The 72,089-nt window shown below is 38.4% G+C and overlaps 1 long non-coding RNA gene across 1 annotated transcript; it reads right to left on the reverse strand.

Annotated features, from left to right (window-relative positions):
* Positions 1-8,309: 8,309 nt before the first annotated feature.
* Positions 8,310-40,798, reverse strand: LOC145243831 (uncharacterized). The gene is made up of 2 exons (XR_013862947.1): positions 40,413-40,798; positions 8,310-9,283 (listed from the first exon to the last, which is right to left on the reverse strand). It is a non-coding gene; the product is annotated as an uncharacterized LOC145243831 (long non-coding RNA).
* Positions 40,799-72,089: the final 31,291 nt, after the last annotated feature.

The following is a 72,089-nucleotide window of genomic DNA, read 5'->3' on the forward strand; positions in this document are numbered from 1 at the left end:
AGATACGGAAGATTTGCATGAATGCACTAGTCAACAACTCCATCCTTGTCACATAATACTTGACAAAGATGGACATCAAGACAGTTTTTCCCCCTCCTTATAGTCTAGATTTTGCTCCCTGTAATTTTTGATTATTCCTTAAGTTTAAGGAAAACCTTAGATGTCATTATGAAACAATTGAGGAGATGAAAGAGGCTGTGATGAGTGTCACTGACATACTCATACAAGAGGTCTTCCAGAAAGCGTTCAAATGGTACAAATGCATTGTAGTCAGAGGAGATTACTTCGAAGGGGACTAGAGTTTCATGTGTGTACTATCAATAAAAGTGGCCATATCAAAAAGTTTGGAAACTTTATTAAAGCACCTTGTATATATATATATATATATATATATATATATATATATATATATATATATGCGTGTGTGTGTGTGTGTGTGTATGTGTGCATATACTTTTTGGTATATGTGTGTGTACACATATGCATGTATACTTATAAATAATAGAAGAAACGGCAAAATAAAATAATTGATAATATATTAAAATAAAAGGAATAATAGAATAAAAGTGATATAAGGTTGATTTAAATGGAATATAGTAAATATTAAAATTAAAGATGAAAATAACAGTAAGGACATACAAAATACAATATAAAAACATACAAAATAAGATCCAATAAAAATAAAAAGACAGGAAGAAAAAAAGGTATGGAGAGGAGGAAAAAGCAACAGAATACAAGGGGAGGAGAATAAGTAAGAGAAGGATATAGATATAAAAAAAATATAAATTTTGGAAAACAAAAGTTACCCAAGAATTAAAGTTTAAAGGTTATAAAAAATTTCACACGATGCAAATACACATAGAAATCCGGATTGTGGATGAGAGGAGAGCACTTCTGTTGTAATGGTCCAAACAATAATAGTTGAAAAGTTCTGTGTTTTTAATCATGATTTTTGGGATTATTCATATAAATATGTATATATACTGATTTAAATGTTTCGATGTAATGGATATTAAAAATATTAAATGTCCAATGTTGTAATATATATATTATCATGCTGAAAGGATGGATGACACAAGCTACAATTGGCAAAAATATTGTGACTTCCAATGAGGGATATCTGATGTTAGTATAATTTAGAAGCCATCTTGTAATCTTGTAAAACTTAAATGCCTTTGTGATTGGATTGTTTTTATTTGATTATATCCTATGTTAATTTACCTTATGTCACTTATATTATTCCTTTATTTTATTATTTCATTTGTAGCAAGCACTACATACGGTCAGAACAAATCTCCAATGGGAACATTTCATAACAATCACCATTTTTGACGCCCACACATGTGAAGAATGAGCAAAGACATAATGTCATGATGCGACCACCCGCAAACATAAAACATAGGAACTATTTTACGTTTTACTCACAAAGAGATACAGCAAACTGGCTGAAACTTGCGAGTACATCTAAATCTTTGCCAGGAAATATCAAATCAGTTTTCCCTCCAAACCTTCAACCACAACACATACTGAAGGGAACTCCGTCCTTGAGATGTTAAATCACCCACGATGGATTTTATGCACGCTATACACAAAATCAAACAGATTTTTCTCTTCAATACCCATTGTGGAAAGTTATTACATATAACAAGGACTCAAATCTTCCTTTTCAACCACATTTTATTTTAAACTACTGTTCTTATGTGATGAACACAAATGCAAGTTTTCACTCTCATGATTATGGACTGTTTTTCTCAGAAAAATAATCACATTAATTTCAGGCCATGTGTGACACTCTGTTCATGAAAATTAACAGTTTAAAACTCTATTCTATTCTCAAGAAATTCTTATTTAGCTAATCCTGCATAATGAACACTCCACACAACAAAAACACTTACCTTGAAACGATTTGAACTAATATTCTTAACACGTTAATAACTCTTGTTTATTTCATAGTAATACAGAGATTTTGAGTTCTTTGTTAGGTGCCACTATTTTCCGAAGTTTTTTTTATTTGTATTTATGTGGAGATTTGCTGTGGTGAAGACCTTCCATTAATCGGCGAGCTTGTTAAATTTACCTTTAATGGTCCTGTGGATACCCTACTACTTTCGACTTCAAGTGATTCCTTCACCTGCAAACTCGATCCCCAAAATTGATAAATCCCAATTATGAATTGGTAAACACTGACTCACACTCTTACAAGTTAGTGACTACGGTTGGTACCTACAACTGGTAACCCACCGGGGAAGTCTGGCATTGATGACTCTGCTGTGAGTTCTACACATTTTACCTTTTCTTCTATTAGTTTTTTTTATTTTAATTTATATTCCTTATATATTATTATATAATTATTATTATTAATATTATTGTAGGGACAAGGTAAATCAAGTTGCTCGTCACGTAATCAGAAAAATCTATTTGACTGGAATATATTCATTTCAGGAACAATTTGATTTTGTCAGTTTGCCCACGCAATTCTATCAGCATATAGAGACGTAGCTGTAGTGCATCCCTTTTGCACACAAATTCATGAAGTTATATTTTTGTCAATTCACGTATGTAGACAGTGAATGGGTTGTAACATTCTAGAAAGCTAATATAAAAGCGCCAGCAAAAAAACAAACCAGTCTAGACAGTGTTTCCGCAAGTCACCATTTTCACCACCCGTAATTATCGCTCATATCAGACTCTGTCCAAAGATGTAAAACCTGCACCACCAAGAATACCAAATTCAAACCACAACGAATAAATTACTCAATCCTTTACCAGTGAAGCTCATGCAAACAACTAAGATGAATATTTTTCCTCACAGAACATTTTCCTTCCTGGTATAATTTCATCCACGATGACTGCATCAGAAAGATGTTGTGGGACAACTCCTCTTTCTTAGCAACTTTGGAACGAGCCCGTGGGTTTGACAAAAAGTGTGTCATGTGCTTGTACACTTCAGCTGGTATGCCATCGACTCCAGGAGCCTGGTGGCAGATAAGCTTTTTGATAACAGCTTCCACTTCTTGTTGAGTTATGGGGGGGGGGCATCAATCTCTGATTTCACTGCTTAGTAGGGAATCTTCTTGATTGCCTCTTCCTGCACCTGGTGTTTGTCTTCAAATACATTTGTAGAATATGTGGGATGTGAGTCAGCATTTACCAATTTGTAGTTGGTTGTTAGAGATTATGGTTGCAGGTGCAGAGATATCAATAAGTCGGAAATGGTAGGGTATCACTGGGACCATTAAAGATGAATTTAGCTAGATCTCTTACTACTGAATCACATCCATATAAACTTAAAAGGTCTGAACAACTTCGAAAACATACAATATCCAACAAAGAACACGAGATTGCTGTACTGGGATGAAATAACATTTTTTTTTTTACATGGTAGTCACCACTTATTAAGGCCTGGAAGCCACTTGGGATAAAGGTTATTGCGTGTACGGTAATCAATGCGATAATATTGTAGTAATTGTTAGTAATGGAGGTTTGATAATGTGTCTTACTTAAGGGGGCGGTTTATCAGGAATTTGTTTATGTTGGACTTGAAGACATACAAGTTGTAGTCAGGTGGGAAACAGGCAAATGGAAGAGAGTTCCACAGGCGTGCACTTCTAAGAAAGAAGCTTTGTTCATGGAATCTACATTTTGATTTAGGCACAGATAAAGAATGGGGAAAATTTTTGACAGTGGTTTCAGCTAGACGGGTGTTTTTCGTGAAAGATTGGTGAGGGGGGGACCAGAGAGTGGAGCTCATACGAGCACTTCCCATGGAAATAACGATAAAATGAAAACAGGCTCGCAACGTCTCCTCTGTGGGAGAGAGGTTGGAGGGAAGAGAAAAGGGCATCCCCCACTAAAGCACAAAGTCTTTTTGTACTCTGTCAATGCAGGATAGGCTGTTTTGAGATGTGGCAGCAGTACTCCATCCTTGGATGCACTGGGCTTTTCTATATATTATTTATCAACATGTTTAAGAAAAAGTAATTTGAATTATTTCAACGTCAAGGTTTTTGCAACAAGTGCTTATTAGACAATCTTTGTTAATGTGTGTCTCAAAGAAAAATGTGATTAATGATTATGAATTTTCATGTTGAAAGGGAACACGTGTGGTTATTTTCTGGAGGGAAAAGAAAATGGTCATTAAAACATGTATGCGTCTTATATGTGTGTTCAACAGTTTGAAATAACTTGTAGATAAGAATTTTTTTTTTTTTTACGTGGGGGTCACTATTTATCAAGGCCCGGAGGCCACTCAGGGATAAGGCTTATTACGTGTACAGTAATCAATGAGATAGTATTGTAGTAATCATTAGTATTGGAGATTTGATAGAGTGTCTTACTTAAAGGGGCAGTTTGTCAGGAATTTGTTTATGTTGGATTTGAACACATCAAAGTTGTAGTCAGGTGGGAAACAGGCGAACGGAAGAGAGTTCCACAATCGTGCACGTCTTAGAAAGAAGCTCTGCTCATGGAATCTATGTTTAGAGTTAGGCACAAATAAAGAGTGGGGAAAATTATTGACAGTAGTTTCAGCCAGACAGGTGTTTCTCGTGAAAGATTGGCAAGGGGGGACCAGAGATTGGCGTTCAGACGAGCACCTGCCATGGAAATAACGATAAAACAAGGATAGGCTCGCAACGTCTCTTCTGTGGGAGAGAGGTTGCAGGGTAGAGAAAAGGGCATCCCCCACTAAGCCACAAAGTCTATTTTGTACTCTGTCAATGCAGGATAGGCTGTTTTTAGCAGTTCCTGCCCAGATGTGGCAGCAGTACTCCATTCTTGGGCGTACTTGGCTTTTATACAGATAGAGAATTGCATCTGTAGTGAGATATATTCTGGAGCGGTAGAAGGATCTCACCATTTTCCCAGCATCCCTGGCAACAGATTTGATGTAAGTGTTTCATTTCAGATCAGGAGTAAAGGTCAAACCCAGAAGCTTGTTAAAACATGGAGCCTCCCCAAGACGAGAGCCATCCATCACAGTTGATGCCAGATGGGGATCAGAGTGTTAATGATGTAAAGATAGAAGCTTGGTTTTGGATGCATTAAAAGTGACCAGCCACCTCTTCCCCCATTGTACCACGTGCTCAAGATCAGAGGAGAGAGAATTAGAGAGAACTTTGTCATTTACGGCCTTTGATGTGTTGTCATAGATGGTCGTGTCATCAGCAAAGATGTCAACGAATGATTTAAGTATGTGTTTTGGGAGATCATTGATGTAGATCAGGAAGAGAGTTGGGCCCAGGATGGACCCAACTCTGGGGGAAGCGTAAAAACTTGCAATGAAGTGAGTAACCAACAGAAGATATTGTTGTTTTGGAAGAAACCGCTTACTTTGTTGAATGTATATCATAAAGTTTATTAACTGTTTTAAAATGTGGGGATTTAATTCCAGTCTCCAGATAATGTTGGATGATCAGGAAAAAATATGCATCTTTTTGGAGCCTACTTCTTTCTAAAGATTCGTATATATTAAAAATGATTTTTTTCACTTGTAGTGTAATCCATCCCAGTTTCCAAATGATGTTGGCTCATCAGCAGAGAATACACGATATTTCAGTTAGTATGAGTATAATATCAAATAAATATGTGATGCGATTTCTACAATAAACTCAGTCGAATACAAATTCATGAGATAATTTTATCTAATAATATTTTGCAATCATGTTCCAAAATACATCAACAATTATTGTGTACTTTTTTAAAAATAATTTCCTAATACAAAAAATACTAACCAATTCCTTACAGGTCAAGTTAACAATGAAATTTTAAAATGATAAACACATAATATTCAACAAAATCTGGAAACTTTATTTTCTCTTCATACCTGTTTTCCTTTTCCATGACAGAATATCATTATTGGATTCAGAATTTGAACATATTTTTTTTTTCAAAAAAATTAAGTCTCTTCAAAGTATGCATATAATTGCAGTTTCTAAAACATTATCTGATATTATCTTTTTATAAATGGAACTTAAAAATAGTAATCCAAACAGTAAATAATTTTTACTTTGAAATATCTATAAGCATGCACATATTCTCTAAACAAAACACTGTCAATGATATCGTCCAACAGGTAAGACATTACTGTCCTCTAATCAGTCCTTGAATCAGTTGGCCTTGGCAGAAGTAATGGCAAAAGGTCTAATATCTTAATTTTGTTTCCTTATGCAAACGGAAAATCATTGATATAGGTTGACATATAAGTTCAATGATTTGCCCCTATTTAAAACTGAATATTTTATGCTTTTGATCAACAGAAAAAAAGAATTCTGCAATAGTCTAAACCAATCTTTATTTAACAGAAAGATATGATACAGGAGCCAGAATAATTCAAATATTTTATATAATTAAATGAAGATTATTTATTCCAGATCCTCTAATTCACCTCCTACCAGAGTTATAATTGGTGTGGCGACATATGAGGGGAATAGTGAGGGAGAAAGGAACAAACTGGAGAAAATAACCAATTGAGTGTTAGACAGCTGAAAGAGAGCAGAGAGGTTAAGGTTAGTGTCAAGAATTATGGTTTATGTTAATAGTAATGAGGAAGAGCTCTGACATTTATTTTGTTGTTGTTTGACATGTGCTTTTTCGTTTTTTGGACGTTGCTCTGATTGCGTTTTAGTGTACTGTCAGTTGAAAGAAAAAAATAAGAAAAAGATCCATGCTGCTTATGTTAATAAGTGAAGGTTTTGTCATGGAAAAAACAAGGGCACAATCTGACTTCAGTTTGCATTTTACTCTCAACTCCAAATGACTAAATAATTAATTCCATAAAAATATTGTTCAGTCATAAAAAAACTATAGATAATTTTTACGGGCAAAAATTTCTTCCTTAATAGAAAAAAATAGATAAGTTCATTTAAATAAGAGAATTACAGCTTCTTAACAATATTACTGATTTCAGTTAAAACAAATGTACAAGTTATCAACTTCTTCAAGTCTCATTATAGTTTAACAACAAAGTATTATGACGATGAAAGTGATGAATACATTAAATCTATTATGTGATAAATGAAAGGGAAACTTTGGTCTTGGGTTTTCATATCAAAGTTTCTCAATTTGTGATTTAAATGTCTTTTTTGAAAAGCATGTACACCGTGTACAATAATAAACTTTTTTGCACTTTCAGTTCCTTTATCTACCAAAGAAAAAACTTTGTATGAAATATTGGGAATATATCAGATAAATTTTATAGATTGTCATAAGCATCGAAAATAGATAACATAATATCATAAAAAATATTCAATGCCAATATTTTTATGCAATAATTTTGTTTGTGAAACACAACTAATAGACATCAATAGAATAAGATCAAACTTTTATATATAAAAATTATTTGAGAACGAGGAGTCATAAACTGCATGAGAGTAAGGCTCTTCTTTTAGTTCAGTTACATCTGAAATATAAGGTATGCCTTCCTGTTATAACATCGGATTTCTTTTGGAGTTGACTTTATATCTGAAATTCTTATAAGGATTGAAGTTATCTATTTTTAGGATTGGTACATGGAATTGCTGATAACTTGTTTTAATAGGAATTGAGTTAATATAATTAAGATTCAGTATTTCTATGAAATTCCCTACTCTTACACTGTTGTCTTTCTCATTGTATTCTTTAGAGTTCTCGTTTTGTGTACTCCTTTTTGTGTTTTAAGTGAGGTATCAAATATCTCCATAATGATCTCCAGTGTTTCGTCTTTACTTAGAGCCTCATAATGAGAGATGTTGAACTAGACATTTAATATGATGGTGCTTTAAGATTATTTGGTTGTCATCCCTTAGGTTCCTAATGTATTTTTCCATGCAGAGCTCAGTATGCTTACACTTGTTAGTGAATATATCCTGTTCATATTTTACCAACTTTTCATATCAAGCCATTGATATCACCTTGGCGACAATCAATACTAAATGCAAACGTAATAACCATGCCTGCACGTGGTGATGATTATACACGGTTCAATTTTTTTTTGCTTTTCATATCATGCTATGGATGTAACTTTGTTGCTAATCAATATTAAATCCATGAGTATTGACAGGTTTTGTCCATTGGTTGATTATGGTTATTTTTTTTTGTTGCTTTTAAGCAACTTGGCAGAAATCAAGGGATTCCCTCACTGAATTAGCACTAGATTAGATAAATATGCCCAAATGTTAACTCAAGATTATACTTATGTCTAATGACAGGAAGTGCCTGTTAATAAATTAGTCATTTTTCTGGTATTGCATGTTTAATTTTAACTCAGATGAATGTATAAATGATGATTTAAGAATAAGGTTTCTCTCTTTTTTAAGAAAATGTTCTTATCATTTTGTTCTAGTTGGGGATGGGTTTCTTTCCAATGTGAGTTCGTTCGTGTTTTTTTAAATATGCTTTTTGTGCAAATGATGAGCCACACATTTCACAAAGAAAAGGTTTTTCCCCCGAGTGTGTTTGTGTATGTCTCACTAAATTTGATTTTCGTGTGAATGATAAGCCACACAAGTCACAAGAATATGGTTTCTCTCCAGTATGATTGTGTACATGTGAACTTAAACTAAGTTTGTGTGTGAAAGATTCACCACAAATGCCACAAGAAAAAGGTTTCAACCCAGAGTGAATTCGCATATGCTCAATTAAAGTACATTTTGCTTTAAATGATGAGTTACACACTTGACAAGAAAAAGGTCTTTCGCCACTATGAGTTCGAATATGTATCTTTAACGAGCTTTTGTTAGTAAATGATGAGCCACACACTTCACAAGAATACTTTTTGACAAAGTGACATCGCATGTGTTGCTTGAAAGCATCAAACTCTATAAATGATGAGTCACACACTTGACAAGAAAAAGGTGTTTCGCCACTGTGAGTTTGCATGTGTATTGTTAATGATCTTTTGTCAGTATATGATGAGCCACAGATTTCACAAGATTGCTTTTTAGCACGGTGACATCGCATATGTTGCTTTAAAGCATCAAAAACTATAAATGATGAGTCACACACTTGACAAGAAAAAGGTTTCTCCCCAGTATGAGTTCGCATGTGTATCTCTAACTGAGATCTTGTTAGGAATAATGTGTTACACACTGAACAGGGCTGAGGCGTCTTCAACCTACGTTTATTCATTTTTATCTTTAAATGAGATTTTCTTGTATGTAATTTGTAATTTCACGCTTTGCAAGAGAATTTTTCTTTACCATTGCTTCATTGTTCTTTGTAAATGGAAATTTGTAAATATTTCAGATTAAGTATTCTATTCCAGATATGCATAGGCTTCTTTCCTTTAACTCTATTGTTGCTTTCCCTGTAAATAAAAAAAAGAATTTATGAATTCAGACATATACTGATCAATATATAAAACAGATCCCCTTTACATATCAATAAAAGAATTATTTTCCCAAAATGAAAATATGCATATGACAGGATAATTAGCTTTATTATTTCTATTTAATGTAACGATGTGTATAATAACAAAAGTCGTATGACATTATATTTATACAATATTCAAATTGTATGAAAATTATTTTTATAGTTTAAACTCATATTAGGTTGAAACCAATGTTGCTAGTCAGCATCTCAATACTTTTAGAATAGCAATTGGCATGTTACAACTGAGGGTTTATTTTTAAAATAGCTTTCTCTTTCATTTTATATTTTAAAAGTATTTAACAGAATACTGTGTCTAAAAATTAAAATAAATATGGATAAGTGCTCTGGAGTAGATGTTTAAAGTGTTTTATGTACAGTAAAAAGCATCAAGTTTGTAACTTCTACAAAATTAAAGCAGCTTAAGTTTGCAGATGTCATATTTACCTTTATCTTTCTTGGCTAGGTAATATGTAACAAATTTGCCAAACAAATTTCACTGCCTGTATAACAGTGTATTTTGCATTGAATCCACATTTTTCCACTAAACCGATGCTGACTTTAATTCAAAAATTGCCCCCTTATAATTATATTGTTTATTTAAATGTAGGTACAGTTTGCACTGCATCAGGGGTACATCGCAAAGATTGAACTTCCAGGTCAAACAGCATAAAAAATTCGATATGCACATTATTCAGCATTTGATGTTTTGAATAATACATACGGTTTGGCCATCTGTGAGCACTACATAAATAACCGTGTTTGTGCCTTTCAGTTCAGTGTTGACTTGTTCTCCGTTTTAAGCAAGTCACACTCATCTTTCCATTTGAAAATTCTAGAGACCATTTACATTAAGTCTTTGAGATATTCTCTTTGTAAACAAAACCAACATTTTTTACTTAATGTGGTTTCTATTTGATTCTTTTCCAGTTTTTATTTGTCCTCCACGATATTTTCCATTTTTCATATTTTTTAATCATAAGTTTTTGTGAGACTAACCGTAGCCCTCGGCGCAAGAGGGTCCGTGTGTGCCTGGCGTGTGGGGTGGTGGCTGATCCTGTGGTCGGGGCAGCGGAAGAAAGAGTTTCAAGATGGCGCCTGCCTGCTTTTATTAGAGACGGAATCTCGCAGGATCGCGCCAGATCTCGCGGGGATGCAAATTAGCTAGGCCATCTTGAGGAATAAAAATCGGTCCATTGGAGGTGCGAGGCAGTCGGGTTCTGACGTTCGTGGCGATTAGTACAGTGACCGTTGGGTTCCGTTTCTATTCGTGCAGTCAGCTGAGCTTTGTTAGTTACCTTCGCGCCGTGGCTGTCATTGTTTGTTGGTTTGCTGTGTGTTGCTGTGGTTCTTCAGTGAAACGCTTCGTCGCCCACGACGAGACCCCCCGTCTCCTACACAAGATACTCTTACAAGCTATTTCGGCCCCCCCACTCCGAACTTGGTTTTCTTTTCTTCAATGGCGGATAGGTTCGATCTAAAGTTGATACCGGAATTCGACGGATCCGACCCGGTACTCAGCTGGGTTGAGAAGGTCGAGTTACATTGTCAGTTGTCCGGCGTGAAAAATGTTGAGCGCGTGATTCCTCTGCGGCTGACCGGCGGGGCCTTTGCTGTATATCAGCAACTCAGCGCTGAGGAGAAGTGTGACTACTCGAGTATCAAGGCGGCGTTGTACAGGGCATTCGCCACTGACCCCGCCACTGCATGGGAGCAGTTTGAGACGAGGTCTATACGCTTGGGCGAAACTGTGGACGTGTATCTCGCCGAACTTAAGAAGCTGACGGTGTTGTTCGGCGGTCTTCCCGAGAGGGCCCTAACCTACAAATTCCTGTCAGGACTCCCCGCTGGAGCAAAGCAGCTCCTGCGAGCAACCTCTACCATGTCCTCACTACCGCTGAATGACCTAGTGGACAGAGCCAGGACAATAATGAAGGATGACTCGACGGTGCAGGAACCGGTAGTCGCCGTCGCACAGGCCCCACCAAGTGGCGAAGGACCGTCTCAGGGACCCAGCCCGCAAGGTGATGTCATCTGCTACAGATGCAACGGGCGGGGCCACATGGCAAGAAATTGTAGAAGGCGGTCGACGGCTGTTCGCTGCTACCGCTGTAACAAGACTGGGCACATTGGCCCGAGACTGTGCGGGAAACGGGGACGGGGACAAGGTGCCAGTGCCGACCTCTTCCCCGAACAGAAAATAAACAAGGCGCTCCCTGTCATTCAGGTCCGAGTTAATGACACGTTATGTTCAGCCCTCCTTGATTCCGGTTGCTCCCGCACCATAGTGTGTGCGGACTTCTGTCGGGCGTGGAAAAAGAAGAACGTCAGGATAACTACCATTACTGGAAAAATACGAATGTGTTGCGGCGTGGGTGTGGTACACATTCGCACAAGAACTGGGAACTCGGCCAACGTCGAAGCGCTGGTGACACGCGAAAAGCCGCTGAGTTTCGACCTGTTGCTAGGCTACGATGCCATCAAAGCCCTGGGCGGCGTGCGCATAACGCGCGCTGGCGTTGTAGAGTTTCAGGATAGGCCCCCGGTGTGTGCAGCACTAAGAGTCGACCAGCCGGACTTCAGTGCGGAATTCGACGACCAACAGAAGGCGTGGACCGCCACTTGGAGGTGGTCAGAAGACATGGAACCGGCCAAACTACAAAACAAAGTGGCAGAGTACCGTATGCCCGACCAGATAAGGCCTGCATACGAAAGCGAGCTCCGTGAATGGATTAAGAACGGTTGGCTGATTCCATACCCCTATGACAAACTTGGACCCCCCAAGGGCCTGATACCGCTGATGGCAGTTGCCCAACCTAACAAGTCAAAGGTGAGGCCGGTAATGGACTACCGTGAGTTGAATGCGCACGTTGATGCGTTCACAGCGGACGCCGACGTCTGTGCCAGCAAGCTGCGAGAGTGGCGCCGGCAGGGGTCCAATGTGTCCCTACTGGACTTGAGAAAAGCATACTTGCAGGTCCGGATCGGCGAGGTGATGTGGCCTTTCCAGACAGTGATGTTTTCCGGGAAGAGATACTGTCTTACGCGACTCGGATTTGGGCTAAATGTAGCACCCCAGATAATGAAGGCTATCATCAATGCCGTGTTGTCACAAGAAGAATGGATCAGAAAGGGAACATCGGCGTATATTGACGATATATACGTGAACGAAGATATCGTGTCCTCTTCGCGTGTAAGATCCAAACTTGCCGAGTTTAGTCTAAACTGCAAGGACTCTGAGCGGCTTGAGGATGGTGCCCGCGTATTGGGCTTGAGCGTTCAAGAGGAGCGAGGGATCCTGAAGTGGAGGCGTGGAACCGCAGTTCCCGACGTACCCGACGTTTACACAAGACGTGCCATGTTCTCCCTGTGCAGGAAACTTGTGGGGCACCTTCCAGTATGCGGATGGGTTCGTGCAGCGACAGGCGTCATAAAAAGGAGGGCAAATGCGGTCACCAAAGGCTGGGACGATGAGATAACCGACGAACTATTGGTTCGAATGTTAAAGGAGACCGTCGCTAGTGTGAAAAAGAATGACCCCGCCACAGGGGACTGGTGCGTGCAGGTAGACGAACTGAGCGTGTGGGTGGACGCAAGTTCTCTAGCGATCGGTGTAGTTTTGGAGAAAAATGGGGCCGTAGTTGAGGATGCCTGCTGGCTGCGACCGGCGAATGATGCTGCCCATATCAACCTGGCAGAACTCGACGCTGTAATAAAGGGCATTAACCTGGCACTTCAATGGGAACTGAAGAAACTGCGTGTGCACACTGACTCACTTTGCGTGCACCACTGGGTGTCGGACACACTCACGAGCAAGGCCAGGGCACGCACCAAGGCAGCCAGCGAAATGCTGATAAGACGGAGGCTCGAGACTGTGAAAACACTGGTGACGGAGTACAACCTGTCCGTAGAAGTAGTGCTCGTCACCTCGGACTACAACCTCGCCGACAAGCTCACTCGGGTACCACGGAGATGGTATGAGGCTATGAAGAAAGAAGCTAAGCCATTGCCTCTGTGTGCTGCCTCCGTCGAGGAGGACGAAATCAGGAAGATACATCACGACAGTGGGCACCCCGGAGTACAACGGACCTACTACTTTGTGAAGTTGGCTAGACCATCAATACCAAAAAGCGCAGTAAGAGCAGTGGTCAGGGAGTGCCAAACGTGCCAGTCCATCGACCCCGCCCCAGCCAGATGGCGGAAAGGACAGCTGGGAGTGGACGCGACTTGGAGTCGGTTGGGTATGGATATAACCCACTACGGCAGCCAACACTTCCTCACGCTGATAGACTGCGGGCCAACGAGGTTCGCGATTTGGCGCCAATTAGCGAGGCAGGATTCCACCAGTGTCATCCACGAATTGGAATCCATATTCTACGAAAGGGGGCCGCCTGAGGAGATCCTCACGGATAACGACACGGCGTTCTGCAGCAGGGAATTTAGGCATTTTATGGACAACTGGGGGATCCGCCTTCGACACCGATGCGCGTATGTGCCGAGCGGCAACGGCATAGCGGAGCGATGCCACCGAACCGTGAAGAAGATCGCAGCCAGGAAGAAGTGTACGATCGCGGAGGCGGTTTACAGATACAACACAACGCCTAAGGACACCGTGACTGGCGGCAGTGCGCCCGCTGATGCGATTCAGCACTACCACGTGCGCATCAAGGACGTTGAAGTGTGTCTACCCGACCAACGAGAACCCCAGGGGACGTACCAAGTGGGAGACACCGTCTGGGTGAAGCCACCCGGCGGCCGGTGCACCAGCAGCTTTTGGAGGGGGCGGGTCACCGGCGTCATCAGTGAACAGGCCATACTAGTCGATGATACTCCGCGCCACGTAAGGGATGTCCGGCCCGCTCTAAGCGCTGACCAATCGGCAAGCAGTGGAAGTAGCGAGTACTCCGACGATGAGCGATGGATCCAACCCGTGCCCCACGAACCTGGTGACTCAACTGCGAGCAGTGGAAGGAGCGAGTCATCCGACGATGAGCGATGGATCCAACCTGTGCCCCATGGACCTGATGACTCAACTGCGAGCTCTAATGCTGATGCTTTCGATGCCACTTCTGAGAGCTCCGATGAGGAAGTCCCGGCAATACCCCTCCGCAGGAGTGCTCGAATCAAACGGCCACGTCCGCCGTGTCACGTATGTGATCTGGAGACCAGGGGGGAGTGTGAGACTAACCGTAGCCCTCGGCGCAAGAGGGTCCGTGTGTGCCTGGCGTGTGGAGTGGTGGCTGATCCTGTGGTCGGGGCAGCGGAAGAAAGAGTTTCAAGATGGCGCCTGCCTGCTTTTATTAGAGACGGAATCTCGCAGGATCGCGCCAGATCTCGCAGGGATGCAAATTAGCTAGGCCATCTTGAGGAATAAAAATCGGTCCATTGGAGGTGCGAGGCAGTCGGGTTCTGACGTTTGTGGCGATTAGTACAGTGACCGTTGGGTTCCGTTTCTATTCGTGCAGTCAGCTGAGCTTTGTTAGTTACCTTCGCGCCGTGGCTGTCATTGTTTGTTGGTTTGCTGTGTGTTGCTGTGGTTCTTCAGTGAAACGCTTCGTCGCCCACGACGAGACCCCCCCCCCCGTCTCCTACACAAGATACTCTTACAGTTTTTAACCTCAATTTAGCTCTGTTGAGAGATTCGAAATTGGTTCACTAGCCTTTCCTGTTATAAATTTAATTCATCATAGTAAACAAATTTGGTTTTTATATAGCCAATATAATTACCTTGTCTCTGTCTACCTATGTGAGAAGCTGTCTCTACCCAACAATGCAAAATGCGTAGCTGTTGCTTGATGCAATTCCAGACGTTTTTGATAGGATTGAGGTCTGGAGATTGTGCAGGCCAATCCCAACACAGAATATCATGTTCTTCAAGGAACCTCTTGACATTGCCATCTGTGTGAATGGGAGCATTATCCTGCATGAAGATGAGATTATCCAATTTCCAGCCAAAGTAGAGTAGAAAATGCTCAGTCAGCATATTAATGGGTCTGGTCGAATTAATTTGACCTTGCAAGCGAACTATAGGACCTGGATCATTGCCACTAATAATGTCACACACAAAAACTGAAACTCCACCACGTTGTAGCCTTTAAACTGTGCACTTAGGATTAAATTCTTTGTCCTTCCTTTGACAGACATACTGCCTAGCCTATTGAACTTACTTTTGTCACTAAAAATCACTTTCTCGTAATATGAAGTCATGATCTTCATTGCATCTGATGAAGTCCAGATGGTGCTTTCTGTTCTTTATAGAAATCATTGGCTTGCTATTGGCAACACAGACTCGCAAATAAAATTCCTTTAATCTTCTTAACTGTAGAAAGAGAGCACTTTTTAACAAGATTACACTATTGTTGGATTTGGGGAGCCATTTCGAATTTGTTTCTGATGCTTATTATTGTAATAATACATTATCATTGTTGTAATGTTGTGAAAAAGAAACACATACTAATTTCTGATGTACAGTGATTCTTCACTCAAAAAAGAAGTCAGCAAAACATTACAGAAAAAAGAGAACATGAAAAAAAAACAGGGCAAAACAAAAACATTGTGTGGGGAAAATAGAAACGGACATACAAACGATCTACCTATGAAGCGCCCATGTGTCTGCCTTTCAGGTGCATTGGACAGGAAAAAGAGAAACCAAGATGGCGTCTGCGATATTTAACAGAAACGGTCTCAAGTGATCTTACGAGATTCATGTGGGTGAATGTAATATAAAGCAGGTTGCTTGGAGAAGTGGGAGAGTTTTTTGCTATAGAGACGGTGAACAGGTGATGTTACAAGACAGATGGTTACTCAGTGCATAGGAACGAGTGAAGGAGGTTCCATTTCAACAAGCTATTTTCGGCATAACATCAGGATTTGATCCTAAGCTGATTCCACTGTTTGATGGCAGCAGCGCTGAGCAGTCAGTACAGGAATGGGTGGAAAAGACAGAATTGATATGCCAGCTCAGCGGTGTGAACTGTCTGGAATGTGTGGTCCCAATGCACCTTGCTGGGGGTGCATACGCTGTATACCAGCAGCTAACAGACGAAAAGAAGGCAGATTTTACCTGCATCAAAAACGCCCTCGACACAGCGTTTGCATTAGATCCAGTTGCTGCATGGAAGGAGTTTATGGCATGCAAGTTACATTCCGGGGAAACAGTTGATGTTTATCCGACAGAACTGAAGGAGCTTGCGGTCCTGTTGGTAGGAATGTCAGATAACGGCCTGGTGTGTGCATTTATTGCAGGATTGCCCACTAGTCTGGAAGATTTGCTCAGAGCCTCATCCCAAGTAGACAAGATAAACATCTCGGAAGTTTTAGCGTGAGTGCGGGGTGATACTAAAAAAGAACCCAGAGACTGTAGACCGCATGGCAGCCATGCAGCCATCACAGGGTGTATCTCACGACCTGGGCACAGTTACAAGCTGCGACAAGTGTGGTGGGCCCAACCATTTGGCCCGTGATTGTCTCTCGTCGTGCTCACTGACTCGAAGGCTTAGTGGGTCTCAGTGCTACAAATGTAAAAACTGGGGACACCTGACCCGTGTTTGTCCAGGAAATAAGCAAGGGGAGGAAACTACAGCACCAATCTTCTTCCAGATCGTCACTGAACAAGGCGCTGCCCGCAGTGAATGTACACGTTAACGGACGTGAATGGCTCACCCTTGTAGACACCGGGTACACTCAGACAGTGGTATGCAAGGCCTGTTGCGACACTTGATACAAGGAGAGAATTCTGGTGCTAACTGTGGGTGGTGGGTCACTGGCTGCTTGCGGGGTGAGCGTTATCAGCACAAGCATCGGCGACGGGCCTGCAGTAGCTGTGCAAAGCTTTGATGGTAGACAGGGTGCTGCTTTGGTATGACCTACTTCTAGAGATGGATTTGATTATTGATTACACAGCTGGGTGGAATCACTATGGAGCGCACCGGCAAGATAGAATTCTCCCGACATGAGATACATGTTTGCGCCACGATTACCCTGGATGAGCCTGACTTTCAGGCAGAGTACAATAGGGAAATCAACCCATGGACAGCGAAGTGGTCTGGCGATCAACCACCAATCTCCTTATGGAACCGACTATCAGAGTACCCCCCTCCAATGAGGCAGTATAAAGAAGAACTGCAGACTTGGATCAACAATGGTTGGCTGCTTCCATAACGGGAGTATGAGATCGGGCCTCCCTGAGAACTGATTCCCCTGATGGCCGTCTTACAAGACAGCAAACAGAAGGTCTGACCCGTCATGGACTACCGTGAGCTTAATAAACATGTCGACCCATACACAGCAAGGGCGGATGTTTGTGTGCTCAAATTAAGGGAGTGGTGACAGCAAGGATCGATTGTGGCGATCCTGGACCTGTGCAGGGCCTACCTGCAGATACACATTGAAAAAGTGCTGTGGTCATTTGAGACTGAGGCAGTTAAAGGAATTCGCTATTGTCTGACCAGGCTAGGGTTCAGTCTCAATGTGGCACCAGGCATTATGACAGCAGTTATGCATGCGATCCGGCAACAGGATGATGCTGTGCACCAGGCAACATTATCTTATATCAACGATATCTTTGTAAATGAGAACATCATGTCTGCCCAGTCGGTCAGAGCACTTCGAGAACTTTGGACTAACATGCAAGGAACCAGAACTTTGTGAGACGGGACAAAAGTACTTGGCCTTCGTGCAAGTGGTAGCAAGGAGGGGCTCTACCAAAGCAGAGATGGTGACGTTCCAGAAGTCCCATCCAACATCACTTGTTGGAGCATTTTTTCTGTTTGTGGAAAGCTGGTGGACCACTTCCTTGCTGTGTGCAGTGGCGACTATAAAACATTGTGCCACATCTGTACTATTGGGATTTTTTTTTTTTTTTTTTTTTTTTTTTACACAGTGGTCAAGGCCCGGAAGCCACTCAAGGATAAGGGTTATTGCAAGTACATTACATTAGTGTGGAGATTTGATGAAGTGTTTACTTAAGGGGGCAGTTCATTAGGAATTTGTTAACGTTGGACTTGAAGACATCCAAGTTGTAGTCAGGTGGGAAGCAGGCAGACGGAACAGAGTTCCACAGGCGTGCAGTTCTAAGAAAGAAGCTTTGATCATGGAATCCACATTTTGATTTAGGCACAGATAAAGAGTGGGGGAAATTTTTCACAGCGGATAGGCTCACAACATCTCTTCTGTGGAAGAGAGGTTGCAGGGTAGAGAAAAGGGCATCGCTCACTAAGCCACAAAGTCTATTTTGTACTCTGTCCATGCAGGATAGGCTGTTTTTAGCAGCTCCTGCCCAGATATGGCAGCAGTATTCCATCCTTGGATGTACTTGGCTTTTATATAGATAGAGAATTGCATCAGTAGTGAGATATCTTCTGGAGCGGTAGAAGGATCCCACCATCTTTCCAGCGACCTTGGCAACAGACTTGATGTACGTGTTCCATTTCAGATCATGAGTAAAGGTCAACCCCAGAAGCTTGTCAAAACACGGGGCCTCTCTCAGACGAGAGCCATCCATCACAATTGATGCCAGATGGGGATCAGAGCATTGATGATGTAAGGATAGGAGTTTGGTTTTAGATGCATTAAAGGTAACCAGCCACGTCTTCCCCCACTGAACCACGCACTCGAGATCAGAAGAGAGAGAATCAGAGAGAACTTTGTCATTTACAGCCTTTGATGTGTTACCATAGATGGTCGTGTCATCAGCATAGATGTCAACGAATGATTTAAGTATGTGTTTAGGGAGATCATTGATGTAGATCAGGAAGAGAGTTGGGCCCAGGATTGACCCCTGAGGAATTACAGCATTAATACTGCAGGCCTCTGATTTTTGTCCATCGACCACTACTCTTATGAGCCTATTGGAGAGAAATGATTTAATGATTGAGAAAACATTTCCAGTTATACCGTAGCTGGAAATCTTGTTAAGTAGACCCTTATGCCATACCTTGTCGAAGGCTTTTCATATGTCAAGAGCAATTGTCCTAGAAAGGAAGCCTTTGTCAAGAGATTCACTAATCCTGTGAGATATAACCGTCAGCACATCTGCGGTAGATCTTGCAGAGCGGAAACCATATTGTGTGTCACTTCTAAGAAGGTTGTTTCTGCTGAGGTGGTTTACTATTTCTCTATTTAATATGGATTCCAGCAGCTTACTCATAACACACAGGAGACTTATTGGTCTGTACTGAGAGGGAGATGACTTATCACCTGAATTCTTAAATACAGGGCAAACTGATGAGGTCTTCCAGGGTGTTGGAAAGCACTTCTCCTTAAGGCAGCGCTTAAACAGTTTCGTAAGTATGGGAGCAAGTTCTGGTTGAAGCTTTTTTAACACTATAATTGGGATGCCGTCAAGGCCAGTTGCTTTACTGGAATCAAGGTTCTTGATTAGTTTGGCGACCTCATGCACGGATATTTGTATGTTACCTAGTGTGTTCTGTGTTATAGGAGGAAATATGGGGAGTTGATGGCCTTCGTCGCATAGGGTAGAATTAGCTGCAAAGTTCTTTGCAAATAGTTTGGCCTTGTCTGACGCTGACGAGATGACCTCTGGTCCATTGATAATGGTTGGGATAGAACGCACACTTCCGTTCAGGATCCTATTTGTTATTTGCCAAAACTGGTGGGAACCAAGCCGCTGATCAGCTACCTTGGATTTAACAGACTGGGCATATAGCTCTCTTGGATGGGATAATAAAGTGCATGATGCCATGCTCCTGAGAATGGTGACTGAAAATGGATGATTAATGATAACCCTGTGCGAGGGAACTGGTGCGTTAATGGGAACGAGTTCACGGTCTGGGTGGATGCTAGTTCACTAGCCCTTGGGGTTGCCCTTGTGGTTGATGATGACATTATCGAAGACGCCTGTTGGCTTCGTCCAGAGAATGATTCTAGGCACATAAACCTGGCCGAACTTATATTCAAAATGTTTTCATCGCAACATTGGAAAGTGATAGCTAAATAAGTTAAATTAATTTGTTCTAAAACTCTATTTAATAGGGATAATTATTATAATTATAATAGATAATTATTAGTTTTCTGGGACTATTTTAAAGATAATTATTAAAATAAAGTCTTAAGATATTGAATTAAATAAAACAAACATCTTCTTTGTAAAAAAATAACTTAATTAGGCCCCAAAAGCCTAAAGCATGAAAACTGGAGCTCCCCATGACTTAACAATAAGTTTTCTTATTTTTTCTTTTATTTTCTAGAAATCATTTAATTCCTAAACATTGCAAATATGTTTTTTTTGTACTCAAATTTTACATATTGTTTTTTGTACTAAACTCTTAACTCTTAATTTCTCAACATTTTAATCAATTTCTGTCATTATGTATTTTCCCTATGACAAATGTGACCTAAAGAAACAAAGGCCTAAAAGATCATGTTTTATTTCTTTTTTGTTTTTCCCCCCTTTTTCTTTTTGTCTAAATGCCTGCAATTTGAAATCTGCCACCACCAAAATGGGAAAAATCTTTGCTAGTTTGAAAATAAAAAATTATTTTGACTCCAAGTCACTGTTCTATGCTACTGACATTATCTTAACTCATTTAAACCTCTTAATCATACCTTAACACCATCTTTTGATTTCCTAGTGTTCCTTAACCTTAGTTTGAACCATTTTCTCTAATTCAAATGAATACAAAAAAAAAGCCACTACTTATGCTTATGCAAAAATACATTTTCGAACTTTAATGAAAGGAGAATTTATCTTTAAATGATACAAACTAGAACTTTATTTAAGTAAAATACTTTATATCTACAATTTCTATATGTTCATATCTTCTGTAAATATGACCATACTGTTATTTATATCTAATTATTCATACTGAAATTTCCATAGCTTATACCTTATTTCCCGTTTAACCTGTACTGTAATGTATTTTAATCATAGTCATATCATTACTTAAATCTATATTCATAAGATACATTCTATTTTTTAGATACATTTTATTTTTCGCTCTTATTGATTTAAAATTTGCTGCATGACTGGATATTTATACTTATTCCTAATACCACTTTGAATCATTCTTAAACATTTTATCCTATTCTTAAACTAATATATGAACAATATTTTTACAATATATTAACTCCTCTTTTAAATCAACCAGTTGCAAATCTACCTCATGCTTTTTTTTACTTATCCCCTCTCTTCCATTAACAATGAAATGGAAAGCATAGTAGAATCCTTTTCAATCATTTTGAGTGTAACATTTCAGTAGATATATAACCTACAGTACTAAACTAATCATAACTACTCAGGCGGTATCACAGAAATACCTGGTTTAGAACCCAAGCGCAGGGATAACCCTCTCAGTGATGATGGAACTGTAGATCTTCTCAGATCATCCACCTAGGAGAAGGAAAACTCTGAAACTAAAGCTGTGCCACTGACCTCATAAGTTTTGGCACTAAATAAAGGGGAGGGAGGCCTTTTTTAGTCCTGGTTGACGATCTTCCTATTACCAGTTTGCAAACATAAACTGCTTAAGGAGTAGATGGGCTCTGTCAATCACCCAGCTTTCATACTCCTTTGCCTATTAGCCAGGTGCAGAGGTGCGATCACAAGGACTCAACAGAAACTCCCAATGTTTGACCTTGCTTACTGACTAGAGCACTGAATGCTGTTCCCCACTCCCGCCACATTCCCATCCCCTAAAACTGAGCATCATGGGGGTGCTTGAGTGCCATATGTCAATGCAATTGGATTGTGTTGATTTTTGTCTGATTGATTGAGGGTACCAGTTTGACAGTTTGACAGTTTGGCTGCTGTATTCCGACTGACAGTATAAGAACCCTAACTCTTTGATAGCGCTTAGAGTGGCTGTTCCATCATCAGTTGTATAATATCAGGATGGTTGTAGTGCCATGTCACACATGGAAAGGGGCCCTGCACCCATCTCCAGTAGGCTTTCTTGAAGCCATAATCCTGTAGATGAACAATCGGTTGATGGTCTACTTGTGTTGCATGTTTGGTATTCTACACAACCACTTTGTCCAACACCTCTCACCCTAAATTGAAACTTTTAAATAAAATAAAATGACAGTTCAATCAAAAATTATAATTAAACCAGGTGTAAACTCAAACAAAACCACTCTGCCTCCTCCCTTGAGGCTTGCATTCTCAAATATCTGTGGGCTTGAATCATTTCTCCTAACAAACTCACTGGATATCTTGGCACTTTAACATGCCTGGTAATCTCCCACTTTGCTGTAAGGACTCAGATATATGCATGGACTTGGAGTCTATATTTTAAACACCCTCCCTTTGACTAGAGAATCAAAACTATATTCAGATGACCAGGCCTTCATGAGCTTTAGACTTAACCTGCAACATAGCGTCAGCTACTTATATTTTCTTTATAACTCTCCCTGGACCCAAGACTGTACCCTAATCAACCAAGTCTCTGACAGCATAGATACAGCACTCTCTATTGATACTAGTATGGAAGTACATGTATTTGATGCCTTTTATGTCTACCACAGTAATTGGCTTGGTTTACATAAACGCAGCTAGTAGCATAACACATAGCTTCTCTATATCTCATTCCCTATCACAGACAGTTACGTTTCTGACCCATCTCCCATGTCAAGATCAACAAGCCTCACTTCTAGATCTATTTCTGACCACAGTTCCCGATGATTGTGTAATGAATGCCCATAGCCAACTCAATGCTGATCACACTGATAATCATAAACTCTTGACCCAAAGCTGAAAAGCCACTGCTCAAAATAGCAAGGTACTTTGAGAAGGCTGACTGGGAAGTCATCAGGAATCTCATTACAGATGCTCCATAGGGAAATATCTTTTCTCTTCCTGCTAAACAGTGTTCAAAGGAGACCACTAAATGGTTCAAAGTAGCAATTTAAGCACATGTTCCCACATGGAAGTTCTATAGCAAACCCTACTCTTCCCAATCAGGACGCTGGTGTTGGTGCGTCAGTCCTTCCAACTGAGGATTTTTCGAAGGCATCTTTGGTGGTACATCTCCACGGTTTTTACGTGCCTCTCGTATGTGGTCCATGTCTCCGATCCATAGAGAAGAGTGGGCAGCAAGACAGCTTTGTATACCATGATTTTGGTCTTTGCCAGAAGGTCACGGTTCTCAAATACTCTCTTCCTTAGCCTTGAGAAAACCCTGAGTGAGGCTGACATTCCTACTATCACCACTATTGTTGCTCAACGCCAGCTCAGATGGACTGGTCATGTTGTCCGAATGCCGGATCTCCGCCTCCCAAAACAGATTTTCTACTCTCAGCTTGTTGAGGGAAAGCGTGCCCAGGATGGCCAAAAGATGAGGTATAAGGACAACATCAAAGTAAATTTAAAGCGGTTTCACATGGACCTTGAGACATGGGAGGACATGGCTGGGAGCAGGTTGGCATGGAAGAGTGCTGTCCACGAAGGAGCTGCGCTTTATAGCAGTGACCTAAATCAAGCTGCTGAGGATAAGTGCAAGCACAGAAATGACAGATTATCAACCAGACATACCCAACCCCACCCCACCACCACTACCTTTATCTGCCCAAATTGCACAAGGAAAATTGGGACTAGAATTGGGCTCTATGCTCACCTGAGGACCCACAGAAGCCACAACGGAGGACAGTCTTACTCGGACACGAGTGACCGCCGATGATGATTACTCTTCCCAATGGTTTACTTCTGTTTGTGCAGCTGCCATTGCTCAAAGGCAGCATGCATATTGCAGATTTATCTGACATAAGTCCAGTACAAACAGACCAGAAGTATATAGAAGCTAGCAGTAATTGTAAGAAAGAAAGATACCTAAGAGAGAATACACTGAAACCACCAGAAAACACATTGAAGAGCAGAAATTAAGAACTCATGATTTCTGGAAAAACTACAACAGTAGTAAATAATGGGTAATCAACAATCCCCCCCACTATCCAACAATCATGAGGTTGCTTGCACAGCAACCAAGAAGGCTAACATGCTTGCCAGTCGGTTTGCCTCAAACTCTATATGGGACCCAGATTTTCCTCTGTGAACAGAAACCACACAAAATGATCTGAGAATCCCCCCTTCTCAATAAAAAACCTTGATCTCTCAAAAGCATGTGGACTCGATCTCATCCCGGCTGTACTATTAAAAAATGCTCTGCTGAAGTTGCTCCAGTTCTCTCCAAACTCTTCAACAAATGCCTTAACGAATCTTGCTTTCCTGACTGCTGAAGAACAGTTTCTGTGGTATCAGTTTACAAAAATTCTGGTGAAAGAACTGACCCATTAAATTATCACTCCATTAGCCTTTTCCCTCTCTTCACCAACATATTTGAGTCCATAATTAATCAAGCTCTAGTCCATCACCTTACAGTTACTAAACTTCTGTCCGACCAACAATATGGATTTAGGCAAGCCTGTTCTACTGCAGATATCCTAACTGTAATCTCTGAACATATATACCATGCATCAGATAAAGCAGAGGAAAATAAGGCAGTAGCTCTAGATATGTCTAATGCTTTTCTCAGGAAAATCAGATCATATGATATTACTGGACGAATACTCAACATAATTTAATCCTTTTTAAATAAGAATCCAGGTTGTTCTCGATGGTCGTATATCAAAACAATATAAATGCGGGTGTACCTCAAGGGTCAATCCTTGGACCTTTATTATTCCTGATATTCATAAACGACCTCCCGGATAAAATGGTTTCAGAGATGAGTATATTTGCTGATAACATCACGCTCTATAACAGGCACATGGGGAAAATAAAGGAGTACATATCTAAGGCAATGGCGGAAAATCTAGAGGAAAACCTCCAGTCTGTAGTTGAATGGGGAAAAAATGGATGGTCACATTCAATGCTGCAAGACGAAGCTGGTTTTCTTTAATAATTACAAGAAATCTTCTCAACCATGAATAGCTATGGCTAATAATACATTACCTGAAAGTACTTCCTTCGTTCAAACATCTTGATTTAATGTCACAAGGAATACGAGTTGGAACACATACATCAAGGGCACTGCTGTGGCTGCTGCAAGGAAGGTGGGCTCTCTCTACCATGCTAGAAAGTTACTTTCACCTGAAAGTATCTTGTACCTTTACAAGGCCACAATTCGCCCATGTATGAAGTATTGTTGTCACATTTGGGTTGATGCATTTCCTACTAGTCTCTCACTCCTGAACAGGGTTCAAAAGATAGTAGCCAACCTAATAGGTCCCAAACTGTCTGCTTGATTTCAGCCTCTCTCCCATCAATGAAATGTTGCATCCCTCTACCTGTTTTACAAGTATTTTTATGGTAGATGCTCCAATGAACTAGTACCCTGGTACCCCCTTGACGTTAATACCCCTGACAAACCCGACAAGCAGCAAAATCCCATCTCTATATAGTAGAGATCTCCAGATGCCAGAAAGCCTTCTACTCTGATAGTTTCTTCCTCAGAACTGCTAAACTTTAGAATTCCCTTCCTGTTTCCCCAACTGTACTGACATGCAAAAGTTCAAGTATAATGTAAGCAGACATCTTGCTGCTCAACTCCCTACATAGTATCTCTGCAATTATGTCCCATAAAGTAGCCCCTACATCAAAGTGGCACGGTGCCTTGTCTGGGGTGAAAATGCAATAAAAAAGTGAGAGTGCAGTAATAGGTCTAGCTTTACACAAAACAAGTGAAAAGGCATCGCTCATAAGTTCTACAGAAGCCAAAAAATATCTAAAAGTCAATTTTATTTTAAAATTTATAAAGGAATTGAAACATTATACCTTAATTTTTGTATTTTTGAAGATTATAAAAATATTCATTAACTTGGCTAATCGTATTAGTTGTAATAAAAAGGAAATGGTTGTTAAATTAGAATATTTAGTTACTTTGTTACATTATTACTTGATTTATTCTCAAATGTGTTGTAATGATAAATTAAAGTAAAAGTGCACTGTAAGTGTGAAAAAGTCAATTAAAATCACTGATTACCCTGACAATTTATTCATTGAAAAAATAAACAAAACAATATATCAATAATTGAAGAGAATACGGGGGAGGGGTGTTAGGATGCACATCCTGTCTCTTTCCTTTTTTTTTTTTTACTTTATTTACAATTTTGTCTATTTGTATTTGCCTAAATTAATCATTATTAAAAATAATACCATTTTTAAAATTAATTTTTCTTAGTGATCCTGTATCTGTGCGGTTAAACACACTTAAAAATGCATTGATTTCTTGCTTTTTAAAAATATAAATAAATAAAAACCCAATTAAGTATGCAAAATGAAGTTAATAAATTTCAGAGGTGCAAAGATTAAATTCACCCATGCAAATTCTTAAAATGTGTTTTGTTTGGCAGACGTAGTTGAAAGCATACCATGTCACAAAGACGTGCACTTTTTTAACCAATCAACACTCAAAGAAAGACTTAATTTTCAAACCTTTTTTTCAACTCGCCTGGGAGCCTATCAAAAAATATATAAACAATGAGTGAACTCTTCTCACTAACTCACTCTTTGCTCTTTTCACTTTCTCTTGTCTCTCGTCAATGTCTTTGTTGCTTCTTTCTTGCCAGCATGACGAAACCCACCTATTCACATGTACGCTTGCACAGAGAGAATAATGCGGACATTCAGCCATACACAAAAACATGTACTTTCTACTTCTCTTTTCCCTTACCAACGTCACCGTTGCTACTTCTCACCAGGATGACAAAGCACACCTATTCACATGCATGCACACAGAGAATAATGCAGATATTCAACAGCGCACAAAAACGTTTACTTTCCTCTTTTTTTTTTTGTATCACAAAAAAAGTAAGCCTGTTTTCTCACTAAGAAAACAAAATACATTCTCTGCTTTTTTTTCTGCCAAATGAATGAACAGTTTAAATAACTTTCACATTTACAAGAACTGTCTACCAAGACACACATTTTGGACACTGAAAAATGATTCGTTTTTACTTGTTTCTTTTGTGTAATTAAACAAAGTTTATTTCACATGTTTCATTTTTTTTTAATTTATTTATTTGTGGTGGAAAAAGAATCTAATTAGATCTGAGTACCACTACAAGTTGGTGACCAAGAATGTGAAACAAACACACACAACTACAAGTCAACGAATCTGAACGTAAATTTGAGCGTGCATCCCTCAAAAAATGGTCCCCTACAATTTCTGACATTACTTGGTAGTTTAAAGACCTCAAAACTACAAGCCTTTGCAACTAAACCAAAAGTTTTCAATCTCAACAACAAGTGACCTGAACTCGGAACAAAACAATTGACAGTTTAAAGGTTTCAAAATCATTTTTACACAGAACTATAGTAAAAGAAAGAAATAGAATCACAGCGGGCTGAGACAGCCCTGGCTACGTTATCACTGAATATACCAGTCTTCAATCTCACTAATATAAAGTCATGGTTCATCCAAATCCAGGCACTTTTCGACATGAAATGGATTACATCCCAGAGAACCAGATATTGTTGCTTGATTGAAAAGCTACCAACAGACGTCATCAAAGAGGTAACGGATTTAGTGGAGGATGTACCAGAAGACAACCCATAAGACCGGCTTAAGGAGGCGATATTGAAACTGACTGGCTTATCCAACGAAACAATGTTGTACAATCTCTTCACGCAGGTTGAATTAGGAAGTCATACCCCTCACAACTATTACAGCATATGTGAACATTACTGGGCAACCAGAAAATGTCTGAAAACATTATGAGGAGTCTATGGTTGGACAAACTACCCGATACAATGATATAAATTCTCACACCCATGGCAGAAGAAATGAAAACAGAAAAACTCGCGGACATGGTTGACCGAATACATGAAAATCTTTGGAACTGCAAATGTCTATGTCTATCCTTGTGGCCATCTCACTAGTAAGGGTGCTGGAAGTAAACGTTTTGTCTGAGCTGACGTTATCCACCTGATAGTCAGGGACCCGAACCTTGGATTAACCACTAAGGAGACTATCCTATCAGTAGGCGCAAAGTACTGGGACTGCTGTATTGCCATTTGGTGAGTGGATTCTGGACCATGCTGTAACAAATATGTGTAAGGAAAAATTCAAGATGGCGCCCGATTCTCTCTTTAACACGGCAAGTTCAGGAAAAGATGCTATAAATGTTGAAGCAATTCAATAACCGTTATACACCAGTTCTGCACGGAATCCAACAACGGTAAAATATCCTCACACAGCACGAGAAGCAACAGCCACACGATTCCCCGGCCAACTCAATTGTCGCTCTCCCCACGTCTTTCTCCTCACCCGCTTTTATCGTTGTTCTAGGCCGGCTAAATTTGCATATTGCAAGAATTCGTGTGACTTTGCGAGACATCATACTTTACAAAAGATGGCGGCCGCCATCTTGGTCTTTCTTTTCTATTTTTGGTCGGTAACGCTGAGCTGGTCTCGAGGTAAGTCTTTTCCCCTCATCCGTCTCTCCCACGTACCCACACAACACGCAAACACGTGGGCGCTTATCTCCTGGATGCACGTTACACTCCCCCCTGATCTGATGATCACATAGAGAGCACTGGGGGGGGTGCCTTTTAGTGCGTGTGCTTCTGTGAAGAGGTACATTCACTGTTTCAGATTCGGGCTCTGGATCTGGTTCCGCCTCATCAGATGAAGTATCGCTATCAGTCTCTGGAGGGGGCTCACTGAATCCGTGCATCGGCAGCTCATCGCTAGACGCTTCACTGCTTTCTTCTGTAGTTGTGTGACGCACCTCGGTAGCTGGGCGAAGATCTCGCACATGTCATGGGGTTCCATCGACCAAAACAGACTGCTGGCTAATCACTCCAGATATTTGTCCTCGCTTAAACTTGTCGGTGCACCGATTTCCTGGGGGCCGCACCCACACTGGATCTCCCACTTCATATCTGTTATATGTTCCCTTGTCGGCTGGCTGCATAGTGTTGATTCCCTTCACTCCGACTCGGTATGTGTAAATAGCATTCGCAGGTGCGGTTGAAGGGGACGTCCCGTCCTTTGGCGTAATGTTGTACCAATATGTGGCTTCCGTAATAGTACATCGCTTCCTGGCAGCAATTCTCTTGATGCTGCGATGGCTTCTTTCAGCAATGCCATTTCCTGACGGCACATGCACACATCGCAACCGTAGTCGGACGCCCCACTCATCTAACAACTGCCGGACTTGCTGGCTACAAAACGCTGCATCATTGTCAGTCAGGAGCTCTTCCGGCGCACCTCGCTCAAAAAAAATGGATGATAGGTGGCGAACAACATTTGCTGAATCCTTGCTGGTCATCTGCCGCCACACCGCAAATCTTGTAGGCCCGCAATCAATGAGAGTTAGAAAGGGCTTGCCACTGTAATGGGTAATATCCATGGCCAGCCGCTGCCACACACTCTCAACTTCCAAGCGACCCTTCTGCCATCGCTCTGGTGCAGGATCAATAGACTGGCAAGCCTCACAATTTCTGACGATCTGTCTGACATCCATCTTGGTCACTGCTGAGTATACGCGCCTCACAAAATAAAGGGTCCTCTTGATACACGGATGTCCGCTCTGTGCATGAATATTTTTGTATTTGATATGGGTCGATTGCAACTGCACAAGATCGAGCAGTAATCTCCATTCCCATCTTCGCGGCTTCATACCATTTGTGAGGTACTCGGGTCAGTTGGTCAGCACGATTACAATGTGATGGCACCAGAGTGACGCTCAGTGATAGCCCATACTCAGATACCAGGTTTTTTAGCATGTCTAGCCTTCTCCGTATTAACATTTTGCTTGCTGCCTTGGTACGGATTCGTGTCCGTCCTGAAAGTGTGTCAGACACCCAGTGGTAGACACAGAGAGAATCTGTGTACAAGGTCAACTTCTTAGACTGCCACTGCAGGGCCAGATTTACCCCCTTTACAACAGCGTCCAGCTCTGCCAGGTTGATATGCTGAGAATCTGTTACAGGCTGCAGCCAACACGCATCCTCAAACACATTTCCTCCTTGCTCCAACGATACTCCCAACGCCAAAGAACTGGCATCAACCCACACACCTACGTTGTCTCCGTTAACACACCACCGCCCACAGGCAGGGTTCTTCTTGTTCACTCTCTCCAGTGTCTCTTTAATCATCAGAGTTAGTAGGACATCATCGGATATGTCATCCCAACCCGTGGTTGTTAAATTTGCTCTGCATTTAATTACACCAACAGCTGCGCGGAGCCAGCCACAGACCGGTAAGTGACCAACAAGTTTTCCACACCAAGAAAAAACGGTCCGCCTTGTAACGAGGTTGGGGATGCTTGGAATTTCACTGCTACGCCTCCATTGTAGGGTGCCATCTTCCTCATAAACATCCAATCCCAATACACGTGCTCCTTCCCTTAAACGTTCGGGATTCTTGCATTCCAGACCAAACTGAGCCAACTTTTCTTTGACACACGACGTAGACTGTACATCTTCATTGACGTATACGTCATCAATGTAAGCTGACGTTGAGTCCCTCATGGGCTTTTCTTGGGACAATACTGTGTTGACAATAGTCTTCATGATCTGTGGTGCCACATTTAGGCCAAAGCCGAGGCATGTAAGGCAGTACCTCTGCCCCTGGAACCAAACTGTCTGGAACGGCCACAACGTCTCATCAACTCGCACCTATAAATAGGCTTTTCGCAAATCCAATATCGAGACATTAGTGCCTTTCTGACGCCATTCCCTCAACTTGCTGGCGCATACGTCAGCATCGGCAGTGTAGGCTTCAATATGCTTGTTAAGCTCCCTATAGTCCAGCACGGGCCGTAATTTCGACTTGTTATGCTGGACTACTGCCATCAAGGGTATTAGACCCTTGGGAGGCCCAAGCTTGTCCTCAGGGTAGGGGATTAACCAGCCATCTTGGATCCACGCCTTTAGTGCCCTTTCGTATTCTGCTCGGGCCTCACTGGGTATAGGGTACTCTGCAACCCCATTCTTGAGTTTAGTCGGTGCCATTCCCTCGGTCCACTTCCAAGATGCAATCCAGGCCCTCTTGCACGAGTCGTAGTCCACTGTAAAATCCGGCCGATCGATATGGAGCGCTGCACACACTGGGGCCTCCAAGAATCGCACCTTTCCATCCCGATGAATTGCGACTCCCCCCAGCGCCTTGATGGCATCGTATCCGAGCAACAGGTCAAACCCCAGGAGATTTCCTTGGGTCATGAGCACATTGATCTTAGTGGCTGCACCAGTGTCCGTGTAGATCTTGACAGTTCCAGCTCCACAGCATGTCTGGGTCTCGCCTCCTATCATGGTGACTTTGATCTTCCTCTTAGTCCAATTTGGACACAGCCTGGCGCTCACTATAGTATGCGAACAGCCTGAGTCGAGAAGTGCTGAGCAGGGTATCCTGTTTACGTAGACGGTCATCACTGGTTGTGTCTTGTTCAAATTTTGCTCGGGGAGCAGGGCGGTGCTGACGTCCTCTCCCCTGATACGTTTCCCGCACAGTTTTGGGCTAGATGCCCCAAACCGCCACAATTAAAACAGCGCACACAACCCCTGTTGGTGCAATTCCTTGCAAAATGTCCGCGTCGGCCGCAGCGAAAACATTTCCCATTGCTTGCAGTGTTCTGATTCGGAATCTCCCGAGCGCCAATCTGGCCTGTCTGTGTCGCCATCACAACTGGTTCCCCCAGGTCCTCATCTTTGATGATGGCTCGAGCACGTTCCATCAAGTGTTCCATGGTCGTTGTTGAAACGCTGGTTGAGGTTCTCAGTAGCTGCTTCACCCGAGTGGGAAGGCCCGCCACAAACGCGTACGCGAGCGTCTGCTCCGACACCCCTCCACCGAACAAAACTGCGAGTTTCTTTAACTCAGCGAAGAAAACGTCCACGCTTTCCTCCGGTAGAAGTTTTCTGGAAGCAAATTTTTCATAGACCGTACAAGGATCCATGGCAAATGCCTTGTACAGCGCAGCTTTAATTGCGGTGACATCTCCCTTTTCGGCAGCACTGAGTTGCTGATATACACTCAAGGCACCCCCAGCCAATCTCAGGGGAATCACAGTGTGTACCCTTTTCACCTCACAAAGGTCGCACGTCAGCTCGACCCTTCCAACCTAGTCAAACTCAGGTATGAGCTTTAAGTCGAATTTCGACTCGGTCATAGTCATAGAGGCCAAATGGCCGAGATAGCTTGTAACAAATATGTGTAAGGAAAAATTCAAGATGGCGCCCGACTCTCTCTTTAACACGGCAAGTTCAGGAAAAGATGTTATAAATGTTGAAGCAATTCAATAACCGTTATACACCGGTTCTGCATGGAATCCAACAACGGTAAAATATCCTCACACAGCACGAGAAGCAACAGCCACACGATTCCCCGGCCAACTCAATCGTCGCTCTCCCCACGTCTTTCTCCTCACCCGCTTTTATCGTCGTTCTAGGCCGGCTAAATTTGCATATTGCAAGAATTCGTGTGACTTTGCGAGACATCATACTTTACAAAAGACGGCGGCCGCCATCTTGGTCTTTCTTTTCTATTTTTGGTCGGTAACGCTGAGCTGGTCTCGAGGTAAGTCTTTTCCCCTCATCCGTCTCTCCCACGTACCCACACAACACGCAAACACGCGGGCGCTTATCTCCTGGATGCACGTTACAGTAGTCTCTGGTGGGGCCTCTCAATGCCATACTAGTGGGTAACTGTTACGGCTTTACCTTTTCATGTGCTACAAGAAAAAAAAGTTTTTCCTGTCTTTTTCTCTTACTTTCCCTCTCTGTACTGCTCTAACCAAGTATGCCAACCTGTTCCATAAATCCCAAAACCTCAACATGAATTATCTCCAGAAAAAAAAATCGAATAAACCTAGAACCCCATCTTCCAATGTAAACCTCTACTACCAGGTCTCCTTCTCCAACATCAGGGGTCTACGTTCCAACCTTCCAGAGGTTGAAACCCAATTACAGGAGACGAAACCGGACATATTATTTCTAAGTGAAACTGGAATAGGGCTGACCACTTCAGATGAGTTCATAATTAACGGATACTCTAACTTAACAGCTAAATCTGACCCCCAAGATCGCCATGGGCATGGAATATGTGCCTACATTAAAGATGGCTTCCCGTGTGACAGGGATATCTCAAGAGAAGATCCTAATTTACCCTACATGTGCTTCCGGGTTGCACTTGCTTACACCACTGCATTTATATTTGCACTCTATCGGCCCCATAACAGCGGAGTTACTATCTTTAAGAGTATATCTGAGAAAATAGACCACATCCTGTCTGCACATCCCTCGGCTAACATCCACATCTGTGGTGACTTCAACGTCCATAACATGGAATGGCTGACCCATTCAAATAAGACAGACGACGAGGGGAGGTTTTGTCATGATTTTGCCATTGCCATGACCTCACTCAGATTGTTTGCGAACCCACCCGTGTGCCTGATACTACTGGTCAATACGAAAGCCTCCTAGACCTTTTTCTCTCAACTTCCCCTGAGCTATGTTCAGGTTCCGTTCATTCTCCTCTAGGATCCGCCGACCACTCCGTCGTATCAGTTAAGATAAAAATGAAATATAATAAGTCCCCAGACATACCCCTCCACCGTACTGTATACCGATACTCTATGGCTGACTGGGATAGCTTCCGTACATTCATATCTGATTTACCTCTGCATTCCATGTTTAAAAAGGATGTGTCCTCTATAGTATCAGATCTGACTGAATGGTTAATTGTAGGCATAGACCAACTCATACCATCTAAAAAATTCCAACAAAAACCTAACAGCCAGCCATGGTTCTCCCCAGAATGTGCTACTGCTATCGCGCACAGAAATCACTTTTTCCATAACTACCAACGTAATAGATGCACTGAGACTAAAGCTGCTTTCAGGACTGCCAGCAACCACTGTAAAAGAGTAATAAAAAATGCAAGAGAGCTATATACGCAGTCTATTAAATCCAAAGTAGCTGATCAGCGGCTTGGTTCCCACCAGTTTTGGCAAATAACAAATAGGATCCTGAACAGAAGTGTGCGTTCTATCCCAACCATTATCAATGGACCAGAGGTCATCTAGTCAGCATCAGACAAGGCCAAACTATTTGCAAAGAACTTTGCAGCTAATTCTAACCTATGCGATGAAGGCCATCAACTCCCCATATTTCCTCCTCTAACACAGAACACGCTAGGTAACATACAAATATCTGTGCATGAGGTCGCCAAGCTAATCAAGAACCTTTATTCCAGTAAAGCAACTGGCCCTGACCGCATCCCAATTATAGTGTTAAAAAAGCTTTAACCAGAACTTGCTCCCATACTTACGAAACTGTTTAAGCGTTGCCTTAAGGAGAAGTGCTTTCCGACTCCCAGGAAAACCTCATCAGTATTCTCTGTATTTAAGAATTCAGGTGATAAGTCATCTCCCTCTCAGTACAGACCAATAAGTCTCCTGTGTATTATGAGTAAATTGCTGAAATCCATATTAAATAGAGAAATAGTAAACCACCTCAGCAGAAACAATCTTCTTAGTGACACACAATATGGTTTCCGTTCTGCAAGATCTACCGCAGATGTGCTAACGGTTATATCTCACAGGATTAGTGAATCTCTTGACAAAGGCTTCCTTTCTAGGGCAATTGCTCTTGACATATCAAAGGCCTTCGACAAGGTATGGCATAAGGGTCTACTTCACAAGATTTCCAGCTACGGTATAACTGGAAATGTTTTCTCAATCATTAAATCATTTCTCTCCAATAGGCTCATAAGAGTAGTGGTCGATGGACAAAAATCAGAGGTCTGCAATATAAATGCTGGAGTCCCTCAGGGGTCAATCCTGGGCCCAACTCTCTTCCTGATCTACATCAATAACCTCCCTAAAAACATACTTAAATCATTCGTTGACATCTATGCTGATGGCACGACCATCTACGGCAACACATCAAAGGCTGTAAATGACAAAGCTCTCTCTGATTCTCTCTCCTCTGATCTCGAGCGCGTGGTTCAGTGGGGGAAGACATGGCTGGTTACCTTTAATGCATCTAAAACCAAACTCCTATCTTTACATCATCAACGCTCTGATCTCCATCTGGCATCAATTGAAATGGATGGCTCTCATCTAGGAAAAGCCCCATGTTTTGACAAGCTTCTGGATTTGACCTTTACTCCTGATCTGAAATGGAACACATACATCAAGTCTGTTGCCAAGGTCACTGGAAAGATGGTGGGATCCTTCTACCGCTCCAGAAGATATCTCACTACTGATGCAATTCTCTATCTATATAAAAGCCAAGTACGTCCAACGATGGAATACTGCTCCCATATCTGGGCAGGAGATGCTAAAAACCGCCTATCCTGCCTTGACAGAGTACAAAATAGACTTCGTGGCTTAGTGGGGGGGATGCCCTTTACTCTACCCTGCAACCTCTCTCCCACAGAAGAGACGTTGCGAGCCTATCCTTGTTTTATCGTTATTCCCATGGCAGGTGCTCGTCTGAACTCCAATCTTTGGTCCCCCCCTCGCCAATCTTTCACGAAAAACACCCGCTGAATCCACTGTGAAAAATTTCCCCCACTCTTTATCTGTGCCTAAATCAAAACGTGGATTCCATGAACAAAGCTTCTTTCTTAGAACTGCACGCCTGTGGAACTCTATTCTGTCTGCCTGCTTCCCACCTGACTACAACTTGGATGTCCTCAAGTCCAACGTTAACAAATTCCTAATGAACCGTCCCCTTAAGTAAACACTTAATCAAATCTCCACACTAACGTACTGCACTTGCAATAACCCTTGTCCCTGAGTGGCTTCCGGTCCTTGATAAGTGGTGACCACCATGTACAAAAAAAAAAGTGAACTCTGTGCAATCACAACCGTTACAAACAAAAGGTGAGGAATTTAATGAACTTAAGTCGATGGTTGAAAAACTTACACGACACAAGATTTGCTACAGACAAACCGTCGGTACCCACTTAATAAACGACCTAGCTACAGAAGACAAAGTCTCAGTAGAGGCAGACGCAACACACCGGAGTAACTAATCAGAAAATAAAAAGTCACCCCCACGCCCTTAATATCACCTTAAAAATTACTAAAAACATAACAGAAAAAAAAATTAAATGAATAAAATAAAAAGTCAAGTTAGCGTTTCAACATTTGAACAACACTCGGCTGATACCGATGATTGCCGGTCTCGCCCGATCCATGCTTGACGGGAATTCACGAGAATTCGGGTCAAATTATAGAAGAGTACCATTTATAGAAATTATGGTACTCATCCAGAGAGTGATCCGTGCTGAAATAATAACGTTATTATTTAAAAAGCTATTCTTAACATTGGGAGAAGGTGTTTTGTACCTATTCTGTATTTTAACCTTACAATTGAATAAAAAAACACATCATAAAACTTTAATTAAACGTGGAAATACGATTTAAAAAATAGCACGGATCACTCTCTGCATTAGCATCAAAATTATTAATAATATTGTTTTGGGTTTTTTGCTTTTTTTCAATGAATGATACGATGTATCCACTCCTGTTCGACTGGCACTCGCCCTCTATCAGCCGTTCTTGAAACTAAAATACATACATTCGCCTCATGGCACTGTCATGCAGAAGTGCCGACATGACTAATCACACTAACAGACAATCAAACGAAGATCGTGATTAAAGGTATCACTATGATATATGTCTACCGGGATCAGTTCTGCCTTACCCGAAGACACATTCGTCAGCTACTTCAAAAATATTCACAACTCTTTCAGCCATTCAAGGACACTGATACTATTAAGCATAATGTAAAGCATTATATCAAAACGAATGAACAACCCGTCTATGCCACCCTCAGACGTTTGAAACCCGATAAATACAAGATCGCAAAAGATGAGTTTCAACTAGACACCGCCAAAAATGGCCGAAAAATCAAGTTGTTGTTATTTTTTAAAACGAAATTACATTTATTAAAATCCATTATTTCTGAGTAACTTTTTTTTTTCCAGAAAGATAAAACCCTGAATTTTATCATATAGAAAGCAAAATAATGTAAAACTTTTTCTACTATTTTTAATTAATTGTTAAATTTTCCCTAAAAGTTAACAATTGGCGTTTTTTGTTTTGCACAAAAAACATACATAAATAGTTAAAAAAAAAAAAAAAAAAAAAGGTTTTTGAAAGAATTAATTTGTTTATTTCTTGCCTAACTAAGATTTAGGGTGATTTTCTATGGGAATATGCAAAAATATTATAATATAAGTACCTGGATTTCAAATAATTCCACTTATTCATATAAACAAACAGTTACTTCGAGTCGATTTGATTACTGTTTACATTTGTGCTTGATAAAAAGCAAACTACGGAAGACCAAAAAGCCAAAAAAAACTTATTTTTCAGTGACGAAAATTTCAATGTATTATTAATGCTGAGGCTGGCCAGTACCAGATGGGTGACCATTTGTATGAGTTTGGTTTTTAATGTGTATGTGTGTGGGGGCCAGGCTCTCCAAAATGGGGAGGGGGGGGGGGCAATTTAAAGCAGAATAAAAAAAATTATTTCAGCGCGTTTGGTCCACCGTAGTCGAAAGGCGGCAAACGTTTCCAAACTTGATCGAAAAAATAATATTTTTAACACAAAGGGCACAATATTTATCGAATTTTTTTTTTGTATCGATTCTTCAAAGCATGCCCTGTTTAATAATGGTCATGCATTATTCGGCTCGCTAAAAAAAATTGTTAATTTATTTATCAAAGATTTTAAAATGGCTTTTTTCGTATAAAAATAAAAAAAAAATTTTTTTTTGTTTTGCTTAACTTAAATTAATTATTTTACTTAACATATTCGCCGAATTTCACACTTCAAAACTCAAAAGCGGGATAATGAAACACTTTTTCGAATCTATGTGTACAGTAATACAAACCCGGTTAAAGTATAGAATAGGTACAAAACACCCTCCCCTCCCCATCTTAAGAATGGCTTTTTAAATAATGTTATTATTTCAGCACGGATCAATAAGTGCACTACTACCCTTTAACCTTACAATTGAATAAAAAAAACATATAAAACTTTAATTAAACGTGGAAATACGATTTAAAAATAACGCGGATCACTCTCTGCATAAGCATTATATAATTTGAATTTCTTACGGGCTAAATTATGCTGGGCGATGTAATACATCGCCGATGTATGTAAAAAATTACGGTGAAAGTGCATTGGGAAACCAGTACCAGTGACCACCCAAAACACCTCGGTTGATTACGGAGAGGTTGAAAATAAGAAAATGCCTTTAGTGAATAACCCCCCCACCTACCTCCCCATGTTAAAAACGGCTTTCGGAATAAACACCCTTTGCAAGTTGGACAACCAGTGCACTACGCACATTGAATGTCTTCAAGTAGCTCCCAGTGCATTTTTACCAAATTTACCAATTTTTTTTTTTTTTTAACTTGAACTCAAAACTCAAAAGCGGGATAATTAAACACACTCAGACATAAAATAAGGTATGCAAACAAGTTTTTTTTTTTTGTTTTTGTTTATCTATAATCCCGTCCCTTACAACAACATAATGTTTTGTTCAGTTTCAGATGATTATTTTAAACATATTTGGAACCCCCTCAAAACAAGGGTGGGGGGGGGGTTGTAAGCAAAAAAAAAATATATATATATATATAAATATTGTTCATGAAAAATAAGTGCACTGTTATAAAGTTCATTCTTCTCTTAATAATCGCTGAAAATTTCGTATTGATTGGATAATTACCTGATTTTTGGTAGATTTTTAAAAAGACGGTCCGTCCAAAAGTACTTACCGGCCACCCCAGTTTTGGCGGTGCCTAGTTTCAACGCATGTTACAGCAAGGAATTATCCGACCGTCCAAAAGCGTTTGGTCTCCTATAAAAATTTTGTTTTTCTCCCGAAAAAGAGGGAGGGGGGCTTCTTTTATTTTAAACAACAAAAATGAAATAATTTTTTGGGTTTGTATTACTGTACACATAGATTCGAAAAAGTTGTCAAAAAAACAAGTATATAACAAATAAATGTTATCAAAGGCAAGATAAGTTACTTTTCTACCTAACTAGATATATTTTTCGTGTTTTTATTCAATGTAACATGCTTATTCAGCTCGAAAAGCATACAGTGTTTACCGATGTATTGGAAAATTCAAAATGGCGCCCGACACTCTCTTAAACACGGTAAGTTCAGGAAAAGATGTTATAAATAATAAACTAGACAAAATACTGTTAGAAATTCGCTCATTATATGTAACCGTGACATAAGTTGACATATATTCGGTGTTTTTTTAATAGTATTTTGTCTAGTTTATTATTTATAACACCTTTTCCCAAACTTACCATGTTAAAGAGACTGTCGGGCGCCATTTTGAATTTTCCAATACATCGGTAAACACTGCATGTTTTTCGAGCTGAATAAACATGTTACATTGAATAAAAACAAAAAAAATGTATCCAGTTTGGTAGAAAAGTAACTTATCTTGTCTTTGATAATATTTATTTGTTATATTTGTTTTTTTTGACAACTTTTTCGAATCTATGTGTACAGTAATACAAACCCGGTTAAAGTATAGAATAGGTACAAAACACCCTCCCCTCCCCATCTTAAGAATGGCTTTTTAAATAATGTTATTATTTCAGCACGGATCAATAAGTGCACTACTACCCTTTAACCTTACAATTGAATAAATAAAAACATATAAAACTTTGATTAAACGTGGAAATACGATTTAAAAATAACGCGGATCACTCTCTGCATTAGCATTATATAATTTGAATTTCTTACGGGCTAAATTATGCTGGGCGATGTAATACATCGCCGATGTATGTAAAAATTTACGGTGAAAGTGCATTGGGAAATCAGTACCAGTGACCACCCAAAACACCTTGGTTGATTACGGAGAGGTTGAAAATAAGAAAATGCCTTTAGTGAATAACCCCCCCCCCACAACACACACACACACACCTACCTCCCCATGTTAAAAACGGCTTTCGGAATAAACACCCTTTGCAGGTTGGACAACCAGTGCACTACGCACATTGAATGTCTTCAAGTAGCTCCCAGTGCATTTTTACCAAATTTACCAATTCTTTTTTTTTTTAACTTGAACTCAAGTTTGTAAAATAAACGAAATTAAAATAATTTCGGTAAATTGACTTACCTTTATGCATTTCTTTCGTCTTGTTTGCTTCGTTTTCAAGAGGAAATTTATAAAATAACCATATTAATTAAAATAAAGAGTTTAAAGTTTTTATATCGTTTTTCTAATCAAAGACGTAAAGAGAGTGAGTGGGTTGGTTACTACGTCAGTTTTAAAATATTTTAATATTCAAGTTATGTAAAGTAAAACGGACACATTCATAAAATTAATTTAAATATAAAAGCAAATACTATTTTGAAAACAATAATTGCATTCCTTCACTAAAAGTTAAATGTTTTCTAATGTTTGTTGATTTTTATTTACTTTGAAATGCAAATGCAGACACTAAACTTACGAAATCACGTTGCAACGTAAACACACACACCAGATGTGATTTCATTAGAAATGATTATCTCCCTTTTTGACTCTTTCATTTTTTTCTTCGCAAAATAAATTCTCTAAATAGTTGGAACATTGAATCTTTGCATGTGTTCTCTCAGGTGTTTTGTCGGCATGAATAACAATCTTGTTAGAAATTCTCTATTTATACGTACGTTAAAATTTTAACATGATTTATATATTTTTCTTTTCAAAGACAACAAATAAAACGAAAGAAATAAATCAAGCTAAGTCCAATCAATGTTCATTTCACACACACACACACATACAATATAACTCCTATAATTTGAACATCCGCTTCGTTCAAATTAGAGGATGCTGTTCAAGTTTCGTGATAAAAAAATGTGCTGCACTGCTGCAGTTAACTTTAATTTTCTAAGAATTAAGAAATAGTAAATGAAATTCATTGCTATATGATATTCAAGTATATATTAAGTTGAGTTTACGATATATTGCAAGTAAGAATTGTTAAATATTATTACCAGGAACGAAAACATTGAAAATAAATTAAATCTACTCTTACTTGTTAGGTATTTATTACCTAAGTTATCATCTACAGAAATCATACATGTATGTAAAATACAGTTTTGTTTTGTTTTTTAATTTATTCATTGAATGAGTCTTATTGCAGTTTTTATTTTCATCGATTGAGCTCACTGGTGCTACCATTCTATTCCGTAAGCGATCACGAAAATCTACAATTTCTTGCTTCTATAGCTTCTTTATGATTACATCTATTCGGAGTGACATTGCTTGCAAAACATAGTTGTCATTAAAGTAAGGACATTTTTCTAGAAATTTTATAACCGTCTCCATAGACTTTTCTGCATCATCTCATGATATTACTTCATCAGAGTGTTCTTGGTTATTTACATTAGGGTAAAGAGAATGGGAACTGTTGCTATTTTCATCACCATTACTGCCTTCAAGATATTGATCAGTAGTTTCCTCATCTTGTTGCACCCCATTTCAACATCATTTGCATTAAGTGATTTAAGAACAGCATGGTTGGTCGGTAACCGTTTGGTTTCAAGAATTTTTTCTAGACCAGATGTATTCTCTGATTCTTTCAGTTCAGAAGCCTTTGGCGCTGGGCATAATTTACCCCATGCTTTTCTTAATGTGCTTGCTCGAACTTGATTCCATGCACTTGCGAGAGAAAATATGGCATCTTTGATAGTAAAATGGTGCTGAAAATCGCTTATACTCACTGTACTATTTATCATATACATCATGAAATCATTTCTGTAGAAACATTTAAGTTCCAAATAATCCCTCGATCCATAAGTTGGATGAGAGAAGTCACATTAGGTGGTAGCACACAAAAATATTCCCACAAGATGACACTAGTTCTGACTCAGGAGGATGTACTCTACAATTGTCCAACAGAAGCAAGCACTTTGAATCAGGTTTACCTAATTCAAGAAAACGCCTCTGGACAACTGGCACAAATTCTTGCAAAAACCATTTTTTAAACAACTGTTGATTCATCCATCCATTTTTTGAAGAATTATAGGATACTGGCAAAGGCGAAACTCCTTTCAATGCTAGGGGACACTTTGATTTGCCGATGACAAGAAGCTTAAGTTTATGAGTTTCAGAAGCATTAGCGCATACCATCACTGTTAGTCTTTCTTTATTTAATTTGAATCCTTTTATTTTCTGCTCCTCGGATCCGGCTAATGTTTTTGTAGGTAAGCACTTCCAATTTACGCCACTTTCATCAGCGTTGACCATAATCGGCAATTATCATCTAGAATTTGTCACAATAATTTGATACTGCATGTGTATCAGCAGGCCGTTGTTTGCCTGGCATTGTTAATTGTCTTATACCATATCTACTCTTAAAGCTCCTAAGCCAGCCTTCACTGAATTTTATATCTTCTGCAATATTGAATTGTTCCTTAAGAGATTTTGCTTCAGCAATTAACATGTCTCCAGATATTGCTACACCTTCATTCCGTTTTGTTACAAACCACTTGTGAAATATTCGATCGAATTCAACTTGCTTTGGTCTGCGAAGAGTCCTTCTTTTGACATGTCTTTTATTTGGAGAGAAAGGAGCAGCCTTCAATATTTTCTCCTTTTTCTTTTTGATGTAAAACAGTGTACTTCTTCCAATCTTATAATCTCTCAATATAACGCTATTTTCAACTCCAGCATCTAATTTTTCTATAATTTGACGTTTTTCGAGTAAAGTCAGTGTCACTTGTTTTCTTTTAGAGTTGCAAGCCATTGTGATGGGTTGTTTTACACTATTTTAAATATAGCAATCCAAAAAAAAAAATGTACAGTTAGTGTAAATTAATTATCAATAGCTAATCTACATTAATTACATAGTACCAATATTAACATTTCTGCGCAATATCTGACGAAACCATGTAAACAGTTCTACTGCAACTCTGCATCAAATATGCTAATACAATTTCAATGACGAGACAGTTCAAATTTAGAGAAAGTCCAGGTTTAGAAGAAGTCCAAATGAGAGGAAGTCCAACTTTAGAGGAAGCTCAAATTAAAGGAGTTTTACTGTATAAGGAAATTAATAGTGATTGGACTTCAATTTCAGTTTAAAAAATTAATTTTGCAAACTTAAATCAAGTATAAATATTAGTATTAATATTTATATAACAATCCCAACTAGATGAAAAAGCTCAATATTCAACTCGTAACTTGCTCTATATATCGTTAAAAAATGTACAGTTTAATCAAGATATTAAAAATGAAAATATCGAAAAAAGGTTATATTGTACGTATCCGTTTTGAACTGAAGATCTCCGAAAAAAAAATCACTTAATTTGATTGAATAGTTTTTTTGTTTTTTTTTTACAGTGGAAAAACACGTTTTTATGACAGCGTGTTGAATGTAGCCATCTTTTAATTTTTTTAACGTGTCACGGGGAGATAACTCAGACTAAAGTGCCGACACTCCCTCCCCATCTTTAATACTAGCTTTTCTTCCTAAAAATCAAACCTTTTGTTCGGTATCATAACAAATTGTTTTTTCGCTGTAAAAAGAAAAAAAACTACTTGATAAAAATTAAGTGAATTTTTGGGGAGGAGAGCTTCATTCCATAACGGCTACATACAATATAACCTTTTTTTTTTCGATATTTTCAATTTTAAATCTCTTGATTAAACTGTACAAGTACCATTAAATTTAATAAAGTCGCTGCTTTGTTCAGTTTATTAGTTCGTAAATTTTCTTTCTTTTTTCTTTTGCCTTATCCTTAAAGCATTTTTTTTTTCTTTCCTTTTTTTTTTACTGAATTAATATTGATCTCACACTTGGTTGGTTTACTAAATATTTTTTTTTCTAATTCGCTTTTTACAGATTTACAAATGATCTTTTGGGAGAGGTTTAATGGCTGTGACTCCAGCTCTGTAGGTTGAATTTCAGTAGGCTTAAATAACAGATGTTCTTTACAGAGTTTTCTTTCAATTTTTACCATCGATTTATTATTGATGAGACACTAAAATTTCATGCAGAAAACAATCAGCAAAAAATATTAATTTAACATTTTTCAGAAGGTGCTCACATACATATTCATAGGTAAATGAATCCCATACATTTTTAAACGTGAGCGTACCAATATTTGTTAGTTAAAATGCCCCACAGAAGATCAAACCTAGGTCATCATATTCGCAAAGCGGAAGCAGTGCAACGAGTAGTAGCCAATCAAACTCAAGAAGAACGAGCATCAGCAAGCAAGCATAGAAGACAAAGAATGATGCAAATATGTTCCAAAGAAGCAGCAGAATGACATGCAGCCTTGAGGATGCACAATAGTAGGTATAGTAATCAAGTTCTATATCTTCAAATCTGTTTCATTCTCAGCAGGATGAATGTGACAGGCTGTGAATTGCTGAAAAACATCAACGAGAAATAGATCAGCATCAAATACGATTCCATGCTCAACAATCATAAAATTTGAATTACCTTTCATTCCAGTACAACCCTGCTGATGATTATAGTTTCAGCCACCATATTCGTATCGCTACTATAGCTGACGTGTGTCGCTTTTGCAAGGCTCTGAAATTTTTGTGAGAAAAAAAGAATGTGTTGTGCCACTGGAAAAATCAAACTGCCTCAACTTGAAAAGCCATCAAAATCATTAAAAACTGTGCTTGCTGGAGATACTGCTGAATCAGGGCATTTTCTATCTGACATCAGGAAATACAATTCATGCTTCCAAATGACGTCATTCACTGCAGAAATCATTATACCTCGATTCATACCAACTTTTAAAATGCAAGGACAAATTTATCCTAAAGTTAGATCTCTGTTTCTATTCCCAGAAAATCAACATAAATTCTTACAAATGTATTTCATTGATGATAGCGATGATGAACTAAATGTCTGCTGTAGAATTTCAAACAGTATAAAAAAAGTTCATTGTTTCTCAACTGCAAGAGTTACTTCATAATAAAAACAATTTAGTGCATTTATTTAAAACAGCAATAAAAATGATACTATCTGATACACACAAGGTTGTTATTTATGCTGACAAAATATCTGACAGAGAACACATGCAAAGATTCAATGTTCCAACTATAGATGAAGTGGCAATCGTTAAAGTAAGAGATCAATTTCAAACTAGAGATATTCTTCTTTATAGGAGAAATGATCAATTAACAAAAATGGTGAAAACTCATTGATGTTATGATGCCCTGCAGTATCTAATCATGGGTATCACTTCAATGCTAACTTAGAGCAGCTGCTCTATCATCAGTTGTATAATATCAGGATGTTTGTAGTGCCATGTCGCTCATGGAAAGGGACCCTGCACTCATCTCAGGTGGGCATTCCCGAGGCGACATTCCTGTGGATGAGGAGCCGGCTGATGGTCTACTCGTGTTGCATGACAGTGGCTCTGCATATCCGTTTTGCCTAATATTGCACCCTAGATCTGACAAAATATAAAATAAAATGAAATGACAGCATAATTCAAAAACACGTTCAAACCAGACACACACTCAAACAATTCGCCTCCTCCCTTGAGGCTTGCATTTACAAATATCTGAGGACTTACAACTAATTTAGATGATGTAGAATCATTTCTCCTAGCAAACTCCCCGGATATATTAGCATTAAGTGAAATTAACTTTACAACATAGCATTAACTACCTGTATTTTCTTTATTGCTCTCCATCAACCCAGGACTGTACTATAATCAATCATGTCTCTGACAGCATAGATGCAGCACTCTCCCTTGACTAGTGCCCAAGTACATGTATTTGGTGACTTTAACGCTCACCACAGAAATTGGCTTGGCTTCTCTAACTACACTAACACAGCTGGTAGCGTCATCCAAAACTTGGCTATATCCCATTTCCTGACACAGACAGTAACATTCCGACCTGTCTCCCAGTTTGCCAGTACCAGCAAGCCTCACTTCTGGATCTATTTCTGACAACTGTTCCTGATGATTGTGTAACAAATGCTCATTGCCCACTCGGGAATGCTGATTACGCTGTAATAATGATGGACATTACTCTAAACTCTCAACCCCAAGTTGAAGAGCCATTGCTCAAAACAACAAGGCTGACTGGGAAGCCATTAGAGATCACATGAGAGACGCCCCATGGGGAAATATCTTTTCTCTTCCAGCAGAATAGTGTGCAAATGAAACTACTGAATGGTTCAAAGCAGCAATTGAAGCATATGTTCCTACATGGAAGTTCTCCCTAATGGTTTACTTTTACATGCGCAGCTGCCATTGCTAAGAGACAACATGCATACCATAGATTTATCCGGCATAAGTCCTGTACAAACAGACAAAAGTATATAGAAGCTAGAAATAAGAAATAACAACAGCTAAGAGTAAATACACTGAAAGCACCAGGAAACACATTGAAGCACAACAATTAGGAACTCGTGATTTCTGGAAAATCTACAACAATGTAGTAAATAATGGGGAATCGACAATACCCCCACTATCAAACAATCATGAGGTTGTTTGCACAGCAACTGACAAAGCTAACATGCTTGCCTGTCAGTTTGCCTCAATCTCTACCTTGGACTCAGAAAGCCATTCCCTCGCTGATTTTCTTCTGCAGACAGAAACCACACTAGATGATCTAAAGATCATGCCCTCCCAAGTGCATGATATTATAAAAAAACCTAGACACCTCAAAAGCATGTGGACCTGACCTCATCCCAGCTATGCTATTAAAAAAATGCTCCACTGAGGTCGCTCCTGTTCTTTCTAAACTCTTTAACAAATGCCTTAACGGATATTGCTTTCCTGGCTGCTGGAAAACTGCTTCTGTGGTACCAGTTTACAAAAGCTTTGGCGAAAGAACTGACTTATTAAATTATTGCCCAATTAGCCTCCTCCCTCTTTTCGCCAAAATATTTGAGTCCTTAATTAATCAAGCTCTAGCCCAACACCTTACAGCTGCTAAACTTCTGTCAGACCACCAATATGGATTTAGGCAAGCCCGTTCTACTGCAGATATTCTAACTGTAATCTCTGAACTGGATAAGGCAGGGGAGGGGAGAGCAGTAGCCCTAGATATATTTAAGGCTTTTGACAAGGTATGACATGATGGTCTTCTCATGGAAATAAAATCCTATGGTATTACTGGACGAATGCTTAGCATAATTAGGTCCTTCTTAAATGAGAGAAGAATCCAGGTTGTCTTCGATCGTTGTACATCCAAACATTTTTATATAAATGCGGGTGTACCTCAGGGATCGATCCTTGGACCTTTATTATTTCTGATATTCATAAATGACTTACCTGATAAAATTGTCTCTGAGATGGGTATATTTGCCGAGGACACCACGCTCTATAGCAGACACGGGGAAAACTAATGAGCACATATCTAAGGTAAGGGCCGAAACCCTAGAGGAAGATCTTCAGTCTGTAGTGGAATGGGGTCATAAATGGATGGAAACGTTCAATGCTGCCAAGACAAAGCTAGTTTCCTTTAATAATTACATGAAATCTTACCAACCACCAATAGCTATGGCTAGAGATATTTTACCTGCGAGCACTTTGTTCAAACTCCTTGGCTTAATGTTCACAGGAAACATGAGTTGGAACAGATACATTGAGATCATCGTTGAGGCTGTTGCAAAGAAAGTGGGCTCTCTCTATCATGCTAGAAAGTTACTTATTTCTTAAAGTATCATGTACTTCTACAAAGCCACCATTCGCCCATGTATGGAGTACTGGTCACATTTGGGCTGTTACATATGCTACTAGTTTCTCACTCCTGGACAGGGTCCAAAAGAGAGTCGCCAACCTAATAGGTCCTGAATTGTCATCTAAACTTCAGCCCCTATCCCACAGACGAAATGTTGCATCCCTCTGCCTGTTTTACAAGTATTTTAATGGTGGATGCTCTGACGAGCTACAAGCACTTGTACCCCCTCGACGAAAATACCCCTGACAACACCAACAAGCAGCAAAGTCCCATCCCTACACAGTTGAGATCCCTAGATGTAAAAACGCCTTTTACTCTAATAGCTTCTTCCCCAGAACGGCAGGGCTTTGGAATTCTCTTTCGGTTTCCTGCTTCCCCAACTGTACTGGCATGCAGAAGTTACAGTGTAATGTGAACAGACATCTTGCTGTTAAACTCCCTACATAGTACCCCTGGAACTTAGGTCCCTGATGGTAGCCCCCTACATCAAAGTGGTAATATGCCTTGTTTGGGGTGAAAATGTAATAAAAAATAAAAAAATATTATTCATACCAATTAATGATTTGAGAGAATGGAATCAAATTCAGGAATGCTGCCAATAATTGTTTCACCAATACATCATAGATATTTATGCAAAAATTGAAACAGAACGTTTGCTATTCATTTGTTTGAATCAAACCAAATTTTGCTCTGAAGAATATGTTCATTTGCAAGATGTAGTTGTACATAATGGTAATACAACCAACGTTGGAAGACTAAGTGACCTATTCATTATGCCCACATGCAAACCTGCTTAGGATGATATACAACAACTCTTACTTCCTGGGCAAGCATCATTAAATAGGCACAATATCACAGTACGTGTTATCAGGCAAGAACTGAAATCACCAATAGATTTTGTGGTAAAACATAAAGTGTTTGTGTCTGTGGGAGTTAAAACTTCCAGGCTAACTCGATTGTCGCCCTTTAACTCAGAAGAGTGACCTAGCCACGTGACTTCCTGTTTCTCATATATTTCTCCCTCTTTCGCGCTGGACCCTCGAGCAGCCAACATGCAACGAAGAGTTACTCCTGTTGGTGGCATTAGCCACCAACAGCGGTCCTGACTAACTCGTCAGCTTATCATCAACTGCAAGTAAAGAACTCTTATTCTCAACGAACTCTTATTCTTTCTATCTCTTTTTTAATGCCCATACAGATCGCCATGCCCACCACTGCCAGACAAGCTCCCGTTTCCTGCCACATCGGAATATCGAGGAGAGATAGAGAGCTGGATCAAATGCTATTTTGCCAGCAGTGCATTTAATACACGTATGCACCAGAAATTGCAGACCATGACCGGAGAACCGCTTACTATCACATTCCTCGACAACCACCAACCTAAGGCTGTTCACAAACCAATCCCTGTCCCTCATCACTGGAAAGAAGCTGTCAAATCCCAGCTTGATGCAGACGTAGCACTGAACATCATTGAACCAGTGCCAGCAGGGACACCAACGACATGGTGTTCGAGAATGATCACCGTGCCCAAAAAAGATGGCAGCCCACGTAGAACGGTCGACCTCCAAAATTTAAATGCAATGACAAGACGAGAAACACACCACACACCCTCCCCATTCAATCTTGTCAATACGATACCCCCAGGAAAAAAGAAAACTATTCTGGATGCCTGGAACGGATATCACAGTGTTCCTCTGGCTGTAAAGGCACGGGATGCCACCACTTTCATAACAGAATGGGGCAGATACAGGTATTTGCGAGCCCCCCAAGGTTTCCAAGCGTCCAATGATGGTTACACAAAGAGATTCGACACCATTACAGAAGGTTTCCCTCGTGTTGCTCGCTGTGTGGACGACTCTATCTTGTGGGATGATGATATGGCACTATCCTTTTGGCACACCGTTAGATACATCATACTATGTGCTGAAAATGGAATAGTATTTAACCCAGAAAAATTCCAATTCGCAAAAGACAATGTAGAGTTTGCTGGCTTCGACATCAGCTTAACAGAGTACAAACCATCTCAAAAATTACTTGAGGGCATCAGAAACTTCCCATCACCGACAAACATTACAGGAGTTAGATCTTTCTTTGGTTTGATTAACCAAGTTTCATATGCGTTTGCCCAAGCACCCATCATGTCACCCTTCAGAGAACTACTGAAACATAACAGCAGGTTTTACTGGGACGATACATTGGAACAACTCTTCCAGCAATCCAAGGAAACAATCCTAGAAAACATCCGGGATGGCGTTCGAACATTCGAAATAAATCGCCCAACATGTCTGACTACAGACTGGAGTAGAAACAGTTCAAATTTTTGATAATTCAACAGTTCAAATAATTGGAATTTTACAAAATAAACAGTTCAAATTTTTGATAATTCAACAGTTCAAATAATTGGAATTTTACAAAATAAACAGTTCAAATAATTAGAATTAAAAAAAACAAAAAAACAGTCCACATGATTAGAATAGTTCCACCCTGTAAAATTCTGCGATTCGTTTCACAATATTTGTAAAGGCATCTGTCTGGGACATATCGCATATTTTAGGGTTAGGGTAATTTTCTGGCTGGACACCGCCTACGTCAAATGGCCTCTCCCCGAAGTCAGAACGAGGCGGACGTCGGAACCATCTCCGTAAAGGATAACGAAAAAAAAACATATCATAAAACTTTAATTAAACTTGGAAATACGATTTTTAAAATAACGCGGATAAGTGCACTAACACCTTAACTTTAAACTATACTCTTTCAAACACAATAAAAAAAAGTAATCGAAAATTTTAAAAATTATTATGATTAGCAGGCATTCAAAGGCAGATGAAAGAATTTTTGAAAGAGTAAAAATAATGAAACCACGTCTCGTGTGTGTGTTCACGTTGCAACGTGATTTCATAAGTTTCAGCATTTAAAAATCTACTAAGATTCAAGAACGTTTAAACTTTTAGTGAAGGAATGCAATTATTATTTGTTTTCAAAATAGTATTTGCTTTTATATTTAAATTAATTTTATGAATGTGTCCGTTTTATTTTATATAACTTGAACATTATTTTTGGAAAAAATGTTTCAATTTTAAAACGTATGTATGAATCCTCTGTTTAAAAACGATACTAAATTATAAAATCTTTACTTTAATTAAAATCCGATTTTCATATAAATTTCCCCCTAAAAAGGAAACAAATAAGACGAAAGAAATACATAAAGGTAAGTCAATCTACCGAAATTATTTCCACTTCGTTTATTTTACGAATGACTTTTAAAAAAATAGGTAAATTTTTACATACATCTCCCAGCGTAATTAAGCGCCTCGAAATTGTTTTCATTGTGATCATTTTATGGACGACTTTTGAGTTCGAGTCAAAAGTCTGTGTTTGTGCGGGCAAAATGAATGCCGATGCTCAAAATATTTTGGTAAAGCCATTTGACGGAAGTGACGTCCGACATATTTTTATCTACGGATAGCCAAAACCATATAGAAGGAACTTTTTTTCTTTTTTTTTTTTTTTTTATAAGTTTTATTCAAACGGTCTTTATTTGAACTGACTGATTTTGTTTTATTTTGTTTTGTATTTATTAACTGTTTTGTTCTTTTTATCAAACAAAAATAGAACTTTTATAATGACATATATATTATGGACTGTTTTTCAAACATCGAAATTTTAAAATTAAAGTTAGTTTTATTAAAAAAAAAAAAAAGATGTTTTTTTTTCAATTAAATTATAAACTTTATTTGGACTTTTCAACAAACATTTACAGACATAAAAATAGACTTTAGATATTTTATAATATTTTTAAAAAATATATTTAAGGAAAAGTTGTTTATCATTTCATTGTTGAATAAAATTTCAAAATGATAAATGGTGAAAAAAAAAAAAATCTCGAAAAGAAAAAACACCTCGACTTTTTTTTTTTTTTAAATAAAACTTGAATTTTAAAATTTCGATGTTTGAAAAACAGTCCGTAATATAGATTTCATCATAAAAGTTCTATTTTTGTTTGATAAAAAGAATAAAACAGTTAATAAATACAAAACAAAACAAAAAAACAGTCCATTAAGTTCAAATAAAGACTGTTTGAAAAAAAAAAAAAAAAAAAAAAAGGTTCATTCTATACGGTTTTGGCCATCCGTAGATAAAAATATGTCTGATGTCACTTCTGTCAAATGGCCTTGTGAACAAAGGAAGGCCAATCTACACCATTACCAACATTTTCACCCATACCTTTACTTAAAAATTCACCAAAAATCAGGAAATTAACCAATTTTAATGAAATTTTCAGTATTTATAAAATAATGATCGCGGAATATAATGAACTAATTATTTTTATTTAAATCTGAGTGGAAATATATGATTTTGTATAAACAAAAAATACCTTTACTAAAGTTATGGTTTTCAGTAGTAAATAAAAAACGCAAGAATTTATTTTTGCTTTTTTTATATAAATAAAGTATCGTAATTTTTAACAATAAAAAAAATTTTTTTACAGGAACATTACGAAGAAAGCCCTAAAGTCCGTATCAATTTGATATAACTCGAAGAAAAATAAATTTCTCAAACTACCGATATTACCATTGAATTAAGCATTGTTTATTTCATATTTTCACACAAAAAATTATAATAGAAAAAATATTTCTACTTTTTTTTTTTAAATTACAGATTTTGCATAATTTTTATATGCAAGATTTCCTTGCTCGCAGGAATGTGAAACTTTCAGCGTAACATAATTTTTATATAATCTTGAACAATAATTAAAAAAATAATTTAAAAACAGAAACATAAAAAATAAATTAAAAAATAATAAAAATTGATACAAACGTTCAGAATAGGAATGTATGGATGCACGTCTGGGAAAAAAAAAGAACTCTGAGACCCCTACCTCCTTTTACTATCATGACATCATTTTGAAACAGCATTTCGATTGGCTGAAATTTTTGGCCTCCTTATAATCGTGTTTACAAACCTTTATTGATTGTGTTTTTAGCGAATAGTAAATGACTTGCTTTTTGAGGGCTAATTAAGTTATTTTTGCACAAACAAGATGTTTTTTTTTATTTAATTCGATATCTTAGGACTTTACTTTACCAATTATCTTTGAAATAGACCCAGATAACTAATATTTATCTTTTAAAGGATTTTTACAATGAATTTATTTAACTTCAAAATTTAGCTGAATTGGTTAGCTCGCCACGAAAACATTTTTCATAACTTTTTTTTTCACGTGTACAAATATTTTTTTCCTTTAGAAAATTAAGTTTAGACTCCAATCTTTTCAAATACAATCAAAAAGTAGTTGGAAACCTACAAAAAAATTATGATAAATCGGCTTTCAAAACTAGGTCCCTCTATTTTTGCCCGCCCATTTTTGCCCGTACCTAGTAAATGTTTTTACACTCACCATTCACATTCAAAATGTAGACGTACACAGGTTTTTGGGTATGCTGATAACGAATATCACAGTTAAATTTGGGGCTGATCAGTCGTTTACCAGATATGAAAACTATGTAAAATATAAATATGATAGCTTTGCGGATTCTAATAAATTTAAATTTTTAAAATACATTTTTATTTTCTTTTTATGGGTGACTCTGTTTTGCTTTAAATTGAGTAGCTCTTTTATTTGCTCTTTGGTTGATTCATTAGTCACTTGTTCCTCTTAATAGTTAGCTAGAACTTTCTCTGTATTAAAGTCTTTCTTTGAAACTATAATAATAATATTAATTTATGAAATTAAATTTATATAATAGTAGCACATAAATTAGATACATCTCCAAGCATTTCTTTCACTATACTAAATCTTCTATGTTTAAGTGCACAACTTCCTTAAAGTAATAAGTATTGAATTGAGATTTATTATTGATATAAACTACATCATATTGGCTTAAGTGTTTTAATAAAAAATAGGTAATTGCTGTGGCCTGGAAAGGTCACTAAGAAAAACATGAGTATGGCTTTCAAAAGGTAATTTGTATAAAAACAAAACAATATACAAAGAGAATAATCATAGCATGTACTGCCAAGATGGCAGACTACAAAATCCACTTTTCACCTTGAGAGTCGATACCTTTATTCTATTTATACAGTGTGGACTAGTTCATCTTTTGTGGATAGGTAAGTCCCCACAACACCCCCACCTCTCAAACCTTTTGCTCTGCAAAAAGCTTGTAAATATCTTTTCTGCTTTGAGTTGATAGTCAGTGGTCATATAATTTCCTCCTGGCCATCACTGTTCTGGTTGAGGTTAGTCTAGATTAAATATTTCAAAAATGGCATGGATAAACTCATCCTCTACGTATAATGTGTATCTAGTGTCATCTGAGTGATGTTTTATTTTTATTTCAGTGACGTTTTATGAGTGTTTTGTATCTTTGACAGTTTGATTTAAGGTCTGAATTTCTTTAGTGATAGCATTTGTTAGTTTTTGAATGACATGCCAAATCCGTTTGGTCTTGGATATTACCTTAAACTATATCCGATGGTGAGACCAAAGTTTGCAGGCTTTGGGGAGTGAGAAGCCACCCCTTAATTGCCATTGCTCCCAGGTTCACCCTGATCCGGAATGGTAGTGCCTGTTAGGGTCCCAATTATGGGTTAAACTAACTTGAAAAAAATTAATATATTCTATCAAAAAATTTTTCTTCAAAAATCACTGGATTCGGCATTAAATAACCTGAAAAGGGTTGATATGCTGTAAAACAACCAACCAACCAACCAACCAAATCCGTTGCACAAGTTCAGTTTACTTGGTATTTCTATGTTAATAAAAAAACCCTGAAATATTAGAAGCTGATATAGTCGAACTATCTTCATATATGTGAATCCTTCTTGCTGATCAGGTGGATATTGGTTTTTCTTTTTCCCTGAACACTTCAACTGATTCTCATTTAAACAAAACTTTTTTTTTGTATATCTCTATTTATGACACTTTTATGTTTTTCTCTCTTTTAAATTGTTGTTTCATTATTTTTTTACATATTTTCTTTTTACTGTCTTCCTTGATTTGCTGTATGCAATTCATTTGATTAGTCTTTGGTTGTTTTTTGTAAATAACTTGGTTTTCAAGGGATTTATGTATGCCTCACAAAAACTTTCCACAGAGGCGATGCATTTTCACGAGATCAGTATCATTTTGAAGCTCCACCCTTCGAACAAGAAATATCGAAAAATTGGCTAAACACATTAATTCCTTCACCCTCAACTGGTCACGTTTCTACAGGGAGGGGTAGCAAAAAATCGTTCCTTCATGACAATTTAGCTAAACATGCATGTGCAAAAAACGTTCTTTCTTGAATTTGTTTAAATATAAAAAATGACTTAATATCACTCACGCAGTCAGAACAGTCATTATGATAACAGCATCATTATCTTAAGATTGTACGTTATATATTTTTTTTCGATTTTTAAAGTTTTAATATTAAAACAGGGTTATTTATGCCATTTTCTCGTTCGTTTTTATTTTTCCATCATGTTTACTGTTTTTTGTTGTTTTAGTTTTAACATTGTGTATTCTTTATTTTGCATCACATTCACTTTTTTTTTTCCGATTTTAAAAAAGTTATAATATTTAAACAGGGTTATTACATTTGCTTATTCTTTACTTTCCATTTTGTTTTGATTTACCTCCCCCCACACACACACCTCACCACACTCGGGCAACACCGAGTACCCCTGCTAGTTTTCTATAATTTACAGATAAAACATATCTTAACTTGCCAGCCACAAACTAAGGTTTAACATTTTCAGTTTATTGTGAGAATTGACTTAATCAAATTGGTAAAGAATTTATATCCTAATTGTTGTGTAATAATTTTTAATAGAACAAAATTATTTTTATTTGGCCTTTTGATTTAATTTCCCTTTTTATATCACTAAAGAGAAAGTCATTTTACTGTGCATGAAAAACGCAAGAAATATCTATTAAAGAGAGATAATTCATATTTATTTAAATTTTTAGACACAATATTATATAAAATTTTAAAATAAAATAAAATGAAAGGGAGAGCTATTTTAAAAATAAACTCTCAGTAGTAATATCCAATTGCAATTCTAAAATTAATTGGGTGCTAGCTGTAATAACGTCAGTTTTGACCCAACATGAGTTCAAACAATAAAAATAATTTTCATACAATTTGAAAATTGTATAAATATAATGTCATACAACTTTTGTTATTATACACATCTTTACATTAAATAGAAATAATAAAGCTAATTATCCTGTCATATGCATATTTCCAGTTTGAGAAAATAATTCTGTTATTAATATGTAAGTGGAATCTGTCTGTTTTATATATTGATCAGTATATGTCTGAATTCATGAATTCTTTTTTTGTATTTACAGGTAAAGGGATTAATAGAGTTAAAGGAAAGAAACCTATGCATGTATGCAATAGAAAACTTAATCTGAAATATTTCAATGAACATTTTAAAATTTCCATTTACAAAGAACAATGAAGTAATGTTAAAGAAAAATTGTCTTGTAAAGCGTGAAATTACAAATTACTTACAAGAAAATCTCATTTAAAGATAAAAATGAATAAACTTGAGTTGAAGAAGCCTAAACACTGTTCAGTGTGTAACACATTATTCCTAACAAGATCTCAATTAAACATACATATGAGAACTCATACTGGGGAGAAACCTTTTTCTTGTCAAGTGTGTGATTCATCGTTTATAGTTTTTGATGCTTTAAAAGAACACCTGCGATGTCACCGTGGCAAAACACATTCTTGTGAAATCTGTGGATCATCATTTACTGACAAAAGCTCATTAACAATACATATGAGAACTCACAGTGATGAAAGACCTTATTCTTGTCAAGCGTGTGACTCATCATTTAAGGCAAAAGGTACTTTAATTGAGCACATGCAAATTCACTCTGGGATGAAACCTTTTTCTTGTGGCATTTGTGGCGAATCCTTCATACACAAACTTAGTTTAAGTTCACATGTACAGAATCATACTAGAGAGAAAGCATATTCTTGTGACTTGTGTGGCTTATCATTCACACGAAAATCAAATTTAGTGAGACATACACAAACACACTCGGGGGAAAAACCTTTTCTTTGTGAAATGTGTGGCTCATCATTTGCATTAAAAGCATATTTAAAAAAACACGAACGAACTCACACTGGAAAAAATGACCAAGCGAACTCATACAGGAAAAGATAACCAAATATCAGGAGCTCAAGAATGATTTAAAGATGACATGGTCTCTGAAAGAGAGACATTAATCCGGTTGTGATTGGAGAAACTGACCTAGTGAAAAATAATCTTAAGAAGTACATGGAAACAATCTCTAGAATACCAAACTGTAATGAAATACAGATTGCAGCTATAAATGGAACAACATCTGTTCTAAAAAGAGCCCTCGGATATAAATCCAAATCATAATGAAATCAAGTGGTAGCTCCTGGAGGGAGCCTCTTGATCTCTTAAAATTTATCAAGTAAAATCAATAAAAGAAAGAAACCCATTCCCATCTAGAACAAAATAACATTTTGTTAAAAAAAGAGATAAACCTTATTCTTAAATCACTCATCATTTCTACACTCATCTTAAAGGTGAACATGCGATACCAGAAAAATGATTAATTCATAAACTAGTAATTTGTGTTATTACAAATGCATTTAATATTGATGGAAAGAGGAGAATCTTAATTCAACATTATATCTATATCTATCTATTTCATATAGAAATCAAGTGTTAGCTCCAAGAAGGAATCTCTTGATTTCTGTGAACTTACTCAAATAAAAACAAGAGAAAAAATAACTGCAATGAACCAACTGGCAATACATGTCAATACTCTTGCATTTAATATTAATTGACCTCAAGATGACATCAATAGTGTGATATGAAAAGCAGAAAAAATTTGAACAGGATATAATCACTACCAAATTAAGGCATAGTCATTATTGATGCATTTAATATTTGATATTTAATATTGATTGGCCACAAAGTTACATCAATAGCACAATATAAAAACCAGGAAAAATAGAGACAGAATATAATCACCTCTATATGAAGACATGGCCATTACTCATACATTTAATATTGATTAGTCAAAAGATGACTAATAGTACAATATAAAAATCAGTGAAAATTTATACATGATATAATCACTGCCAAGTTAAGGCATAATCGTCACTCATGTATTTAACATTTATTACCTGCAAGGTTACATCAATATAAAAAGCAGGAAAAATATTGACAGGATATAATCACCACCAAGTGAATGCATGATCATGACTCATGCATATTATATTGATTAACCACAAAGTGACATCAACAACGCAATATGCAAAGCAGGAAAAGTTTGGAAAGGATATAATCACCAACAAATTAAGGCATAGTTATTACTAATTCATTTCATGCATTCAATGTTGATTGGCCACAAGATGACATCAATAACACAATATGAAAAGCAGGAAAAATGTAGACAGGATATATTCACTACCAAGTGAAGGTGCAGTGAGCCTGCATGCATGGAAACAATACATTAAGAACCTGAGGGAACCAAATGATAATGTTAAAGCAGCATCACATAAAATGCCAAATTCAATAAATCACACCCATGAAACTCACATTATGCATCAGTGGAGGAACACTGGAGATCACTATAGAGATGTTTGATAACTTGCGTAAAATACAAGAGAGGAGTACACAAAATGAGGACTAGAGAATACAAAGGCCGTAAAGAACCAAGTTCTCTCTGATTATCTCTCCTCTGATCTTGAGCATGTAGTACAATGGGGAAAGAGGTGCCTGGATATTTTTAATTTAAAACCAAGCTTCTATCTTTACATCATCAATGCTGTGATCTCCATTTGGCATCAATTGAAATGAATGGCTCTCGTCTTGCGGAGGCTCCATGTTTTAACAAGCTTCTGGGCTTGACCGTTACTTCTGATCTAAAATGGAACACTTACATCAAATCCGTCTCCAATGTCACTGGAAAAAAATGATGGGATCCTTCTACTGTTCCAGTAGATATCTCATTGCTGATGCAATTCTCTACCTATATAAGAGCCAGTTATGTCCAAGTATGGAGTATTGTTGCCATATTTGGGCAGGAGCTTCTAGAAAGACTTATCCTGCCTTGACAGAGTTCAAAATAGACTTCATAGTCTAGTGGAGATGCCCTTTTCTTTTCCCTGCAAAGTTTCCCACAGAAGAGACATTGCGAGCCTATCTCTGCTTTATTGTTATTTTCATGGCAAATGCTCGTCTGAGCTCCAATCTATGGTTCCCTTGCCAAACTTTCATAAAAACACTTGTCTAGCTGAAACCACTATCAATAATTTCTCCCACTCTTTATGCCTAAACCTAAATGTAGATTCCAAGAAAAAAGCTTCTTTCTTAGAACTGCACGCCTGTGGAACTGTCTTCTGTTTGCCTGCTTTCTAACTGACTACAATTTGGTCTTCAAGTCCAATGGAAACAAATTCTTAATAGGATGTTCCCTTAAGTAATCCAATTTACCGAATTTCCACTACTAACGATTACTACAATATTGTCCCATTGACTACTGTATGCTCATTAACCCTTATCCTCAAGTGACCTCCGAACCTTGATAAGTGGTGACTCCTATGCAAAACAAAAACAATGAGAAAAGCAGCATCATAAGAGTCGGGAATTTCAAAGAAGTGCTGAATCTTAATTACATTGACTCAATTTACCAGGTGCTCTATGTCCTAAAATAGACAACTTCAAGAGTTTCAGATATAAAGTCAACTCATAAAGAAATCTCGTGTTATAACAGGAAGGTGTATCTTACATCGCAGATGTATTCAAACATTTAAAAAGTTTTGATCTTATTCTTCCAATGTCTATTAGTTGTGTCTCACAAACAAAATTATTGCATAAAAATATTGGCATTGAATATTTGTTTTTGTTTTTACACAGTGATCACCACTTATCAAGGCCCGGAAGCCACTCAAAGATAAGGGTTATTGCAAGTACATTACGTTAGTGTGGAGATTTGATGGAGTGTTTACTTAAGGGGGCGGTTCATTAGGAATTAGTTAACGTTGGACTTGAACACATCCAAGTTGTAGTCCGGTGGGAAGCAGGCAGACGGAACAGAGTTCCACAGGCGTGCAGTTCTAAGAAAGAAGCTTTGTTCATGGAATCCACGTTTTGATTTAGGCACAGATAAAGAGTGGGGGAAATTATTTTATTTATTTATTATGATATTATGTTATCTATTTTCGATGCTTATGACAATGTATAAAATTTATCTGATATATTCCCAATATTTCATACAAAGTTTTTTCTTTGGTAGATAAAGGAACTGAAAGTGAAAAAAAGTTTATTATTGTGCACGGTGTACATGCTTTTCAAAAAAGACATTTAAATCACAAATTGAGAAACTTTGATGTGAAAACCCAAGACAAAAGTTTCCCTTTCATTTATCACATAATAGATTTAATGTATTCATCACTTTCATCGTCAAAATACTTGTTTGGTTGAAATTAGAAATGCACCAATAAGCAAATTGGCTAATTACAATTAATCAGCCTTTGATAATCGGCCAATTATCGATTAATTAGATAATAAACAGGTTTTCTAATGCTGATTTATTAGCAGATTTTGTTTTCATTAATGGTATTGATGCAATTATATTGTAAACAATGACATGTTAACTACCTTATTTGATTGCCGGTGAAAATTTACTGAAGGGACATTCACTATCTACACCACATTTTAAAATAACAGATATAACATGCTGCTAACATGTAGCTTTTTTTTTGACTGAATTTTAGGTGAATAGAAGTAAGCATATGCAAAATTTCTCTGCTATTGCCATTCATTTAACATTATTTTGTACTTTAAATCACTGTAAAAGAAAGTAATTATGCTATCTTTCAGTTTTCATATTAAAGAATTGTGCGGAAAATTACTATGCAAACCAAAAATAAAATATTTTTCATTAGTCATACTCTTGTCCTTCACTTTTGGACCTGTGCTACCATTACATATATATTTTAATTTTTCTGGTTTAGATAATGCATATTTCATTGAGATAAATTACTATTTAAACATCAGTTTTTTGGGGGGGAGGGGGGTAACAGATTTTTTTTTTCTTCTATTTTCAATGTTTTATCAGACCTGTTCTTTGTATATCTGCAATGTCATTGTTACATCATTTTTTTATGTTTTTGGTTATTTTGTGACGTTAAAATCAAATTCTGTCCTTTTTATTCAGTGTGAAATAAAGAATGTTTATATGTGTTTTAAAACCTGATCCTTTCTCTTCAATATAGAGTAAAAATTATGATGAAGTAATTTCGTTTTGCTGGTTTTTCTTGCATTTTTTGTCATGGGTGGCAACAATTAGTGCCATACCTAGAATTCTATATTTGTTTGAATCAATGTTGTATATGCTTATGTTTTTAATAACATCCACTTATGGGATATAAATATTCATATTTTATACATTTTATTTGATGTTACTAATATAGAAGGTATATAAATTATAAGAGAATTCCAAAGTCTAGCTGTTCTGGGAAAGAAAGTACTGGAGTAGAAGGCTCCCTTGCATCTAGGGATCTCTACTGTGAAGGGCTGGGATTTAGCTGCTTGTCAGGTTTGTCGGGGTGTTTACATCGAGGGGGCACAAGTGCTTGCAGTTCATCAAAGCATTCACCGTTAAAGTACTTGTAGAACAGGCAGAGGGATGCAACATTTTGGCGATGTGACAGAGGCTGAAGTTTAGCTGACAGTTCAGGACCTATCAGATTGGCGACTCTTTTGAACCTTGTCCAGGAGCGAGAGACTAGTGGCAGATGCACCTGCCCAAATATGACAACAATACTCCATACATGGGCGAATGGTGGCCTTATAAAGGTATAGGATACTTTCGGGCGTTAATAGCTTTCTAGCACGGTAGAGAGAACCCACCTTCTTTGCAGCGGTCCTGGCAATGTTCTCAATGTAATTTTTCCAACTCATGTTTCCTGTGAACGTTAGGCCGAGGAGTTTAAAAGATGTAATTTTAGATAAAGAGTCATTGGCCATTGCTATTGGCAGTAGGGAAGGTTTCTTGTAATTATTGAATGAAACAAGTTTAGTCTTGGTAGAATTGAAGGTGACCATCCATTTTTGTCCCCATTCCACTACGGATCAGAGGTCTTCCTCTAGTGTTTCTGCCATTTCTTTAGATATGTGTTCATTTGTTTTCCTGTCGTGTCTGCTATAGAGTGTGGTGTCGTTAGCATACATACCCATCTCACGGACAATTTTGTCATAGAGGTCATTTATTAATATTAGGAATAACAGCGGTCTAAGGATAGACCTTTGAGGCACTCCCGCATTTACATCATATTGTTTAGATGTATGACCGTCCAGGACAACCTGGATTTTTCTCTTATCTAAGAAGGATCTAATTATGTTATCTATTCTTCCAGTGATGCTGTATGATCTGATTTTCTTGAAAAGACCCTCATGCCATACCCTGTCAAAAGCCTTAGATGTATCTAGAGCTACCGCTCTACCCTCCTCCGCTTTGTCCAGTGACTGGTATATATGTTCTGAGATTACAGTTAGGATGTTTGCTGTGGAACAGGCTTGCCTAAATCCATATTGTTGGTCAGTCAGAAGTTTAGCATCTGTAAGGTGATGGACTAGAGCTTGGTTAATTATGGTATCAAATATTTTGGCAAAAAGTGGGAGAAGGCTAATGGGGCGATAACTTACTGGGTCAGTTCTTTCGCCAGAATTCTTGAAAACTAGCACTACAGAAGCAGTTTTCCAACAGGCAGGAAAGCAAGATTCATTAAGGCATTTGTTGTAAAGTTTGGAGAGAACTGGAGCTACTTCAGCGGCACACTTTTTTAATAGCACAGCTGGGATGAGATCAGGTCTACATGCTTTTGCAGTGTCAAGCTTTCTTATGATAGCATACACCTGAGCAGGGGTGATTTTCAAATCGTCTAGTGTGGCATCTGTCTGCAAAGGAAATTAAATAATTTCTCTCTGATAGGCTCATAAGAATAGTGGTTGATGGGCAGAAATCAGAAGCCCACAGTATTAATGCTGGTGTCCCTAAAGGGTCAATCCTGGGCCCAACTTTCTTCCTGATCTACATCAATGATCTTCCAAAACACATATTTAAATCATTCGTTGACATCTATGCTGATGACACGACAATCTATGGCAACGCATCAAAGACCGTAAATGACAAAGTTCTCTCTGATTCTCTCTCTTCTGATCTTGAGCGCGTGTTACAATGGGGGAAGAGGTAGCTGGTTACTTTTAATGCAGCTTAAACCAAGCTTCTATCTTTACATCATCAACGCTCTGATCCCCATCTGGCATCAATTGAAATTGATGGCTCTCGTTTTGGGGAGGCTCTATGTTTTGACAAGTTTCTGGGATTGACCTTTACTCCTGATCTGAAATGGAACACATACATCAAATCTGTTGCTAAGGTCGCTGGCAAAATGGTGGGATCCTTTTATTGCTCCAGTAGATATCTCATTGCTTATGCAATTCTCTATCTATACAAAAGCCAAGTACGTCCAAGGATAGAGTACTGCTGCCATATCTGGGCTGGAGCTTCTAAAAACAGTCTATCCTACCTTGACAGAGTACAAAATAAACTTTGTAGCCTAGTGGGTGATGCCATTTTCTCTTCCCTGCAACCTCTCTTCCACAGAAGAGACGTTGCGAGCCTCTCTTTGTTTTATCGTTATTCCCATGGCAAGTGCTCATCTGAGCTCCAATTTCTGGTCCCCCCCCCCTCGCCAATCTTTCACAAAAAACACCCGTCTAGCTGAAACCACTGTCAGTAATTTTCCCCACTCTTTATCTGTGCCTAAATCAAAACGTAGATTCCATGAAAAAAGCTTCTTTCTTAGAAGTGCATGCCTGTGGAACTCTCTTCTGTTTGCCTGTTTCCCACCTGACTACAACTTGTATGTCTTCAAGTCCAACATAAACAAATTCCTGAGGAATCGCCCCCTTAAGTAAGACACTTTATCAGATCTCCATTACTAATGATTAATACAATATTGTCCCATTGTTTACTGTACACGCAATAACTCCTATCCCTGAGTGGCCTCTACGCCTTGATAAGTGCTGACTTCCATGTAAAAAAAATAAATAAAATAAGATACACTGAATTGAAGATTTAAAAGAAGAAAAGGCATGCAGTTCTTAGAAAGAAGCTTTGTTCATGGACTTTACATTTAGGTTTAGGCACAGATAAAGAGTGGGGGAAATTATTGATAGTGTTTACAGCCAAACGAGTGATTCTCGTAAATGTTTGATGAGGGGGGAACCATAGATTGGAGCTCAGACGAGCACTTGCCATGAAAATAATGATAAAAAAGACAGCCTCGCAATATCTTTTCAGTGAGAAAGAGGTTGCAGGGAAGAGAAAAGGGCATCCTCCACTAGGTTATGAAGTCTAGTCTATACTGTTATTAAAAAAGAATCTTTTTTTAAAAAAACATTTTGTTCTTGTTTTTAAGATTAGAAAGAAATATATCTCATCTTGAAATTAAAAAAACAAGACAAGTGTAAACACATGGTCCATTTCTTGCCACTTCCAACAAAACTATATCGAACCACATTGGCATTTGAAATAAGTTCTTGTCTTTAGCGAAATATATATATATACACAAATTTTTCTCATTGCAAAAAAATGTATTAAAAAATGGGGAACTACAATCCCACCCTTCATAATTGTTGCAAGAACCATGTGGAAACTAGGAAGTTTTGCTTTTGTAAATTCAATAGTTGAAGTTTGTTTTTGTTCGATTGGTCGGTTGGCAAGGAAATATAAAGTTATTTTTTTTTGTGTATTAATTTGCTTTCTTGTAAAAAAACAAAAACAAAAAAAAATGGAAGAAATTCAAGCTAATTTGAATTTCTTCCTTTTTTTTTTTTTTTTTCACAAGAAAGCAAAAGTAATACGGACTTTCCGATCCAAGTCAGAGGAGGAAAAAGACGTGACTGCAACAATTAGATCATTTAGTCTCCCCCCCCATAAGGTTCCTTGTACTTAGCATTGCCCTCATGAGGAGTTAAGTAACTAAGGACTTGCTCGCACAAAAAACAAACAAACAAAAACTTTATATTTCCTTGCCTACCGACCAATCGAACAAAAACAAACTTCAACTTAATTTACAAAAGCAAAATCTAGTTTTTTTTCAGATTATTTTAGGAGTTGAATGACCTAAAATTCTTAGGTGATTTCAAAGAGACTTTGGAAGAGTGTGAAAGAAAATTTTCGAGAAATGTGGTATGAAGAGTACTTACTCAGCCCCAGAGAAAGGTACAAAATGATCTGCACCAAATATATTTTTCTAATACAATCAAATTAAACGATATGATCTTTATAAAGAATCCAACAAAGTCTAGACCTTATTGGCAACTTGGAAGGGTAATAGAACTCTTCCCAGGAGATGATAACACGATTTGGTCAGTTCGGATAAAAAGAGGAGATGGACTGACACAAACCTATTCCATAAAACATCTGTATTCACGAGAATTATCCCTCATGCATGATTACCACCCTTCCTCGCCTGACAGAGAATAAATAAATATCTCCAGCTCAACTACTGAAGAGCCAGTCACTGATGATGGCCCCGCTCTAACTTTTAATCACAATCAGACATCATTGCAGCCAAAAAGAACAGCTAGCCAAGAAAGTATGAAAAATCACCCTGGACACCCATATATATATATATATATATATATATATATATATTAATAGCTGTGGATGAGGTTTAATTAAAATATATGTATTTCAAACATGAAAAAAGCAACTGCAAATAGAAATTGGTTTGAGGCCTTTATACTTTTTGAAAAAAAAAGGCGCAAATTTTGATTGTCACCCTCTGAGATTTTAGATAATCAAATCCAAACGATGTTTTTTGTAGTCGATTTTGCTTTTGCAATTTTTATTATCTCAAGAGTCATATATTCTATTATATAAATCATTTTTTATTATTACTATTGGAAACCTGTTATATAAAAAAATCTGTTTAAACTTCAAATCGCATAATATTTGAATTTAATATCATTTAAAGCTCTTTAAAAATAATTATTTTTTAGAATTCTGTTTTTTTTGGGGGTTTTTTTTGTAATTCAAATAATTATATTACCTATTACAGAGAAGGAAAAAAACAAGAAAAATTGTTTTTTTTTTTTTTAATATAATAATATTGATTTTATGTCCAATTTTATTTACAACTTTAAGAATATTATCGCAACCAAGGGAAAACTCAATAAAGTCCATATAGATTCCCAAAACGAGAAAATTAACACAAGATCCCATTTTATGGAGAAAAAATACAGAGGGATGAGTTCCGTCATATCTTTCTGCAGATGGACTAGGCAGGAATCCTTCCCTTGATAATCGAACTTTATCTGATACAATTCAACACGCATGTCTGTAACATAATCTTCATAAGAAAACTGGATATTTGCGCAATTTAATTTCTAAGCCTCTCGTTTAATCACATTTTAATTAATGTCACGTGTTAATCACGCTTGAATAAAGGACATAAAAACTAAGGTTCAATACAGCTCCCGACATACAATTGCATAAGTGTCACAGCCGAAGATTTTCAACAATATTGAATTTCAAATAAAATAAATGGTGTACACTTGATTGGCATATCACAGTAATAATCATATCCAAGAATTATGAAAAACGATAAGGTAGAAAATAGTTATTAATAAAAATACTTTTCAAAATCAATTAGCGAAAATTGAGTTTTACAGAGAAAAGTAACTGGAAAGTGCTCCTAACAACAGGAGGGTAATTATTTTCTGAAAACTGAAAATCTTATGTGTTGTGATAGTTAGGTCTCTTGTTATCAGTTTGAAGTCGAAAAGAGTTATTGCCCTTTAGTTATTATTTTCTTGTAATGGCGTCTCGTAAATAAAGCTCTCTTCTTATTTATTTAATATTGTGGTCATTCTGACCTATGAACCCAATAACATAACGGCTCTGGACAATAATATGAGTGACCGCCTCATGGTGTACTCTCATTTTAAAATATTATTATAATAATGTAATTATCATTGTTGTAATGTTGTGAAAAAGAAACTCATATTAATTTGGTGTTAGAAACGGAACTATTAGGACACACTTATCCCAAAATTGAAGCAAATTTAAATAATGAATTAGTCATGACATTGTTTTTGCTCTAAGAGGATAAACACGAACATGTGCGTAAGCACTAAACAAAAAGATATAATAATTATCTTTAAACCTGTAGTAAAAACAGACCCAATAAATTGTAAACTGCTCTACACTTCCAAGTAGCATTTCCTGGGTTAAATTCGGCACACTGCTGTCAAAATTCACCGCTGAAAATTTGACACTGCTCTCAAAATCTTTCAACTTCAAAACACGACGCACTGCTAACAAGACTTGCTACCCCAACATCCAAATCCAAAATTAACTCAGTTTCTGAAAAATAAGGCTTTTGATTTCAAACCGAGAGTATCTCCTTTGCATATTAGGTGACAATATCGCAAGCATATAAAAAAGGCCACCATTTTATATTTTTTCTTCATTCTTTTTGAGCATACGGAGCCCTACAGGCTGCATAAAACAGGTTTGTACCAATTTTTAAGGCATTTAAACACAGAAGAGTAATTTATCTTTCCTATGGTAGTATTTTAGACCACACGCACCTTGATCATTAAAGACTGTAATGTATGTAGGTACACAGGGGACGCTAACAGGGGGAACACCGGCAAAACGGGCAGTGCACAAAAAGAGACAGCATGTAGATACTTGCAGTCAGCTCTCGGCTGAATAAAGTCTTAAAACAAACTTGGCGTTTGCGTTCTCAGTGAGAAACACTACATGCCGATGAGGATGAGATCATTTCTCATAAAGGGGAAAGTTATTTAAACTTTTTCTCCGAAAAACATCGCGTTTAATAGAAATTAAATAGCGACATATTTCTACCTGCACACATGCATTTTTAAAACATGACGTCTTATGGTAAAATCGACAAATTCTCGCCGAGTGGAGGTGATTGGGACACATACTCAGAAAGATTGGAGTATTATTTCGAGGCTAACGGAATACAAGATCCAGGAAAGAAAAAGGCTGTCCTTCTTTCTGTTTGTGGTGGTGAAACATTTTCTCTGCTGAAGGATCTCGTTATGCCACACAGCTTAAGAGACAAAAGTTATGAGGAACTCTCGCTCTCGTTAAAAGAGCACTGCAAACCTACACCGTCCGTAATTGTTGAGCGATTCAACTTTTACATGTGCCGCCAACAACCAGGTCAGTCCATTTCGGATTTTATTGTTCATTTAAAAAAAATTACAAAGTTTTGTGAGTTTGGAAATACGATAGAAGAGATGTTGAGAGATTTGCTCGTCGTTAGATTGATGGATGACCGAATCCGTCGGCGACTGCTTTCCGAGAGGAAACTAACATTTCCTTATGCTCGACAGATAGCTCTTGCCATGGAAAGTGCAGACAGGAATGTTAGTGACATGGCAGCCTGTTCAACGTCCAATTTTACAATACAGACGAAAGTCAACCAGGTTGAACGGCCTACTCCACTACAGAGACAAAAACAAAGACCATGTTTCCGATGTAATGGAAAACATTACCCCAACTCCTGTCGTTTCAAAGAGGCAACATGTAATTTTTGTCACAAAACTGGTCACATTTCGCCAGCCTGTTTGACCCGGAAGTACAACGACAGAGCTGGAAATCGTAAAACCCATAAGGTCACCAGTGAAGAACCAGTAGACGAAGATGCAGGCAGCGACTGCGCCTCAGTACATAGGCTGTTTAACCTGCCAGCAAATAGCAAAACCGAGCCCCTGATGGTGTTGGTGGGCATAAATGGTCGCAATGTCGAGATGGAGATCGACACCGGAGGTGCTGTTTCATTGATCAGCCGCAATGCATTTGAAAAACTATGGTGTGAACCTGATAAGCCGGTACTTAAGCCTATGTCACAGAAACTAGCAACCTACACGGGAGAAAGTATCATGCCGTGTGGTATGTGTCAAGTGTCGGTAGACTATGATGGCCGACAGTTTCGTCTGCCATTAGTGATTGTTCCTGGTTCTGGCCCTGCACTTCTTGGTAGGAACTGGTTACGAGTAGTGCAACTCAGCTGGAAACGCATCCATCAGCTGAAAGCAGTAAATGCTACACCTGCAATTGAAGACATTATTGCAAAATACCCCGATGTTTTCAAGGATGAATTGGGTGCACTGAAGGGTTTCACTGCAAAACTTAGTGTTGACGCGAAAACAAAGCCCATATTCTGCAAGGCTCGACATGTGCCCTTTGCATTGCGTGAAAAGGTTGACAAGGAGCTGGATCGACTAGAGTCTCTGGGTATTATCGAACCAGTACAATACTCAGAATGGGCTGCCCCTATAGTAGCAGTTGTCAAAACTGACCAAACAATACGGTTGTGTGAAGACTATAAAGCTACAATAAACAAATGTTCAAATCTCGACCAGTACCCTATCCCCAGCATTGATGATTTGTATGCAAAATTGGTGCAGGGAAAGAAATTAACCAAGCTTGACTTGAGATCAGCGTTCCTGCAGGTTCCGTTAGAGGAAAACTCAAAGCAGTACCTTACAATCAATACACCACGGGGTCTCTACAGGTTCAACCGTATCAGTTTTGGAGTAAAATCAGCTCCTGGTATCTATCAACTCTGTATGGACAATTTGTTGGCAGATGAACCACATGTCGTACGCTATCAGGACGACATACTAATTACAGGATCATCAGACGCAGAACACTTGAGCACCCTTGACCGAGTGTTAGGGAAACTCTCAGAATCTGGTCTCCGCGTTCGTCTGGACAAGTGCAAGTTCATGGCACCCTCCGTAACCTACTTAGGTCATTGGATTGACTCCGAAGGCCTTCACCCTTCAGCAGAAAAGATCCGTGCCATCCGGGATGCACCAGCCCCACGCAATGTGACCGAACTTAAGGCTTTCTTGGGCTTATTCCAGTTCTACGCTAGGTACATCCCCAACGTCGCAGATAAGTTGGGCCCCCTCTATTATCTACTGCGGAAAGGTGTCTCTTCGATGTGGGGCACCCCCCAATTAACAGCTTTTCAGCGAGCCAAAGATGCATTGCAGACCACAAATGTCCTGGTACACTATGACCCGAAGAAGGAACTGGTACTGACCTGTGACGCCAGTCAATATGGTGTCGGAGCTGTTTTGTCGCACATCTTTGGCGACAGTTCAGAGAAACCTGTTGCTTTTGCTTCGAGAACAATGTCACCGGCTGAGAAAAATTATAGTCAGTTGGACAAGGAGGGACTGAGTATTATCTTTGGGGTTAAAAAGTTTCATCACTACTTATTTGGACGTCCATTCCGTATCATTATGGATCATAAGCCACTTATCAGCCTCTTTAGCCCAACAAAGCCAACATTGGACACCCTGCCACCAAGAATAATACGTTGGTCACTTTTGATGAGTGCTTACGATTACACGATAGAATATAGGCCTGGTTCACACATCGTCACTGCCGACGCAATGAGTCGTCTCCCCCTGCAGGAAGCGTTAGATGTCCCAACACCAGGCTGCATTATACATCTCATGGATCACCTGGACAATTCCACCGTTGACTCGACTGACATTTGTGCTCATACACGCAAAGACCCCATCCTCTCTAAGGTTGTTCAAGCCACACAACATGGAGGGTGCAATCTCCCACACGATGCTCTGTATTTACCATTTCACGCTCGTAAAAATGAACTAAGTGTTGAAAGGGGGTGCCTGCTGTGGGGTTCACGAGTGGTAATTCCCCACCATCTCAGGCAGAGAGTGCTGGACGAGCTTCACCAATGCCACCCTGGCATAGTCAAGATGAAGGCCCTCACCCGGACCTATGTATGGTGGCCTGGGATAGATGCTGACATCGAAAAAAAGGTGAACAACTGTTACCCTTGTCAGTGCTCCAGAAGCCTACCTGCTAAGGCACCACTACACCCCTGGGAATGGCCAGCTGAACCTTGGCAGCAGGTTCACGTTGATTATGCCGATTACAATGGCCAATACCTGCTTGTCATTACGGATGCACACTCAAAATGGGTTGATGTCTATACCACAAGTGCAGCTACTTCAGCTACTACAATTGAAAGGTTGAGGCGCTGTTTTGCTACTCATGGTCTCCCGCACATTGTTGTCAGTGATAATGGCCCATGCTTCACCAGTTCAGAATTTGCAGAGTTCATGAAACGGAATGGTATCAGACACAAATTTGTCAGTCCACATCATCAGGCATCAAATGGTCTAGCCGAACGCTCAGTTGGGCTGGTTAAAAACGGTATTAAAAAAATGTCAGGAGGAACTCTGGAAACAAAGATATCCCGTTTTCTGCTGACATACCGGACAACGCCTCACACAACAACAGGATCTACCCCGGCAGAGTTGTTGATGAAGTGAAGATTGCGCACCAATCTGGATCGTATGAAGCCCGCCACCTCAAGTGTTGTATATAACAACCAAGAATGTCAAAAGTTTCACCATGATAAATCTGCCCTGATGCGTTCATTTGATGAAGACCAAGCAGTATTTGCACAGAACTTTTGTTCCGGATCCATATGGTTGGCTGGTCACATTCTGGAAAGAGTATCTCCTTTATCCTTTCTAATCAGATTGCAGGATGGCCGGTTGGTTTGTCGTCATCAGGATCACATCAGATCTCGCCGTTGTATCACCGAGCCAGCACCTCAATCCCCAAGTGAAAACAATCCAGAACGCATTTAAATGGAACCAAACATGCCTCCAGATATGGCAGCAGAAAATAACACACATCCACAGACTCCATTGACACATGAGAATTCGCCCGATTATGAGCAGCCAGATAGAGAAGTGAGTGAGCATACCCCACTTGCCCTGCCACGACGAATGGGTCGTACAATAAGACCACCGAATCGTTTTAGTCCGGATTGACTAAAGATTGAACAATTACCTTTTATTTTTTCTTAACTTTTTTTTTTTTTTAAAAAAAAAGGGGGGGGATTTCAATGGTCACATACTGAGGCAGAATAATCCTCAACCACAAAAGGGTCACAAGGGCAGTCTACCCTGACCTTTTTCCATGATAAATGGACCTTTCTTTTTTGGGGGGAGATGTAATGTACGTAGGTACACAGGGGACGCTAACAG

This window comes from Euprymna scolopes, chromosome 22 (assembly GCF_053919585.1).
Source record: "Euprymna scolopes isolate OS-2025 chromosome 22, ASM5391958v1, whole genome shotgun sequence".
Taxonomy (NCBI): domain Eukaryota; kingdom Metazoa; phylum Mollusca; class Cephalopoda; order Sepiida; family Sepiolidae; genus Euprymna; species Euprymna scolopes.